At 30.6% G+C, this 72,089-nt stretch overlaps 4 protein-coding genes and 2 long non-coding RNA genes across 6 annotated transcripts; 3 read left to right on the top strand and 3 right to left on the bottom strand.

Moving 5' to 3' along the window:
• The first annotated feature begins 22,849 nt into the window (after nt 1-22,849).
• On the top strand, nt 22,850-27,886 carry LOC112698269 (probable serine/threonine-protein kinase PBL1). Its single transcript, XM_072196469.1, has 5 exons — nt 22,850-22,989; nt 23,676-24,194; nt 25,924-26,184; nt 26,500-26,614; nt 27,007-27,886. The coding sequence occupies exons 2-5, from the start codon at nt 23,679-23,681 to the stop codon at nt 27,639-27,641; spliced, it is 1,527 nt and encodes a 508-aa protein (XP_072052570.1). The 5' UTR covers nt 22,850-22,989; nt 23,676-23,678; the 3' UTR covers nt 27,642-27,886.
• A 7,515-nt stretch (nt 27,887-35,401) lies between these two features.
• On the bottom strand, nt 35,402-38,622 carry LOC112698268 (uncharacterized). Its single transcript, XR_011862003.1, has 5 exons — nt 38,393-38,622; nt 37,489-37,545; nt 37,186-37,284; nt 35,985-36,117; nt 35,402-35,531 (listed from the first exon to the last, which is right to left on the bottom strand). It is a non-coding gene; the product is annotated as an uncharacterized lncRNA (long non-coding RNA).
• A 10,146-nt stretch (nt 38,623-48,768) lies between these two features.
• LOC140173375 (uncharacterized) lies at nt 48,769-49,980 on the top strand. The gene is made up of 2 exons (XM_072196468.1): nt 48,769-49,270; nt 49,358-49,980. The coding sequence occupies exons 1-2, from the start codon at nt 49,111-49,113 to the stop codon at nt 49,813-49,815; spliced, it is 618 nt and encodes a 205-aa protein (XP_072052569.1). The 5' UTR covers nt 48,769-49,110; the 3' UTR covers nt 49,816-49,980.
• A 3,788-nt stretch (nt 49,981-53,768) lies between these two features.
• LOC140173374 (uncharacterized) lies at nt 53,769-54,926 on the bottom strand. The gene is made up of 3 exons (XM_072196467.1): nt 54,680-54,926; nt 54,035-54,217; nt 53,769-53,935 (listed from the first exon to the last, which is right to left on the bottom strand). Exons 1-3 carry the CDS (start codon nt 54,794-54,796, stop codon nt 53,897-53,899), a joined length of 339 nt encoding a protein of 112 aa, XP_072052568.1. The 5' UTR covers nt 54,797-54,926; the 3' UTR covers nt 53,769-53,896.
• A 404-nt stretch (nt 54,927-55,330) lies between these two features.
• LOC112805845 (protein FAR1-RELATED SEQUENCE 5-like) lies at nt 55,331-56,971 on the bottom strand. The gene has a single exon (XM_025848172.1). The coding sequence runs from the start codon at nt 56,969-56,971 to the stop codon at nt 55,331-55,333; it is 1,641 nt and encodes a 546-aa protein (XP_025703957.1).
• A 2,409-nt stretch (nt 56,972-59,380) lies between these two features.
• On the top strand, nt 59,381-60,939 carry LOC112698267 (uncharacterized). Its single transcript, XR_003151472.2, has 2 exons — nt 59,381-59,514; nt 60,466-60,939. It is a non-coding gene; the product is annotated as an uncharacterized lncRNA (long non-coding RNA).
• Nucleotides 60,940-72,089: the final 11,150 nt, after the last annotated feature.

Raw genomic sequence — 72,089 nt, 5'->3', positions numbered from 1 at the left:
CACACAAATCTCAAATTCAGTATTTAATTATATATAAAATGCAGTTAAATATACATTTTCTAATAATCAGAACCTAGAACCCTAACAATAAAAAATATGCCTTCTCTAATAATCAGAACCTAGAACTCTAACAATTAGAAATTATACACATTCAAAAGTTAAAATCCCTACATACAATAAACTACATAAATAAATACAACAATCAATAGCAATCACTAATTTCAAAAATACACTGAATATAAAACAAAATTATTCAAACAGAAACAGAAATTCAAACAAAATAAAATTATTAATAATTTTAAAAAATCAACAACAAATAAATGAACAATCAACAACAAATACATAAATATAACAGAAATTATTCAAATTAATACTTGATTTGGAGGCTCCATATCTGGTGTTAGGTACTGGGAGGTGCTGGGAGGGGCTGGTCTGACGTTGCTGGGTGGCTGGGTCCAGCGCTGTTGGGAGGGGCTGGGAGGTGCTGGTTTGGCAGCGCTGGGAGGGGTTGGGAGGCGCTTGTTCGGCGGGTCTGGGAGGGGCTGAGAGGCACTGCTGGAAGGGGCAGGGAGGAGTTGGGGTAATAGGGTTTCTTTGAGACTTTGGCTGTACTAGGTTATTTGAAAGGGGAGGGGTAATGGCCTAATGGGGTTGGGTTATCTAATAGTTTTAAGATTTTTAGTTGATCAGTTTGGTTCGGTTCAGTTAGAATTTTTAGGGGTAAAATTGAAAATCGAACCGAACCACAGAAAAAATAGCAAAAAATAATTTTTTCGATTTTTAATTTGTTTGGTTCTTGATTTTTTTTGGTTCGGTCGGTCAGTTTTGTTCGGTATGGATCAGTTTTAAACACTCGTACTAAAAAGTAGGCACACTATTTTTGAGGAATGTCAAAAACGGCTTAGACAAGACTCAGAAGGTCAAATTAAATGGACATTTAAAAGATAAAAGTAAAAAAAAAAAAACAAATTTTAACATTGTAGATATCAACTTTTTTAACTTTCTTTTTGGGTGTAAGACTGTAAGTATAAACTAATTTATATAATATATAGTTGTACTTTTTACAAGAATTTATATAAACTAATCTTTTTCAGGGTGTAACTAAAAAAAATTTTATTTACTGAAATAAATAATTATAAAATTATTACGAAAATATATCCTTTAATTTTATCTTGTTTATCTTGTTTACACTATCAACGAGATATGTGTTAAATTAAAGCGTTTACAGTGTAAACGAGATACATTAAGACAAATTTTCAACTACTATAAAAGGATGTGCAACCCTTGGTATTCTCCACATACATTTCATATCTTCTTCTCCTTCGTTTTTCTTCCAAAAATAGTGTAACCTAATTGTCGTATGAGGAACAGCGACAATGGGGTGATATTTGAGTGTGAGAATTCATTACTATTGCGCACTTGACGCATAAGTTTGTTATCCAAATTGAAGAGTTTGATATTGAGCAACCTTGGTGGTATAGGGAGAAGAGAGATCAGAATGCTGGGGTATAGGTTGCCAGCACCGTTGGATAATGGAGTTTTTTGGTTTCGACTATTTTGGCTACATGGCGACGAGCATGTGCGACTCATGTTTGACATCTATGGAAGAATCATGGCGGAGCAAGTGATGGAGCTTTCTGCCGAGGTTGGTGATGTTGGTGATGTTGGTGGTGGTGGTTTTGTACACTCGACCTTTGTGCAGGATGACCCACCTCTCGCGTTACCACCGATTCATGTTGCCAGTCCACTAGAAGACATGGAGGTGGGTGAGGAAGACTCCGACGAAGAATACATTACGGATAAAAACGATAGCGATTCCTCTGAAGATGATGATGAGAAGGAGGAGTTACCAGAGACATTGACTGAGGCAGTGGTGTGTTATGTTTTATTTCGTTGGGGAGGTCCAGAGGGTTGGTGGAGCGCATACTTGTTTAGCACCCACCATGTCCCAAGACCATCAATAGTTGGATAGTAGCCTCATCTGCAAGGTCATCCTGCCGTTGATACAGTCCAATCTATCCGTCAGCATCCATGTCCTACAAGGTACAGTCTGGCAACGCTATCACTTCAAACCCTTCTATAGAAAGGTCTGGATGGTGAAGCAAAATGCAATTGTTCAGATATACAGGAATCAGAAGGAGTCATACAACAAGGTGCCGAAGCTGCTTCAGGCATTGCAAAGTTGTTATCTCAAAACTATTTGTGAGCTCAGGGCCGTACCTTACTATGATAGGCACCTTCTGGTCTGCGACTGTAGCAATTTCAACAAAGTTTTTTGAGCTTTCCCATCATATGTTGAGGATTTCAAGCATTACAAGCTGTTTGTTTCTATTGATGGCACGCATTTGCATGGCAGATATGATGGTGTGTTGCTTATTGGAGTGGCACAAGACAACAATAGTAATATCCTTCCTATTGCTTTTGCAATTGTGGAGTCCGAGAGTACGGAGTCATGGTCATTCTTCCTGACAAATCTAAGATGACATGTCATCCCACTAGAAGGCATGTTAATTATTTCTGATGGATCACAAGCGATCAAAGCTGCGCTAAGGGCCTATGATAGTAGTTGGCAACCTCTTAGGGCGTTCCATACTTATTGTATTAGGGACATAGCCACAAACTTCATGTTTTATTTCAAGTTGGCCGAGGGCAAGCGACACCTTATAAACGCCGCTTATAGTCCAAGCAAGGCTGGGTACGAGTGGTACATGGATGCCTTGAGAGTTTTGTCGCAAGAGATGGCAGACTGGGCTAGTTGTTTCAACAAAGAGATATGGTTACAACACTACGACTGCAGTCGTCGGTTTGGTCCTATGACAACATATCTGTTGGAGTACATCGATGCAATTCTCAAGGGTACACAGTATTTGCCGATTTCTGCCTTTGTGCGCATTACGTACGAGAGGTTGCAGTAGTTGTGCGAAGAGATGATGCCAGCAATAGGCTGTAGTCCACTAATGGAGGTGTCGCATACTGGACACCCAGTCTCACCCCTGCCCCGTATGACGAGCTAGCGCCCGGAGATATCTGTGGCATCCAGGCCAAAGTATGCGTGGGAGTAGAGGGGTGATGAAACTGTCTGATACTCTGCACCCTGCCAGTCTAGAACTAATCCGCGAGGCATTGCATCAAAGCCTGGTCGGTGGTATGAAGCTGGAATGCATCTTTGAAGAATATCTTCTCAACCATTTGCTCCTCCTGATAGCTGCTAGACGGCTCGGTATCATGCCAACTAGGTGGTCAAGTGTCCCAGACGACCCGATGCTGCAGACCTCCTGAACCAAATGGATCATGCGGTGCAGGAGGTGAAGGAGGTGGCGGTGGCAGTGGTGGCGGTGAATCGTCGTCATCTGTTGGGATGTCTCTATGATCCTGATAAACCATAATTTTATGGTTTATCTTGTGTCTTATTTGGTGGATTATATCAACTTTTTTTCACATTTATTCACTAAAATAGCATGGTTTTGTAATTCTCCCTGATTTGTGCTTAAGAATGAAAACATACCTTTTAGGCCTTAAAATAGCTAAATTTAATTCACTTTAATTCCATTCGATGCCTTGATATGTTTGTTGAGTGATTTCAGGCATATAAGGCAAGGATTGGATGGAAGAAGTGAAGAGAAAAGCATGCAAAGTGGAGAATTTGTGGAAAAATGAGGATTTGTTGAATTCATAGCGACGCGCACGCATCATTCACACGTATGCGTGAGAGGGAATTTTGCCTAGCAATGTGCACGCATCACCCACACGTACGCGTGACAAGTGGCACGTGACCAACTTAATGAAGCACGCTGGGGGCGATTTCTGGACTTGTTGGAGCCCAATCCAACTCATTTCTGAAGCTATTTGATGCAGAATTCAAGAGGGGGCAAAGGGGGAGTAATTAGATTAGTGTAGGAAACATGCCTTAGGTTAGTTCTAGAGAGATAAGCTCCATCTTCTCTCTAGAAATTAGGGTTCTTAGTTTAATTTTATCTTAAATTTAGGTTTTAATTCTTGTTTTCATCTAATTCCTTTTACTTTTTCTTGTTCAATTGCTTTGATTTTCTTAGTTCTTCTTGTTAATTTCTCATTTTGGTACTTTTTATGTTGATGAACTCTTGTTAATTTTCATTTTCTTTAATGCAATTTTATGTTTTCATGTTTATTGTTGATTAATTGAATTGTTATTGTTATTTTCTTGTATTTGGTAGTATAGATTTTATATTCTTGCACTTTTATGATGCTTTCCTTTTATGCCTTCTAAGTGTTTGATAAAATGCTTGGTTGGATTTTAGTGTAGATTTTTGTGTTCTTGGCTTGGGTTGGTAACTTGAGTAACCTTGATTTACTAATGTCCAAGTGATTGATAATTTGTTTCCATTGACTCTAATCGTCACTAAATTAATTAGTGAGTGGCTAGGACTTATGGATTAGGATCAATTAAGCTCACTTGACTTTCCTCTAATTTTGGGGATGACAAAGTGGAAATGATCCTTATAATTATCATGTTGTGGTTAGTGACAAAGATAGTGATCCTTAACCATTAACCCTTGCCAAGATCTTTCTATCATTTGAATTTCTTTTACCTTCTTGTTATTTACATTTCTTGTCCCTTATCCCAAAGCAAAAAAAATACAATCTCATAAACAATAACATGAACATTCCCTACAATTTCTTTGAGAGACAACCTGAGGTTTAAATACTCTCGGTTATTTTTATTGGGTTTGTACAAGTGACAAACAAATTAAACTTTGATTGAGGGTTATTTGTTGGTTTGGAACTATACTTGCAACGTGATTATTTAGTGAAAATGTCTAGACCGACATTTACTCCTCATTAGAATCTCATGTCTATTGAACTCAGCCTCCTCCTCCGACTCCACATCCAACTGCTTTAGGCGAGGCCTGACCCTCTCCCTTTTAACCTCTGTGCCTGGTTCGCACTCTTCGGCACCCCTCTCCCTCCTAGCAGGCCGTCAGGTGTCCTCTCTGACCTTCCTGGCATGACGACGTCGATCAGGGATGTCCCGGGAAAGGTGAAGAACATCCCTTGACTAGCTGGTAGTAGGCTGGACGTCAGCAAGTAAATTGGCTACCCTCTGATCATCGAGTATGTCCTGCCTTGATAGGTGCCTAACCCGACAAATGCCCCGGTACCAATCCCAATACTCCCGGATCGGCTTATAGTCAAAGCATGACTGAATGGAGATCATGTGGCCCTCTGCAGAGCATGCCGTCTAGCCGGCATACCACTCCTCAAGTCTGTCAGGCTACAATACATCCTCATCCCGTCCTGTGGATGTCAAAAACCTGTTGACGTTGACCGGGTGCCTGGAACCGGCTGCTTTCCATTGAACTGGCGCTTCACCCGGTCAACTTGGTGAAACTCGATGATGTTGAAGTAGACAAAAAAGACGACAGAGGGCATAAAGCCTGTAGAGTAGGGTCATCGTACAACATCCAGACAAACTGAAACAACAGTTGTGGAATAAATAAATACTTGATATCCCAAAAAGTAAATAATGTTTCAAACCACAAAATTCAGTAAATACATACATTTATTTGATTTATTCAAACAACAAATCCTATCCAAAGGACTAAATTAAAAAATAAGATTTCAATCGTAGTGCTAACTTTGTCCCAACGTAACTGGTCTATCAATAGACGCCATCGGAGAGCCCTCGCCTCGTGCGGGTCTCTACTCTGCTACGTCAACCCTATCAACTTGACACCGGTTACAAGAATAACACAAGTTCAATTTATGGAATTTCATAACGAGTTACAAATTCAAAACATAAGCAAGACATAAACAATTATTACCTTGCAGCCATATGATACATGAAAAGTTGTCGGTCAGGTAGACACCACTGGAGAAATTTCTGGTATATCCAAGATATCAATAGCGGACTACAGCCAGCAATGTCTGTCGTGCCTTGGTGTGTTGTAGAGCACAACGAATGGTATGTCCATGCAAGCACCGCCGAGCCCCAAGACAACCCACGACACCGCTCAAAGTACTAAAGCAGTGGCAGCCATTGCAGATGGACCAAGTTACTCGACTTGTTCGTCATCAGGTATCCCCCGATCAGTAACAAGATGTAACACCTCGCACACTGTCAGAGTGTCTCTGGATAGTCCGTCTGTGGCATATGGCAGACACGGTCCTGCAGCCATGTAAGCTTCAGCGAGAACGACTTTTTCCTCCGTGCCCCCTGCTGTGGAATCACCGGAGGCCTGGCACCGAGCAGCCGCTCCACCAATTCCTGTGTCTCCATGCCGTACCACCTGTAGAAATCACAGAAACACCCCCAACTGGCTCCCTATGTGCACGTAGCTCAAGGTGATATGCCACGTCCTGTAAGGTGATTGTGGCCTCACCCCACGGTAGAGAAAACATGTGGGTCTCCGAACGCCATCACTCCACGAATGCCGTGATTAGAGAGTTGTCGAATACAAAATCCCTGAGAAGCACGGTATCGCCAAATCCATCCTCCCTCAAATACGGGATGATGATGTTGGGTGGTGGAAGCATGTGAGTCACTCGTCGGGGCAGAAATAAGCGAGGCCTCTGATAGAAAAATATTTCTGAATTATTAAAAATTAAAAATTTGTATAGGTCCATCAACATATCAAATTGGCTTAACTATTGTATACATTTGCTTAACAGAATATTACACGTATATACTAAGTGAATTTATGTCGACACGACATTTTTCGTTAATATGTACTTAACCAAAACACATTTTCTCAATACGTTATGTGAAATTAAAAAATTCAGTAAAGTAATTAATAATCTAATTATCAAACTTTAACTTAATAATCTAATTATTAAACTTGGATAGTTAATAACTAAATTAATAATTTAATAAATGTGTGACCAATATGCTAACTTCAACGGGTGAAAAACATCTACCCCAACATTAAAACTCTAAAAATTAATAATTATGTAGTTAACAACTTAATTACCACATTCTTAGAATTATTAGTTACTATTAGTGACATATTTCTAATGATACAAATTATATTCTAGTTCTTGACAAGTATCCTAACCATGGCTCTACATATATGGGATTAAGATAATAAAACTAACCGTAAAGTCGACTATTCTAGCGTAGTGTCATGTCACGTTTAGCCTGTTGATGGTCTGATCACGTGCATCTATGCGCGTCATCTTCGTCTTACTCGATAATATGGTAAAAAAGGGGTAGAAGAGAGAAAAAAGTGGTGGAAAGGTTCGAAATGGGACCCAGAACCTCGCTGTAAACGACATCTATATATAGGTGTGTAAATGAGATAAGCTTGCACGTATCTCATTTACATTATAAACGAAATATACACGTGTCACGTGCACTAATCTTATCTCGTTTATAATTATTTATTTCAATAAATAAAATATTTATTTACATAAAAATTTTTGCCAAAATATTTTTTATTTTTATTTTTTATTTTAAAAGTCTTACACTTTTACTCTTACTTATTCTTTAGAAAGAATTTCACCTATACTAGTGTACCTAAATGTATTTTGAATTTGAACCGTAAAGATATTGAATATGTTGACGGTTGAGATTGTGGATGCAACTTTTTTAGTGTACTTGCTTTAAAATGGGAGTATTATGAAGTGTATAGATTTTCTCGTGAATTGAGGTGCGATTGCATCATAGCATGAAGAGTATTTTTCGCTGTCCTTGGCGCAGGCATCCCTTGTTAGCGGCTTGGTAGCTGGTTTCTTGGGTAGCTTAGTTTCTCGTGGTTGGACTCGTTGAAAATGGTAGCTTAGTTTCTCATAGTTGTGATTATAATGTTGTAGGGCCGATGGTCTTTAAGAAAATGTGGGTTAGTAGTTTTGGCGTAACTATAGATATTTTTTGTTATATTATAGGCGGAGCAAAATGATTCTAGACACAACAAATGGACCTAATCTCGAACTAGAATTTTAATATTAGAGTTTTTAACTTGTAATTACTCTTAATTTTTTTAAAAATTACAATATATATTTTTAACTTTAAAATTTTTGTATGGTTTAATTATTCTGTTTGTTGTTATAGTTTTATTAAATTTTTAATTAAATTTTTATAATTTAAAAATTTATAATTGAATTTTTATATTAGATAAAAAATAAAAAATAAAAAATTAGGTTTCTTCAAGTTATTTTTTTAATTTTTTTGTATTTGATGTAAAATGCATTATGAAATATTCTAAAAGTAAATATTATAGTATTTGTGTTTTTTTTGCTAAAAAATAACTAGTAAAAATTTAATTACAAATTTTTATTTAACATAAAAATCCAATCATAAATTTTTAAACAATATGAATTTAATTAAAAATTTATTAAACCTACAAAAACTAATAAAATAATTAAATCTTATTATAATTAATTTATTAGTATCTACAAAATTATTATTTGAAAAAATAAAATTGGATAAATTTATACCTGTAAGAGACCCCATTAGGTTGAGGGAAGAATAAGAGATTTGTTAGTCTTGGTGATGATATGATCGAACTTTTGGAATAGCAAGAGTGGTACCTGCAAAGATACTTTAAAGCTCAAGTTAGAATTGATCTAAGAGATATGGGTTAGGATTAGGAGTGTGTATTGTACTTGAGGGAATTTTGGCTCTCTTTATATAGTTTATCTTGTTATCTTATCTTATCTATTTAGCTAAGATAAAATAGGTATTTGGATTTGAAAGTTAGTTATTAAATTTTCGATTTTTCTAATCTTTTTGGACAGTTAGGATGACTTATGGGCTTAGCGATTGGGTCGTTGTTGGGCCGTTTGGGTCCCAAGCACCAGATCCAGAACAATACCAAAATTATGTTTAATTATTAATAAACATAAAAACCAAACCTAAAAGTAAATAAGAAGTTAATAGTTATATATACATAAAGATGTTGAGATTTTTGGGGGGACCATTGCCCATGCTGGCCCCATGGTTCCGCCACTGCTAACCCAAAACTCATCTACTAACATAAAGAAGCTTAGCACACTCTCCCTTGGATACGTAGGCAAAAGAGTCAATAACATGCAAAATAGAAGGTTGGGTAATGGACACTGGCTTTGCATGGATATGGCTCATGTTTTGTGTTCGATAAATAGCTTCTTCATGGTCCGGGTGAATAGTCTTTCATGACCTGTATAAAAGAAGAAACTAGGCGCTGGTCTTTATTGGTATGAATTGTTGAAGGTTGTTGTGTGGTAAGGGGTTGTTCTTGCATCCGAAATTTCACTAGAGGTGAATCATTTAAAAATTGGGCAAATATGTTGTGACGAAAAATGATTCCAACAAAACAAAAATGCAAAATTTTTTTCAATTGATGAGTTAGAATATCCAACAATGAACCGGGTTGCATGCATCTTGAAAGGTTCATTAAAAAGTCGACCACTGAGTCCAACAATCAGTAATCAACCACTTACCTGACTGGCCCAACTCTACACCCATCTTAAAGGCACACATGGTTGCCAAAAGAACACAACAGGGAAAAATTCGTTCTGGTCATCAATCTGTACTTAGTTCACTAAGATACCAATAAAGTGGATGGTATACTTGAAATTTTCCTATTCATTTTAAACGTTATAATTTCGTGGGTCTTGTATACTATTCCTCAGTTGCCAAACCTCTTCGAACATACGTTGTGGCATGTAAAAGCAGTTCAATGATCAAGAAATGCCAAAGTAAAAAATAAAAAACTGAGAAATAACAACGAAGTTGATATTGAGTATTTTATTTGATCAATTTAATTTGAGAATTAATATTATAGAAATGTTAGACTAATCATTCAATGATTTCATTTTCTCTGACTTAATTATCTTGTGATTAGGAACTAAACGAACAAAATTGACGATCACTCCTTAATTCTAAAGAACCTTAAACAATAAACACGATTGAGATTAATTAATAATATATTAAGGATAACATTAAAATAAATTTAAAAATATATATCAGATATATTTATCCTTAATAAATATTAATTAGGTATAAGTTTTCAATTTATTTACCTTAACCAGATAAATCATATTGCTGATTTGATAAGTTAATTAACAAAGAAATCCTACCTAACTATTAACATCATGATGTAGTAATAAACACAAAACATGTCATATCATGAATAAATTAGTATATAAATTCTAGAAACTATGCATAAAAAGATGTTATAGATTAGGATTTCAAATAACTTTGAAAAATATTTGATAAGAAAATATATTCATAATTAGTTACTTTTTTTATATCTAAAAAAAATCATAAAAGCATTAATATATTGTTTATTAATTATTCACAATGAAATAATTATAAACAATATTTTTAGAATAATATCATCATATCAAAAAATAAATTATTTTTTTAAAAATAAATATTTTTGGTAAGATTAAAAAACATACAAAATTTTTCACTCACTGATGAATGAAGATTGACGGTACTGTCGGTACTTCATCCCTGAATACATCATCTACTCTATCGGTGCTTCATCTCTAAATACATCATCTACTCTATCGGTGCATTCATCCTTGAAATCCTCGTCATCTATCCCTAAATACATCATCTACTCGATCTGTGCATTCATCCCTGAAATCCTCGTCATCTACTTCATCCTTTAAGAAAATTTCGATACACTAAACTTTATTTATCCCTAAAATCCTCGTTATCTACTTCATCCTTTACGAAAATTTCGATACACTAAATTTTAAACGTATATAAGCTTCATTTAACAAGCAAATTGAGTTTTTTTTGTCCTTTTTATAGGAATTTAACATTTAGAAATTTAATTGAAATGAAAAAAGTATAAGAATCTAATTAAAAATTCAATATTTACAAAATAATTAAACTAGAAAAAATAATCCTGCTTTATAACGATGACTTGACTGACTTCTTTCATCATTGGAGAAAAAAATAAAATTAGTTCTTCTATATAACTTATGTAAATTTTATAAAAATGAGAAATATAATTATCATTAATTATTCTTGAATCATTTAAAGAGTGTGTTTTGTTTGACTAATTTTTTTATACGAAAAGATTCTCTCTCTAAAACGCTACAAGAATCTAAAAACTTTAGCTAATGTGTACAAATAACAATTCATCTTAAAAATTATTAATCTCACTATAAAAAATAAATTAAATAAAAAATTAGCTATAAAGTAATAATAAAATTATAAATAATGAAAAATTATAATCCAAAATAGTATTAAATAAAAGAAGTAAGGAGAGTACTATAAAAAAAAATATGAATTTTATTTTTTTAACTTTGTAAAATTTGTCATTGAAATTTTTGTATACAATTTATTATTGTAATTTTTTAAAATAAGAATTATTGATCTTATTAAAAAGAATAAATTAAATAAAAATGTAATTATAAATAATAATAAAATTATAATTAATAGAAATTATAATTTAAAATAGTATTAAAAACAAGAATGCCGAGAGTACTAAAAGAATACAATACAAAGGAGAATATTAAAAAAAAACAAACTAACATTCTTATGTATATACCTAAAAAATATAGAATAATACAAAAGTTATTTTTTTTAACCATAATATAAAAATATTGATCCTATTAAGCAGAGTAAATTAAACAAATAATAATAATAATAATAATAATAATAATAATAATAAATTATAATGTACTAAAAAATAATACAAAGCGTACTAAAAAATAATATATAATATAAAAATATATTAAAAAAATATATAAAAAAATTAAACATGCTTAAAAAGATAATATTATACTTTAATATCATATCTATTTTAATAATTATTTATCTAAATTTGATCTTAATTATTATTATACAAATAATATTTATTCTATATTTTGTATAGAATTTTCATTATTATCACAAACTCACTTCTATAAAATTAAATTTATTTAAATTTTAGTTTGACAAATTTTACAGAAATTTTTAAGCTAAGGCTTTTATTTTATTTACATTTTCATTCAGTTAATTTCTTATTTAAAAAAATTGGTTCATATTCCAATCATTTTGCATTATTTACTTTCTCCTCTTAAATTTAATTTAGTATATAAATTATAAAAACTATGCATAAAAAGATGTTATAGATTAGGATTCCAATTAACTTTATAAAATATTTGATAAGAAAATATATTCATAATTAGTTACTTTTTTATATCTAAAAAAATCATAAAAGCATTAATATATTGTTTATTAATTATTCACAGTGAAATAATTATAAACAATATTTTTAAAATAATATCATCATATCAAAAAATAAATTATTTTTTAAAAATAAATATTTTTGATAAGATTAAAAAATATACAAAATTTTTTACTCACTGATGAATGAAGATTGACGGTGCTATCGGTACTTCATTTCTAAATACATCATCTATTCTATCGGTGCTTCATTCCTAAATACATCATCTACTCTATCGGTGCATTCATCCCTGAAATTCTCTTCATCTATTTCTAAATACATCATCTACTCGATCTGTGCATTCATCCCTAAAATTTTCGTCATCTACTTCATCCTTTACGAAAATTTTGACACACTGAACTTTATTTATCCCTAAAATCCTCGTCATCTACTTCATCCTTTACAAAAATTTCGATACACTAAACTTTAAACGTATGTAAGCTTCATTTAACAAGCAAACTGAGTTTCTTTGTCCTTTTTATAGGAATTTAACATTTAGAAATTTAATTAAAATAAAAAAAAGTATAGAAATCTAATTGAAAATTCAATAACATTACATAGGCTTACAAAATAATTAAACTAAAAAAAATGAATCCTACTTTATAACGATGACTTGACTGACTTCTTTTATCATTGGAGAAAAAATAAAATTAGTTCTTCCATAGAACGTGTGTAAATTTTATAAAAATGAGAAATATAATTATAATTAATTATTCTTGAATCATTTAAAGAGTGTGTTTTGTTTGGCTAATTTTTTTTATACGAAAAGATTCTCACTCTAAAACGCTTACAAGAATCTAAAAACTTTAGCTAATGTGTTTCCTTCACTTCTTATGTTTGTCTATTTTATTAATTCTATTCTTTATTCTTTTTTTCATATACAAATAACAGTTCATCTTAAAATTATTAATCTCACTATAAAAAATAAATTAAATAAAAAATTAGCTATAAAGTAATAATAAAATTATAAATAATGAGAAATTATAATCCAAAATAGTATTAAATATAAAAAAAGTAAGGAGAGTATTATAAAAAAAATATGGATTTTATTTTTTTAACTTTGTAAAATTTGTCATTGAAATTTTTGTATACGATTTATTATTGTGATTTTTAAAATATGAATTATTAATCTTATTAGAAAGGATAAATTAAAAAAATGTAATTATAAATAATAATAGAATTATAATTAGTAGAAATTATAATTTAAAATAGTATTAAAAACAAGAATGCCGAGAGTACTAAAAGAATACGATACAAAGGAGAATATTAAAAAAAAACAAACTAACATTCTTATGTATATACCTAAAAAATATAGAATAATACAAAAGTTATTTTTTTAACCATAATATAAAAGTATTGATCCTATTAAGCAGAGTAAATTAAAATAATAATAATAAATTATAATGTACTAAAAAATAATACAAAGCGTACTAAAAAATAATATATAATATAAAAATATATTAAAAAAAGTATAAAAAAATTAAACATGATTAAAAGATAATATTATACTTTAATATCATATCTATTTTAATAATTATTTATCTAGATTTGATCTTAATTATCATTATACAAATAATATTTATTTTATATTTTGTATAAAATTGTCATTATTACCACAAACTCACTTCTATAAAATTAAATTTATTCAAATTTTAGTTTGACAAACTTTACAGAAATTTTTAAACTAAGGCTTTTATTTTATTTACATTTTCATTTAGTTAATTTCTTATTTAAAAAAATTGGTTCATATTTCAATCATTTTGCATTATTTATTTTCTCCTCTTAAATTTAATTTAGTATATAAATTCTAGAAATTATGCATAAAAAGATGTTATAGATTAGGATTCCAATTAACTTTGTAAAATATTTGATAAGAAAGTATATTCATAATTAGTTACCTTTTTTTATATCTAAAAAAATCATAAAAGCATTAATATATTATTTATTAATTATTCACAATGAAATAACTATAAACAATATTTTTAAAATAATATCATCATATCAAAAAATAAATTATTTTTTAAAAATAAATATTTTTGGTAAAATTAAAAAACATACAAAATTTTTCACTGACTGATGAATGAAGGTGCTGTCGGTACTTCATCCCTAAATACATCATCTACTCTATCGGTGCTTCATCCTTAAATACATCAACTCTATCGGTGCATTCATCTTTAAAATTCTCGTCATCTATTCCTAAATACATCATCTACTCGGTGCATTCATCCCTGAAATCCTCGTCATCTACTTCATCCTTTACGAAAATTTCAATACACTGAACTTTATTTATCCCTAAAATCCTCGTCATCTTCTTCATCCTTTACAAAAATGTAAGCTTCATCTAACAAGCAATTTGAGGTTTTTTGTCCTTTTTATTTTCTTCTGTTTACTAATCAAATAATTAAATTAATGCAGACAATTTTTTTTAAAGATTTTCATGTTTGTTTTCATTCAGTATAAGATGAAACTTGAATAACTGAAGTGATTCATATAATTATCTTATTTGGCTATATATGTGATATATTCTTCTTTTGCGTCAATTTTAGTGATAAAATAGTTTGGCTATTTTTATTTTTAATGAAAATGAAAATAAAACATAAAAAATATTGAATTGAATATTTTAATTTTGTTTTCAGTAAAAATATTTTAAAAAATGGGTATAAAATTAAAAATAATCTTTTTTGGTTTTTCTTTTTTCAATTAAAAATAATAAAAATATTTTCAATTCAAAATATGGTATTTTTTATTGAGAGTTATGTGATCTATCGTGTTTGATCATTTATTTTTCTTTTTATATCTCACTCGCCCAAAAGAACTAAACCCTCACTCACCTATAATAAAAAATGTAAAATTAATGCCTACAACTCTTTTTCTCCTCTCTTGAACTTTTACACCAGTTCTTTCGCTGATTTTTCTAACTTTAATAGTTTTTTTTTATTTTTTTATTATTAAGCTATTTTGGCTTCGAAATTTCAAGTTCCTTCTCGTATTTTTTGTTTTCTTGTCTTCAATATATTTTTTAGTGTTTTTCTAAAATTTTGGCTACTATCATTTTCAATTTGATGAAGATATGATAATTTTTTTCTAATGTATTTTTTATTTTTTATTTTTATAATTTTTGGTGTTTTTTCTTTCCTTCAAATCTTTTCTAAATGATAAAAGAAAAGAATATTAAAAAAAAGAATGAATTTAATAATAATTAACAAAAGATATAAAAATTAATTATTATTTGTATTTAATATAAAGACTCATTTATATTTATTCAATATAGTCTCTTCTTTTTTCAACCATACTCATATTTTCGAAGCTAAATTTAATTGCACTCTCATTTTATATGCTTTATTTGTTTTGTATTTGTACTCATGTTTTCATTTAATTTGTTGTATAATATTAAGAAGCTATGAAAATTCATTATTTTTGTCATCACTTAATTATTAATTTAAATTTTTAATTTAATTTTTTTAGTTTAATAATCCAACAACATACTTTATCTCATATTTTTAAATATTGATGATTAATTAAAAAATAATAAATTTTGATAATCTTTTAATATTTTTCTACTACTATTATTATTATTATTATTATTAAGGCAAAAGTCGACAATGATGATTGGCATAGGGTTTTGCATGGTAATGCGAAATTAATTATTCAATTCTCGAAAACCCTAAACATCAAGGCCTTCAGAAATGTACTATAAAGCAAATACATACCCTTCGTTAGATAGTGTTTTGGTTTGAGAGTAAATAATACAATCTTTAATTCTAACTATTATATTCTTGAATCAAAGATCGTAATACTACCCTCATTTTTTTTGGAAAAACACGTCAAATGCATTCTTTCACTTCAACAAAATCAACCTTCTTTTACAAGGGTTGGTTTCGCACAAGTCAATAATTTCACATATTACTACACAACTTCTGTTATTTAAGGCTCTAACTTGTTATAGATGGATACTCTTCGTAATTTAACATGGTGCATATGAAAACTCCCTCAACTTAACAACAACACTAATTTTGCAGGCTCTCCCAGCATCGAATTGGCACGTGCCAATTTTCAGGCATCATCCTGTTTTGTTTAGAGTGCTAACACCTCACAAAAATTTAGTGTTTAAAAAACTAGTCTACATAAATTTTCTATTCTTTTTTTTTGTATTATTTTTTTTCGTTATTTGTTGCGCTCCTAATTTCAGATGCTTCTCACCCCTAATAATTGTCTAACAAAATCATATTTGGCATACATGCATTCATGTGCTATCAAAGAATAATGCATTAGTGGGTATTAATATTATTGATTTTTTTTGTTACCAAACATTTCCATTAAAATAATTTCAATTTCAAAGATAAAATTAGTTTCACCCTTAATAAGATTCTAAAGTTGTAAACTAGTTTTATTAAATCTTAAACTTTGATCTTATCATCATCATTGCTTGCATGTTAAATTTCATGAGCGAAAATTTTGAATTTATAACATAATTTTTTTTTGTTAAAATTCACTTTTCCTTTTACAAAATTTAGTAATTCTTTCAATTTACGTAATGTTATCAATACTTGAAATTTATTTTTGTCACTTATCAAATAATTTTACTATACATAAAATATATTTATCATGCATCAAAGATGTTTATCATTTATCAAATAATCATCATGATTTCCAAGAAACTAATTCAGCATTCAACTAGAATTACACCATGCTATAATAACGAAAATGTTTGGTAACCAAAGAAAATTAACTAAAAATAACCATAACTTGCCTTATTTAGTATTTATTAATTGTTGTGACAATTAATGAATGCTAAATAAAATAAGTTCTGGCTGTTCTTTTTGTCTTCCTAGCATTATCCTTATTTTAAATAATTAAGATAAAAATTATTTTGAGTCATACAAATTTAAATTAGTTTTTAGTAGTGAGTGTACTTTATACCTTCTTTAATGATCATGGACGGATAAAAGCAGTGACGGACCCAGAAAATTTTAGGAGTGGGGGCAAATATATATATATATATATATATATATATATATATATATATATATATAATAAATTTTGTTAAATATTATTAATTATATGGAGATATAAAAATTAAAAAGAGTTAGCGAACACTTTTATTCTTAAAATACTATTTATTATATATAATTTATAAAAAATATTTTTTTATTTCTAAAATTTAAAATTAAAATTTTTTAATTAAATTATAGATAACTTATTATCCTAACTAATCTTTTTATACACATTTAACAATAAAAGACTGAATTAACTGGCATATTAGCGCATAATAATACATTAGTATTTATAATTTGAAATTAGAATTATATATAAATACTAGAAAAATTAAATCTTTATATGAAAAGTATGTTTATATAAAATAATAAAAACATAATTTTTATAATTTTTTATTTTTAAAAAATAATTAAATTTGTTATATATTTTTTAATTTAATTTTGATATAATATTAGATAAAATATTTTATGTATCTGTTTAATTATATATTATAATTAAAATATTTTTTATCATTATTTTTAAAAATAAAAAATATATTCTAAATTAGTAAATTAATCAGTTCATTTTAAAATTTTATATGCAACATAGGTACATATATTAGAACAAAAGATAAAAAATAAGTAATAAGGATGAATAAATCGAGAATAAAATAAAATATATAAAGTCACAAAAAAAATAAAATATTAGATTGATACCTAAACTATAATTGTTTGAATTAAAAAATGCAATTGAAAATATCAAAAAGAAAATTAATGAAATTGAAAGATACATAGAGTCATGAAGAGCTATATAAAAAAATTGGAGAATTCAAAATTTACTTTTTGATGAAGAGAAGATGACCATTAGACAAGAAATAGAAAAAGAAGGTTGAAAATATAAAAATAAGAAGAGGATTTAAGAAAATAAAGAACTGACGGTACAATAATTAAATTTGATTAGGTTAAATAATAGTCAAAATGATAAAAAAAAATAAAAAAATAAATTTAAAATTTTAGCTAATTGAATTTATTTTATTTGTAGTGGGGTCATTTAAAATTTGAAGTGAGGGCATATTATATATAACTATATCTTTTAAAACAAAAATTAAAAAATCATGGGGGCAAGTGCCCCCTCATTTGTATGCTTGGGTCCGTCCCTGGATAAAAGAGAAGGATTTTCAATGGAGAAGTCACACTCTCATTATATATGAGATCATTTGGAAATCCTAAAAACTAAAGAACAAAGTGCACAAAGTGAAAAAGTATCCAATGTTTTTATTCTATTGTTCAAAATCTCTAAATTGAGAATTTCTATTTCTGTTTCACATTTTCTCATCTTAGAAGAGAACAATAAATTAAAAATTTTTGTAATATATATAGGATGGCTCATTTGTATATTTTAGTGTCCAAATTACCAACAAGAGTTGAGTGTTCCAAGCCTTAGAAATTATTTTGGAAACTCACATTAGTTTCTATGATTTATCACAACAAACTCTCGTATATCCTTGAATATTTATCCAATAGTGATCATCCCGCTTAGCTTAAAAATGTTTGAAGAAAAAATATAAAAAGATCTTAGATTAATGTTATATTAGTTAGCGCTTAGCTTGAGAATCTGAAGATCAGAGTTGTTTAGGTTGAGTAGGTTAGTCAATGATCATGAACTTGTACATTGAAGAATGAAGATATAGTGAAAATCTAATAGTTGTTAAGGACTGAATGCAGATAGATTTTGACAAAACAAATATACATCATTGTGTGATATATTTTTCAACTTTTCTCTTATATTTTTAAAGTCTTTTGCCTCTTTCATTTCTATTATTTTTAGAAAAAATATAAAAAATTAATTTTTAGTTATTTAGAATTTAGTATTTATAATTTTGGGTGTAGGGTTAAAAACAAAATTTATCATTTAGGATTTAGATTAAAATAAGTAAAATAATTTAAAAAAATAACTAATATTGACTAAAAAAAATAAATACCTAACATTATTTTTATTTTTATAATCTCTATATATTTTTTAAAAGATGATCTAATAATAATAAATTTTTTAAAGAAATATATACCTTTAGTGTTCATAATTCCTAAGCTTATTAGCTTTTGAGACCTCAAATTTTCAGAAAATATTTATAAGCACGATTCAATCACCCTTTTATGTATATTCGAGGCATTTCATATTATTAATATGATTTTTATTTAAAAACCAAAATATAGTAAATATATGTTTTGTCCTAAACATTTATTGATTTTAATTTTACCTTTAACGTTTAAGTATATTTCAACGATGTTTGTAGAGTTAACATTATATGATGTGGTAATTTTAGGTAACTAGCGCAACTTGGGAATGTTACGTTTTAGTGACATGTTAATTTAGTATTGTCACATCATCATCTTTGTTAAGAATATTATTTTCAATGAGTCAGGATATAATTGAAAAAAATTTAAAATATTAGAGACAAAATGTTAATAATAATATAAATTTAAAATATTTTGAAAATTCTAGAGACACAATTATACTTAATTTTTTATTATCAAAAGTAACTTTTAATGGAATTTTCATTCAGATTTATAGAATATTTTAATTTAGTGATTCATTTTCATGTGTTCTTTTTGAACTTTTAATTTAATAATTGCGAAAAATATTATGCTCATGAAGCTATTACCATACTTAAAATGTTTAAAAGTAAATAAAATTCCAAGTATGCCTCATCATCTTTGGAAATGGAATATTACATCTTTGAAATTTACTCAGTTTAATTTGTTTTTTTGACTGGAGATTAATCCTAGGTTTGACCTTGTAAAAAAATATTAGAAAATATAAAGAAAAAGCTTCTTCTATTTGAATGGAAACAAATAATGAGAGAATCCAAACCAAATAAATTAAAAATATATGTCCTTTTTTCACACATTCAACATCCTTATTCCTTAGTCTTAACTCTTAACGTATCATTTTTTTATTATTTATTTTTACTTATTATTTTAAAGATAAAATAAAACTAGTCAAAATTCAAACTAAGTACTAGCTTATATTAGGAAGCAGGCACACTGTTTTTGAGGAATGTCAAAAACTGCCTTGACAAGAGGTCAAATTAAATGGACATTTAAAAGATAAAAAAAAAAAAAAGAAGCAGCAAAGTTTAACATTGTAGATATCAACTTTTTAAACTTTTTTTTTGGGGTGTGAGTATAAACTAATTTATATAATATATAGTTTTACTTTTTACAAGAATTTTATACCATGGTTAATTGTAGTGCTATCATCTGCAATGTTTAAGATACCCTGCATAAGTACAATAATATATAAGTTGTATTTTTGTATTCTATTTTATTTATTCTTTTTTAAATATGACATTGATTTAATCAAGTGGAGTTAATTAGTCGATCCACGAAGTGTGGTAATAAATACCTCAAACATTTATCCAGAGATCTTATATTTTATCACGAAAAATAAAAATCCCTTACTCAGATATCTCTATTTTTCACAAGGAATTTTCTTTTGATAAATTGAATGAACTTAGCATGTTTCGTAATAATAAAATTAGATCTTGGATTCAACATTATTGGACAAAGGCAATTATTAAAAAGAGTTTTTAATAATTTGTGTATATTAGCATTATAAAGATATTCTATACAATTACTTAATTATATATACCACACGATGAGTAAAAATAATTATTTTTTAATAATTTAAAATATAGTCATTAAAAAAAGATAAGTATTGTTTTGGTCTCTCACGTTGAGGGTCAAAATCGAACCCGTCCCAGGTGTATATTTTAATTTAAAATCATTCTTAACATATTTTTTTTATTAAAATCGTCTTTTTTTAAAATTAATTTTATTCCTAAAATACTCCTACTTTAATAAAAAAATTATAAAATTAAAAAAAGGAAAGAACACGTTTTGGGGGGGAGGGAGAGAAAACGCGTTTTGGGGGTGGGGGCCGAAAGGAAATGCGAAGGGGGGGAAGGGAGGGAGAGGGGGAAGGGGAAGGGGGAGGGGGAGAGGGAACACCGTCGGCGGAGATGGGTGGCCAAGCGCCGGTGGTTTTGCATCTGCTTTTTCTGCTTCTTCTTCTGCTGCATCTGCTTCTGCCGGCGAGAAGGGGAAGGAGGAAAGGAAAGGGGGGAGGGGGGACGGCGCCAGCAGCGAAGAGAGGGAGGAGGGGAAGTGGAAGAAGCCGGAGAAGAAGAGGAAGAAAATGACGCGGGGTGGGGAAAAGGGAGAAAGGACGCGGGGTGGGGGGAAGGGGAGAGGGAGAGGGGGAGGAGGGGGAAGGGGAAAGGAGGGAGGGGGACGGCGAGCCACTGCCGTTGGAGTCCGCCTCACCGCCTCGCCGCCTCGCTTCTGTCGCCTCACGCCTCGCCGCCTTCGCCTTACTTCTGCCGCCTCACGCCTCACCGCCTCGCTTCTGCCGCCTCACGCCTCGCCGCCTCCGCCTCTGCCTCGCCGCCTCCGCCTTGCTTCTGCCGCCTCACGCCTCGCTGCCTCCGCCTCACGCCTTGCTTCTGCTTTTTTGCTTTCTGTTTCTGTTTGGTGTTGTTTCTGCTTTATTTTGGTGTTGTTTCCTGTTTTCTTGGTGGTGGTCTTGGTGGTTGTGGTTGTGGTTGTGGTTGTGGTTGTGGTTGTGATTGTGGTTTCTGTTGGTGTTGGTGTTGGTGTTGGTGTTGGTGGTGGTTGTGGTGCTGGTGCTGGTGCTGGTGCTGGTGTTGGTGGTGGTGGTGGTGGAGGAGGTAATTGTGTTGGTAGTGATGAGGTATTTTGGCAAAAAAAAAAAATTAAAATGACGATTTTAAATTCAAATACGACTTTAAGGATGATTTTAAATCAAAATATACACTAGGGACGGGTTCGATTCCGACCCTCAACGTGAGGACCGAAACAATACTTATCCCTTAAAAAAACATTTAGATGATTGTGTAAATTTTACTTAAACCAAAACTCTTTAAGGTAACATTTGTTCTGAGGTACTGGGATAGAGATTGAGATTCAATATCATGTTTGTTGGCTTAGAGACTGATATTAAAATTTCTGTCTTTATCTCTAAAATTTCAGTATTTCAGTACCTCCAAAAAGTGAGGACACAAGGGACTGAAATTTTTAGAAACAGAGACTGAAACTTTAATAACATTTTATACTTAAAAATATTCTTATTTTAGTTAATTAATTCCAATTTTACCTTTTTTTCAAATTAAATTAGAGTTTCATTCTTGTTTTAATTTCTGTTTCCCACTTTGTACCAAATAAAATACTGAGATTTATTTCTGTCTCTGTCTCTTAGTCTCAATCTCTCAGTCTTAGTCTTTCAGTCTCTGTCTCTCAATCTCAGTTTTTCAATCTATGTCTCTCTATCAAACACGCTACCTAAAGAAAAATTCTTTTTTACTATATCATAGTGATATTTGAGGATAAAGATAATGTAAAAGTAAAAAAAGAAAACCGTTAACATTATATGAAAGTTAAATTCTGAAAAAAGGAAAGTTATATATAGCTTTTGGTTAAGAGAAAAAAAAAGTTGGCAAACGGAGAGAGTAAAAGATTTCCTAGTTATGTTTATTAAAAAATGTTCTTTTCCCATCTTTGTGTTTTTGTTCTGGATTCTGTTTTAATGAAAAAAAAAATGACATTAATCATTAAAAATAATATGGGATTTTGTTGTTTTTTAGTGTTTGACCACTATTCTAATTTTTCAATTTTTCAACTATAAATTCCGTCAACCGCTCCCTCTTTCTTTGCTCTCACAAGTCACAACAATCTTCACTTCCTTTCAACTCTTCTTTATTACTTCGTATCCTTTGTTGCCCTAAAATCATAGCCTCAAAGGTGCAAATAGCATCTCGCTTAGTTGCATTAACTGAATTATCATTGGTTTAATTTCCTCATATTTTTTCCAGGTAATTTGTCTTAAATTTTTTGCTTGATAATTAATGGTGTGATCAATCAACTTCTTTTTTTTTTTTTTTTCATAATCAATGCGGTGGAAATGAATTGGATTTAGTTTTCTCAAGCTAAATTTATTTAAAATTATAAAACTATTATTGTTTTAATTACATGTAGTACAGTTCAGTGGGTGATGATTAATTCTCATAATTCTTTTACATTTGTCTTGAGAATTTAATGAAGTCTTATTGGCAAATCATTTCATCAAGAGTGGGGATCATGCAGTGAAAGAATCAAACGAGAATTGGAAATATATGAAACTCAGGAAAATTGAAAGATTCTATTCAGTTTTAAATTTCTACATCATTTTCATTTGGATCGTATATTAAAACCATAGATTACTAATGTTTATTTTTTGTGAAGAAGCAAACTAATCTATACAAAAACAACAATGTTATATGAATAATAATTTATATTTATATTTATAAGAATTTACACACCAAAAATATATAATTTAAATTGATATTTATTAAAATTTGTACATATAAATCAATATAATTTGTATCTATATTTATTAAATTTATATAATAAATAAAATTTATTTATTAAAAGATAATTTTGTATTTATGTTAGTCAAATATAGACCAAAATTACCAAAAATTGTTTGTCCGGAGAGTTTCTAATACAGAAATTGGTACAGAGGATGGGGTTCTTGGCATTCTTGAAGAGCAAGAAGAAAAAGATTGATGAAATGATGTTGAGGAATCGAATCAACCGTATCGAGCGTGTAGCTAGGCAGCTAATTGAGCATGGAACACAAGAGTCTTCACCTGCAGCTAGTTTCAGTGTTTCTGCTCCCTCGCCTGGTAGCGAAGCAGAAGAAGATGGTTCGGCCTCAGTTACACATGAACAACAACAACAACAACAACCAAAGCGTGAACAGGGATCAATGAAGGATCACTTTCCAACAAATCCACAACCCGTTCCGCTTCCATGTCCTCCTCCTCAGCATGCTTCTGGATCTTCGCTGCTTTCGCATAGCGCTTCGCTTCGATACTTCCTTTACGACGAAATCGCAGCTGCTTGCGACAATTTCTCTTCCGATCGATGTGTGTCGGACACACACTGTGTTTTGTCAAGCAGTTACAAAGCTTCCTTTGGTGATGATTCTTCAAGAAAGCTCCAAGCTACTGTCAACCGCCTTCATCCTTCAACTCAGGTACTTTTACTCACCGCTTCAATAAATTTTGCAGGAATTTTGCAGGAGTTACTCACATAAATACACCTATAACCTAAAACATCATTTTTTTAAATGTACAATTAAAATTTGATGTATGTAATCGATTAAATCATATTATTTTTGTTAGACCAAATAAATTAATTTAATTAAAAAATTAATAAATTGATCTAAATTAATATTTTTTATAAAAATAATTACAATATCTTTATTATAAAAATAATTTAAAATACTTCTATTATATATATATATATATATATATATATATATAAAAGAATTCTAAATCCTAACCATTCTCTTCTTTTTGCTCGTCATAAGATTAGGATTTAGAATTTTTAAAATTAATATATATAATTAAAATATATTTTAATCATTTTTTTATAATAAGAGTATTGTGTTTATTTTTTATAAAAAATATTAATTTAGATTGATTCAAAATTTGGTTTATCAATTTTTTTATTAAACTAATTTGTCTAATCTAATTTTGATAAAAATAACACAATTTAATCGATTATATAGGTTAAATTTTAATTATTAAAAAATATATTTAAAAAAATATTTTAAACATTTTTATCTTAATGGCTCCTAAATTTTATTTATTTTTTATCTAAAATTTTTTAGATGTACAATTTAAGATAATAAATCGACTAATAAATTTCTAAAAATCGAATTGAATCGGCTCATATTTGGTTAAAGGCCGATTGACAACAAACTCATCAAACAACTGAAAAAATTGATTAAAGAACGGTTAGTCAATTAAAATGGCTTAATTTTTTAATGATTAATTAATTTAAAATAATAAAATATAAAAGTTATTCTTTTCTAATAAATATACATTTTTTGTATAAATATATTATTTTATTATATCTAATTTATTTTCAGTTAAATCTTTAAATTTTTAATTCTATTAGTTTGATTTTTCAAAATCTTATTATTTAGATTATTTATGTATTTTGTTTTTTAATTTAAAATTAATTAATTTAACAAAAACTAACATATTTTTATTAGTTATGCAATTACTTTAAAAAATTGTAATATATATATATATATATATATATATATATATATATATATATATATATATATATATATGAAAATACATCTATAATTATTAGATTGATTTAAATTGTTTAAGATTAAATAAACCTAATATATTTATAATCATTAAATTCATGTATGAATACATTTATAACTATTACATTTATTAAGTATATTTGAATAAAAATGAAATACAATAACTCTAAATGCACTGAATATAATTGCATTTACACATGCATTCATTGATTATAAATATATTATTCGTATACCATTTATTAGATTCATTTAATCTTAACTATATAAATCAATTCAACGGTTTTAATTATATTCTTATATAAGACACCAAAAAAAAAAAATACATTCTTATATTATGGAAGTAGTGACTATTCCCCCAATTTCCTTCCAGTGAAACCTTAGGGATTAAAGCCCTTTTTTAGATCTTTTATCCTTTTATTATACCCTTTATGTTTTTTCTTTTTATTATGTTACTATATAACTCAGCACCAGAGTTGATTGGGTCCATTTTTTTTTGTCTTACATGGACCTCTGTATTCCTTAAATTATGAAATGAATATCACTTGACTTAAAAAAAAAAAAACCTTAGCCCTTGAGAAGATTGTGTAAGCAGTGAGTTTTTTTATGCAGTCTAAATAAATGTATCTCTTATTTGCAGGGCTTGAAGGAATTCATTAATGAAGTTAATACTCTTGCATCTTTGCAACATCCAAACATTTGTAGGTTGCTTGGATTTCATGCACGTGACAGCTCAGAACCGAGGATGTTGGTGTATGAAAGGCTACACCTTGGAAGCTTGGATCGCTTGCTATTTTACGGTACATCTGATTACCCAACTCTCGATTGGAATTCAAGATTGAAAATTGCCATTTGTGCTGCACAAGATCTTACTTTCTTGCATGATGAAGGGCCCTTCCAGGTAATAATGAACCCTCCATGTTTACCTTATTACGATCAACTTAAATGCACATTTAATATACAATCTCCTAGTTGAATTCTCATTTAATGACTACCATTTGACCTAAGATATTTTATATCCCTTTGATATTGATCGAACAATTAGAAAATACAAAAAATGTTATGCAAAAAGTTAATAACCAAATCAATTATTATATACTTATATATAAATACGTGTTATTTAACTTATTTTTAATGTCGATTATATACTATTTTCTGTTTTTTTTTTCACATAGCATGATTATGGAAGATTATTAGGGTTTAATTTCTCTTACAGGCAACGTACAACGAATTTTCAACAGCCAACATACAGGTTGAAAAGGATTTCAGTGCAAAGCTTTCAGGGTATGGTTGCGTAGTCGGGCGAGTTTCGGAGGAAGTAAGCTTTCTTAATTAGACTCAAAAGGTCCTTTATATGTGTTGCTTCTATAGATTTTGTAACCTTTCCTTTTGTCCCATGAATTTTGTTATTATTGTTCAGGTGTAATGGGTAAGATATAAAATAGGAAAGAATTAATTATAACACAGAAAAATAAGGTTGGGTTAGAGTTTAAATGACATAATTTTTCTATATTCATTTTTAAGAGGTTGTGTGTTTGACACTTTCTATCTTTGGTAAAAAAAAAAGAAATAAATAAGAAAGAAGCATAATTAAAATTTTTTTAATGTCAATTATTAATTTCTTGCATGATTGATTACATCATTAGTATTCCTATTTATAGAATATTCTACTAACTAATGAGAATGATCTAATTGAGTTCTTGGACCTATTTTTATTAATTACGTCAGGCTATTAGAAACATGTCAATGGAAACATTCGAAAGAGGAATACTTACTCCGAAGAGCAATGTATGGAGTTTTGGAATCATTCTTCTGGAGCTGCTTACCGGTATAAGGAATGTGGATAGCCGCCATCCAAATGTAGACAAGAACATAGTCAAGTGGAGCTGGCCATTCCTAAACGATGAATTCCGACTGTCCATGATCATGGATCCTAAGCTCAAAGGCCACTATCCTCTAAAAGCAGCGAGGATGTTGGCTGACATTGCGCATCGATGTCTCCAGAAGGAGCCATCGATACGGCCGACCATGCGAACTGTTGTTAAGCATCTTAAGATGATACAAGAGATGAAGTTCTCACCCCAAGAGCTAGTGACAATCCCTCTTGGGAAAAGCGTCCCTCTACCGCCACCACCGGAAGCTAGGACTAGATTGAGTGCCTTTCCGCTATCACAGCCGACAAGAAAGCCTATACCGAGTTTCAATTTGTCATCTCCATCCGATGCCCCCAAGCAACATGTTTCGCCTCCTAAATGGTCTGACGCACCCGCCACGCTTTCCCCACACCCTTGGCCTTCCATACAATTTATGGAGAAGGTTGTTAGGCAAGAAAGCAGGCATGGCCAATCATCATCCTAAGTTTATATAGGAGTGCTAGTGATTCGAGAAAATAAATCTTCTCAATTTTTTCTCTCAATTAATACAGTAAAATGGAAATTAAGAGAAACATGTGAAGGTGAAGATGATGTTGAAGAATAAAAGATTACATTTGACAATATCAATTGAAAGAAAAAAATTGAGAAAATCCATTTCCAATAATTTGATAGTCTAGAATGGTCAACCTTCTTTTTCTAAAAAAATAAAAAATTTTAGCTTTTGTTGCGGATCAGCCCAAACTTTTGTAGAAGATAAAAACATATATGTTCTACATCATCTCTTTATATGATTCAGAGAGATGTTATTTAGTACACAGATTGCAAAGGTTGGCCTTACTATGGATTCAATTAGTAGTTAGTTTACCAATTTGTATGAAAATTTTCATGGTTTCTTAAACACCTTGCCCCTTCCTCCTAACTATTTATTTTTTTCAATTTTTTCAAACCTTTATGCTAACTATGAAATATATATATCAAGGAGCAAAAAATTGGAACACAATCCGAAGGGAGAATTTGCTTTTGCAGAATAATACGGACGAGTTTAGTGTTTTTGTATGAATAGACAGTAAAACTATGTGTATATGTATGAAATAACTCAAATAAGTATTCGGCGTATCACTATTAGAAAAAATTATTTTTAATAGCCATTTATTTTACTTTTAATAGTAATAAAATAGCCATTAACATATTTAATGAGAATTAGATATTAGTCATCTTATATTTTATTGTTAAAAAATTTTAACGATAATTATATAATTGTCGGTAAAAACTTTTTTAAGTGCTACAAAAGTATATTAATACCATTATAACATATAGTAATAATAACAAATATATAATTATCGCAAAACTATAGATTAAATAAGATATATAATGACCATTATATTATTGTTAATAAAAAACTGTCATTAAAATGATTTATTATAGTCACAACAAAAGAATTGGTTAAAATAACGAGTTTTTTAGTAATTATGACGGTTTGAATCGTCATTATTACCAAAAAAGGGCGCCTCCAAGAAACGCAAATATCCTGGGCGTTATTCTGATTATTACGGAGGTTTTTAAAAAATCATCACAATTACCTAAGGATAATACGGCGGTTAAATTGGCGATTTCAACCGCCATTTTAACTAAATAAAACAGCGGTTTTTTATTCTTTAAAACGGCAATTGTAACCGCCATTTTTACTAGGGTAGAATGACATTGTTTTTATATAAAATGACGCTTTTAAACTGCCTTTTTAAGCAGAATAATGGCAGTTTTCGTTTAAAATGGCGGTTAGAAACCGCCGTTTTTACACAAATATGATGCGTTTTTTCTGTTTAAAATGACAGTTTTTCAAACTGTTATTTTTTTTCCTGAATAAAATGAAAGATTTAATCGCCAGTTTTACCAAATTATGATGACAATTTTATGCTTTTTAAAATGGTACTACAAGAAAATACCGGAATAGTGACCGATTTTAGCGACCGAAAAAATTGATTGCTAATAGCGAACGATTTAGCAACCGATACAGAATTTCCAGGACCAAATCAATATTGGCCACTAAATCGGTCGCTGAATTACACTCAGCGGCCGATTTTAGTGACCGATAAGTTTTAAATACAACCAAAATAAATCAGCCACTAAAATCGGTCGCTATTTTTTTATTTAGCGACCAAAACAGAAATAATGTCTTTATAACTGTTGGTCACAAAAGTGGTCGCTATTTTTTTATTTTAGCGACCGATTTCGCAACTGATAGTGAAATAGGGTGGACAACTATTTTATCGCTAATTTAGTCGCTAAATTAATGGTCGTTAAATCGGTTGCTAATTGTTAATTTAGCGACTGATTTTAATGACTAACATAATCGGTCACTAATAGCCACCGAATTAGCGACCAACTAGTTTTATACAACTAGAATATAAATGGTCGCTAAAATCGGTCGCTATTTTTTAATTTAGCGACCGAATTAGCAACCAAAACAAAAGAAGGAATGCCCTTGGGACTCTTGGTCACAAAATTGGTCGCTATTTTTTAATTTAGCGACCGATTTATAGATAAATAGAATAACGTGGTTGGTTACTAATTCAGTCGCTAAAGTTATGGTCACTAAATCGGTTGCTAATTTTTAAATTAGCGACCGATTTTATAAATTAATCAGTCACAGAAGCAGTCGCTAAGTTAAAAAAATATATTATCTAAATTATCCTCACTAACCCTAAGTCACCCACACCATTCTCATCTCCTCCAATCAGATACCATTATCCGTCTTTTGCGCGCGTTGTCATCTTTTTCGCCACCGTCTTCTATGTGCATTTCGCCGCCGTCTCCTGAGGTCCCGTCGGCGTCGTCTTCTCCAGTCTCGACGCCATCTCCTAAGGTCTCCTCACTGTCTTCTTCCCCCCACAAAACCGCCGCCTCACTTCCCATCTCCTCCACCCGCTCTGGCCAGGTTCACACATTCATCCACTCTTCTCTCTCTCTTTCTCTCTCTGTCTTTCTCTCTCTTTCTCTCTGTCTGACTTTTTGAATTCTTTTTCTAATTATCGCTTTTCGTCGTTTGCATGGAGGCCAACTCACAGAGGAAGAAGCTCTGGCTCTTTTAAAGAGACAAATAAAAACGCTCTTTCTCTCAAATCAGATCTATTTTTAGGTTTTTTTTGTTCTCTATTTTTTATTTCTTCGTTATTTGATCTGATCCGCCTACTAAAAAATGTTTTGAGAATCTGCACTGTTCTCATTTTGAATCTGTGGCTGATCTCTGTCTCTCCTCTGTCATCGTTGTGCCTCTGTCTTCTATGTTAGTAGGTTATGCCTTTTATTCCTTTCTCATTTATTTCTTTATATTGAGGGTTTTACGCATTTTTTATGGCTTGTAGTGATTTATAACCGAGTTCTATTAGGGATTTGTAGAGAAGCAATGTATGTTTTTGTGAGTTGTGAAAGTTGGTTGCTATTAAGAAATCTGATAGTAAAATTTGATAAATTTAGCAAACTCACACAAGCTTGGATAAAGACTATTTTAGCTCAAATTTGGTTACTTAAGTATCAAAAGATGTAATTTTACAAAAGCCATTTTTAGTGAAACTTCAAAAATGAAGATATTATATTTAAACGTAATGAATACATGGAGATGGTTGAGATTTCATTGTACTTGTGAATATTCTTATGCAGTGGCAAGGTTCATTCGAGTTAGCAAACCGGATTTATATGTTGGAACCAGAAGAGGTGTTTTCTTATATTAGCTTCAGGTTGGTAATTATTTTATCCTTTTCTCTGGAGTTCCATTTACCTGCTGGATCAGAAAATTTTAAGTGATAACTTAATATGTAGAAGGAAGAAAGTAATGTATATTAGGATAAAATGGTTGTTCTTCCTTTGCTAATGCTTGATGTTTATGGATCCTGCCAGCAATATCAAGCTTATTAGCTCAGGTTTTTTTGAAAATCATGTGAGTTCTTGAATTTCAAGTCTATTCCATATATTCAGCTAGAATAACACTTTAAAAGTGAGCTAAAGTGGAAGCTAACATTGTAGAGCAGGTTCTTATTCCATTTATTAAATTTCTCATATAAATCCTTTTTGTATTCATCATTCAGCCTATGGTCTTTCCAAAGTTGCAAATACAAATGCAAAGTTTTTCTTCTTCTCACTTGTGCCACTTTATTTATCATTCTGTTTCTGCAATTCTTTTAATCAGAGAGTGAATTGTTGTCGACAAATTGTGTATGTATGATTTGTTGTCTGAGCTCTGTAATAGAACTGCCAGAAAGTTTCATTAATTTAATCTTTTGGATGACCATTTTCTTTCGTAGAATAGTGTGCATTTGTGGTCAGTGCTTGCGAGTTCTGAGAATAATTGATTTTGTTGCTTTGATTTGGATAATAATGAGGTTACCTTCTTTATTTTTCTGCCTTCTCTTTAATATTTTGCTGCTATTAACGTAAATGATCTTGCCTTTGGAGTCTAGACATTAAATATAAAATTGTTAGTACATTGCATGTGTTATTTATAAGCTTCTTGTGATAATTGCTTGATATCTTCTACACGCAAAGTTAATTAAATTGCCTTAAATTTATACTATTTTTATAAATTGCCTAAGTAATTGAAAGTTGAAATTGAAACTGTTGCAACTGTTTTTAAGTGCATTTGATTCTCTGTTTTTTGCAACTCTTATTTATTTAAAATTTTATATGTATACATATGCTTAGATGCTTATTAGTTATTACAATAATGAATACTTATCTACTAATGCTATAGTTGACTTTATTATTCTAAATACAAATGTCTGGCCTCAATTAAATAGCCAGTATCATCCTTTTCAAACGAAAACACCGCTTCTTTTTGTTGAAACTGGGGGAGTTGTCTTATTCTTATCTGTAATTATTTGCTCTGTTCCTTTTGGGCAATCTTAGTCTTTTATTTGAATTTAGCTAATGTTAATTTCAGGAGGAATGGCAAAGAGCAACTTCAAACAAGAGCATGATCTTGGTATATACTCTTATTATCTATATAATTTCTTTTTGATCTTCTGTGTAAAGCTTGATTGTTGGTAGTAATATACAAATGAATGATCCATTTTTACTTGCAGAGAAGAGAAGAGCAGAGGCCGCAAGGATTAGGGAGAAATACCCAGACAGGATCCCGGTGAGAACCAGCCCTTGTTTTATCTTTCCTTTATAGCTGCTAATGCCATCCATTATAATTATTTAAATAAGAGTTAATTAGTAATGTTCTTCATGGACCTATAAATTTGTTGACTTTCTTGAAGGTTGGACCCGGTAACGGATGTTTCTTTGTCCTAAAACTGTCACGGTTATTGCTTTGTACTAGTATTTCTATCAGTCTAAGTTACGGATATGAATATATACTACCAATGATTTCTGCATTTTCTTACTTTATTTTGTTTTACTTCCGTGTGTAGATGTTAGAGATTGGTTGATTTTAACGATTAAGGTAGATACACATGTAATACTATATCTGTCAAGTGTGAAACGTTTTAGCTCCTTCATTTACATGTATGTAACTGAATACATCCTTTGTGGTAATTATATATGGATGTGTGGTGTGAAATAGCCGGAGTTAATAGATTTTAAATGGTGAACATATTTATTATTGTTATTGTCTATGATATTGAATTGATGAGTTATTTTGGTGATTGTTTGAGTATGTTATGTTACTTGAGATATATTTGTTATGGGTCGGTTTTTTATGTGTTAAGGTGTAGGTTTTGTATTGATGGTTTTTCAATATTTAATAGCATAGATGTAAAAATTTAGTGAAAAATTAATAATTAAAAATTAGGATCAGTCATTGATGAGTTTGGAAAACTCTAAATTAATATTTGTATTTGTGATGACTAAAACATTATTAAAATAATTAAATACAAAGTTATTGATTTGATTTTCATTAAACATATTTTGATTAATAATTTTGTATTGCAGGTTTTAATATAGGCCGAAAATAAAAAGGAAAATTGCAAGCCCAAGTGTTTCATGAATATATTCAGCATTGATGCAAAAATATTTTGTTTGTTATGGCTGAATTATTGTTCTTATTATTGGGCCAGAATTCAAACTATCATAAGTCCAATTCATCTTGCATGCTTGGTCCGAAATCCTAAGGCTATGGGGCACAACATTGTTTTATTAAAAGAAACCCATTCCTTTGATTATGTGTTGCATGCTCCAACGGATATCATTCTTTTGGAATCCAAATTTTATTAATTGGAGTTATTGCAGTACATGGGAACTATGAGAGAGAAAGTGTGATTGACATGATGGTAATCATAATGCTACACGCCACTCTAAGGGAAGCAAAAGCAAGCTATTGTAAATTAATTAGTTTAACCACTTTGAAATTGCTTTTTCTTCAGACTCTCTTTTCTCTCTCATCTCTTTCTTCTTCTCTCTTCGGTCATTAACCAGGAAGCCATGGAAGCTACTTGGAGCTACCGAAAGGAAGGGAAAGCAAGCATAAAGACCATCGAGTTGATGGCACGAAAAAGAAAAGGAAAAGTATGTTGTGGCTGAGATCATCACCAAATGTGGTAAGATTTGGTGAGGTAATCTCGGATCCTTCATACTCAAAAAGAAGGAAGAAGATTCGGCCAGCAAGGGAGATTCTTGAAGCATGGCTTGTCTCTGATTCTGCTCAACCACCACAGGAAGTAGCTAGAGTGGCGAAGTGATGGAAGAGGCAGAGATTGGAGCAGATAAAGCCATCATCATCATGAAGCATCAAGGGCCAGAAATCCATCTTGGAGAGGAAGCCAAGGATGGAGCGCTCGGATTGATGAAGAGTGATGACCAAGGAAGGACTAGAGGTAATTGCATGTTGGGTTTTGCATGGTTATCTCTTCTCTCTCTGTGTGGCCGAACCGGATATGTTTCTTGAAGGAAAAGAAGTTAGGCTTGGGTTTTGGCTTCAAGTGTGGAGGCTTCCCTCTTCTATAAAAAGAGAGAACAACCATGGGTTGAAGCAAGGAGAAAACTTGAGAGTGCAAGGCACAGAGTTTTCAGAGCTACCTGAGCTAACAGATTTCTCTTCTCCTTCAATGTATTCTGTTTAATATTTTTCTGTTTAATTTTGTCATGTCTTGAGTCTCATGAAAAAAGGCAAATAGTGAGGTTTGTAAGAAAAAGCCATAGAGCGGAAAAAGGCAGAGAGTGCAAAATTAAAAGAAAAAGCCATAGATGTCTTAGAGTTCCTTTGTACATTTATGTTGTGTTTCATGATTCTGTGGGAATCCCCTTGTAAGTTGGGTTAGCACTTTACAATTTGTAATCTGGATGATTATAGTGAAATTCCATCATTGTTGTGATGGAGACTGGATGTAGGCTGCACTGCACTTAGCAGCTGAACCAGGATATATCTGGGTGTAATCTTCTACCTCTCTTCCTACTTCAATTCTGTTTTTCTACTGTTCAGATGAAAAATAAAAAATGTCTCGTGTCAAGTGACGAGACAAAATGAAAATGTCTCGTGGTTAGGGACGAGCTAAAAACAGAAAAGCTTCCTCTAAGTCTAGCAAGTGTTAACAAGCGAAAAGGGGGCTAAGATTCAACTCCCCTTCTCTTAGCCACTGAAACCATCAGTCATGAAAATCTGGTCACTAAAATGCTTCGTTAATAATTAGTGACCGATTTAGCGACTGAAATGTTGGTTGCTAAAATACAAGTCCCTGCCTAGCGACCGCTTTTGCGACCAATTTAGCGACTGAAAAGTTGGTCACCATTTAGCGACTAATTTACTCAAAGACCAATTTAGCGACGGAAACTTCGGTCACCAATTAGCGACCAATTCTTTTAGCAATCGATAATTTTTGGTGAGGTTGGGTGGCCATGTTCAGAAATCGGTCGCTAAAATTAGTTGCTAATGTTAGCGGCTGAAGTCGGTCGCTATTTTTTGATTAGCGACCAAGGTTTTAGCGACCACCCAAATCGGTCGCTAAGGCTTTAACGACCGATTTTTAAAAAAAATCGATCGCTATTCTGGTAATTTCTTGTAGTGTGGGATTAAAACCACCTTTTTTACCACTTAAAATGGCCGTTGAAACTGCCATTTTGACCGCATTAAAATAATTTTTTTTCTATTTGAAGTGGCATTTTTGGAACTCAAACTTTAAAATCTTGTAATAACCAAAAGACATAACCTTAAATCAAACATCATAACATGATTTTTAATTCATACATGGTCATAAAAAATTATTTAAAGTCAAAATTCTAAAATAAAGTATCAAAGATAACATTTTTCAATAACACGACTTAACATATGGTCCTTAATACATAAAATCTTCATCATGCAAGATCATACTTTCTTGTTGCTCGTTCTAGAAGACCTACTTCCTAATTTCTTTGGCGATAAAATCTCACTCTCTTGATCCAATACCTGCAACAAAAGTATAATTTATGAGCACAATAAAAAATATAAATTTTACTTATTCATACAAATGCATAAATAAACAACAAATCAATAGTGGTTTCAATTTAACGAAGATAAAAACAAGATGAAAAAAGTTCAAAAGTATAAAAAAAAAGATGAAGAAAATAGCCACAAAAAGTATTGAAATTGCCTCTTTCCACATTTGAAGACCAAATAATAGTGCTACAATACTATATATTAATTATGCTAGCAATTAAAACATTCCTAATTTTCAAAAAAGCATTTATTTTTAGTACATATAAAGAACACTATTTTTATTTGTTCGTATTTGTGTTGAATTTAGGTATGTTAGGCTATAGGGTATATTTTAAAGGTCCTCTACACTACTAACAAGTCCAAATTAAAGTTTGTACTTATGGATTAGTTAAGGAGCAAATAATTATTGTTCAAGAATCTTACTATGCGATGGCGCTGCTCTCTTGTTTAGAGATACATGAATTTTTGAGAAGCCACCTCTTTGTGAAGCCTTGGCCAATGCTAATGCAATCTTATGCGTAAATCATTAGTAACAACCATTTGTTTGTGCCCCTGTCTAGCAGATGAAAATAACTTCTCTGCATTATCTTTACCAATGAATTGTGAAATAGGTACTCGAGGAGTTCATTTTTTGACAATATGAGAAGTAAGCCTTAAAACAATCTCACAGAAAATAAAATGGTAAGATTATCATAGATTTTATTCAAGAGACATCTAGATATATTTAAAAAATAATCTCTCAATACAACAATTAATGTCTTTTATTTTAAAAAAGGAAGCATATGTAAATTAAAATACAACAAAGAGAAAATAACATTGGCATGTGTTTGAAAAATTAACCCACCAAAATTTCTAGTCTTCAACAGCAACAAGGAACTGTCACCTGACGCAAAAGATTGTGATTGGAAATGATCTAAAAAGGGTCCCGCTAATATTTTATGGTCATTCATTTGTTTTCTTCGCAAACATTTTTGAAACCTTTTAGATGCTTTTGCATCTTCATTTCTCTCTTTTTCACTGTCATTTCCTCCCTGACAATGAAATAACACATATTTTTATTTCTTATAACCAAATTTCCATAAATTGGTTCTATTACAAATTGTAATACTAATTCAAACCAAAAGAATGTAGCGCTATTAATCAGGAGGGGAATCTTTAATATCACAGATGGATGGGAAAATAACTTGCAATTAGACAGTAATGTAGCAAAAATAGAAATGTAAATGTTAATGTTAAAAAAATGTGCCAAAAGTTTAAATTTATTCTTACCAGTACACTATAATGATTTGTCATCATTGCTATAAGTCTAATAACAGAAGTAGTGCCCTCTAAAAGAGATAAGTATGCCTAACAATAAACATAAAGAATAACATATTTTACGAACAATAGGCAACTTTTACTAATATCCATTCTACTAGAAATGTAACCCTTAACCAAATGACAACAATCATGGTGTATACTAAATGATACAAAAACAACACCATAAATAGTATTTTTTGTCATCCATGGCAACAAGGTTTAAGCAATTGTGTTTTCTAGATACATGGACATTCATAGTAGATAAAAAATTTGATGATGAAAGTCAACTTTTAGCCATAATGTATGGCTAAAAAATATAACTAACCTTCTTCCAGTCTTTTCCATATTTACGGTAAGCTTTATAGAAATGCTCTAGTTCCTCCTTGCTCCATTGTAGCCCTAACATGTCAGCCAATCTTCTCTTCTGCATATCATTAAAATTTGAAACAATTATAAAAATGAAAATAAAATTCATATTGCCCAACCAATTGCACCAAACTTTTTTAATTTTGGTCCAAGGGATCAGACAAAATGAACAATAAGTAATAATGGGAGAAATTCTTTCCCTTATTTTAATTCCATACATGTGTAAGAAAAGAAGTTATTTCCAAATTTATGAAACATTTACCTTATGAGTTACGAAACCTCTTATTTACACTTTTGAATTTTTTGGAAGGGGCATAATCTAAAAATAAGTGGAAAGGCATTAGAGTTAGAAAATCATTTTCAAAAGAAACTAGGTCTAATGAAATAACTTGACAAAGATCTCAGCAAAATCTTCACAATATAAAAGTTCCATACTTGAGACTCTAAAGTTTGCTATAAGTGACCAAATACTGAAATAGAATCTCGTTTCTCCCTAAATACAATGTCTATAAGGAACAATATCCAGAAGATACACCCTGAAAATCATCTATAGTGCTGAAATTTGATCTATACAATTATGCTTCTATCAAATTATAAAATCAATCTTAATCAACGATTTTATAAGTACCAAAATCTTATTTAAGCATTTAATGTTTGTATAAGTCAGACAAAATCTCATCCAAGTAGCTTTCATTCATAGATCAAAGAAGTCTTAAAACACAATAATAGCACTTAGATGATATTGATACCCCAATAATCCTAGAAGCTTTTTCTTCATATAACAGAACTGGATCGGAACAAAATAGCACAATTGCAATAGAGACTCCAAAAAAATAATAAAATACATTTTGTCCTTATTAGCACATAAAAAGATGAGGGAGAAGCAAAAGAATTTCATATCGTGCATATTTTAAACTAATGACTTAAAAATTCCAACAGAAAACTTGTAGTGAGTTTTATATCCTTTTCATATCCTGAAAAAAAAAAAAACAAATACAAGATTTTTTTTGGTTTTGTAATTTGAAAGAGCACTACAAATGAATATAAAATTCAATACAAGATATTGAAACCATGGTTATGCAAACACACAACAAAATTAAAAGGAAAGAAAATAATGAATAGGCAACGTATAAACTAAGAATACGATAAACATATATAATGATTACCACAATATACATGGGGAACATGTGCTATCTTGTTCCAATCCTCCCTTATTCTTCTCTCACACCGCTTTCTCATCGATGGACAGTATTTAATAGAAAAAAATTAAAGTGAAGTTAAGTGTCGAACACCATCAAGCAAGGATCCCAAATGCTTACAGTAATTAATTGACAAATTTTAAAGTGAAGTTAAGCTTTTGAAACCCTGTTCTGGTAAACACTCCAGCTTACCACATTCTTTAATGCTACAATTATAACCGATTAAATTGTTAGAATGGGAAATGGACAACAATGATAAAGAGGAAAGAAATTTCATATAAAGGACCTCATTCAATGGCAGTTAAGTTGCTTTAGGGTGTAGAATTGTAGATCCATGCGCTTTTTTTCTTCAATCATATATTATTATCAACTATCTTCTCTTATTTATTTCATTCACATACAAGAATATAGACATTATTATAGATAGAGGCAGTTGGTCTTTTAAGAAACCAACTAGTATATTCTCCTAATATTATGCCTAACACATTGTCTCTTATGTTAACATTCTATTTTAATGTTTTAACTTCAATTCGATGAGGATATATTGTATTTCTACAGCGCATTAAGTATATTTTTAAAAATATCTCCATAAAGCATTGAGTATATTTAAACAAAGAAAAAGAAAAAAAATCAGAAGCAATTCTACAAAATAAGAACAAAAAAATCATATATAAATATTTGTATCTTATATCTTGTTATAATTGTAGCAAAATGATTATTTTGATTTCACAACAAAATTGACAGTTTAGTAATTCATTATCTTAATACTAATAAGAATCACAAGATTTTCCTCAATCAAATGAATCAACAATAAACAATGTTATCTTAATTTATTATCTTATATACATTCTCTGCTTTCTATGTCACTTCCTCAATCAACAATTTGTAGCTGCAAAATGAATAGATCGTAATCTAAATTCACATATAGTAGCTACATAAGTCAATAAACAAATTAAATCGGGGTAAATGTAGAATATAGACCTAAAAAAATAAAAAATTAAGAGAGAATTTGTTATCGACAAAAATGAGAAAAAATCTACAGCTTTGCAGCTCAATGAAGGAGGAGAACACTGCCGAGATTGTAGCTGGAGGAGAACACGCTGCCAGAGGAGAATATCGTCGGCGGAGATCGTTACTGGAGAGATCATCACTAGAAGAGATAAGAAGGAAAGTGTTTCGGTTCACAGCACAAAATCTTGATGGAGAGGAGATTCTAATCAAAGGCAAACACAGTTGAGAAGATCATTGCTGGAGTAGATCATCGCTAGAGCAGATCATTGCTGGAGCATATCATCGCCAGAGAAAATCACAATGGTAATGATGTTTTCGACCTTCCTCTAACACATCAGTGGCATCCTTTTTGTCCTTTCTCTAACATAGTAGTGGCTAGCAGCGACGTTTTCATGTTAGTGTGCAATTTTAGGGTTCAAATAGAATTTTGGGCTTTTTTAAATAATAGACACAGATAATGGTTGTTCAAAACCGCCAAAATCCCCAAAATCGCCATTTTATTCAAATTAATTATGACAGTTCTTTAAAGCTGTAGTAATATAAATGTCATTTTAAATGATTTTTTTGTAGTAAGTGTCTATATATAATTGGAATATGTATGACAATAATATGTTTGATCATAATTTAATGAATGTTTTTCTCTATGTATATAGTATATCTGAATGCTTGAGGATTGAATTTATTTTAGAAACATCAGGGAGACAACAAACTTCTATATATTTTAGGGCCAAAATTTTCAAGTATAAAGATAATAACCTACCTAATAATATAGTACGACAACTCAAGTAAAGTATTGTGCTAGTGACGATGTTAAATAGTCAATGGTTGAATATGTATGTATTTATATGAATATCTAAGTTAAAATATAGCTATGTGTAGGTTCCGTTGTACGTCAAGCTTCAATCTTTAACATCAAAATTTTAAATAGTTATATCTATCTATCTATCTATCTATCTATCCTTAGGAAAAAATTTTCAGGTATAAAGATACCTAGTATGGAAGTACATACACTACAATAAAACAACATTTTCATGACGTCTTTTAATGGTTAACAATGATTTTAACTGTCGCTAATTTTTTTGTGACTGTTAAAAAAGCGTCACCAATTTGAGTGTCGTCAGGTGACATAACATTGATTTTGGACCACTGTTGATAAAGAATATCGCTAAATTGTTTGTGATGTTTTTTAAAGCATAAAACTGTCACAAATTTATAACAGCTGTCAGGATATTTTTTAATGATGTATTTTGCGACAGTTTGAAACCATTACTAACTTACTAAATCTTGTGACCTTTTTTCTATATTTAGTGACTATTTTAATCCATCACAATATATTTAACAACGATTTAAAATTATCACTAAGTTACTAATTCTGATGACAGTTTTTTTTATATTTAGTGGCTGTTTTATTTGTCACAATATATTTAGCGACGGTTTGAAACCATCACTAAGTTATTTATTCTTATGACATATTTTTCCTATATTTAACGACTATTTAAATCGTCATAATCTCTCCAACATTATACTTTCCTTTTATTAATTTTTACATAAATTATTTTTATTATAAATAATAGTTTAAATGTATATAAACACTACAATATCAGAGTTTTCCTTTTCAATAAAATTTTCTACATCATAATATTTACACAATCATAAATCTAATTCATTATTCATCAGATTCATAATTCATGTATCTATATAGAATAAGTACTACTATATACAATACAAGTATTGCACCTATATAACAATTCATATATCTAAGTGCTAAGCAAATATAAGATATATGGCTCTTGATGGTCTACTAGTAGTAGCAAATTGCAAAGAATAATCTCTTGAGCAAGACAAGGATCCAATCACTTAAGAAACACAAACACTAAAGTCCATACCTCAAACATATTCTAAATGCTCTTTACATATGCTGAAGTACCTTCACTCATTTCCTTTTGCAAGCTTCAATAGATTAACAATAACAAATATAGAATAGAATTTTCATCTCAAGTAAAATACTGCCTGACATAGAGATTTTACTTTTCCAGGACACAGAATATCCATTGAATGACAAAATATTAAGTGTGGCAACAAGAATCTAATCCTATTTCATAGAAATTCATATTGACTTCACTTTTAAGAACTTTGAGTTACATATAACAACTATGATTCATTTTCAATCAACAATCAAAATTTTCAGCAACAATAACACCAAAATTAGTCGACATATTTAGCATGCAAGTCTATAAACTCAAATATAACATATAATTAAAAATGGCTCTGCTAGGTAGACAATGGAGATTGTAAACAACGTGAACAACGGGATACAATTCTAGCCCAATAAGGTTAAAAATAAAAAAATCACCCCAATCACAAATTACCTTCCTAAAAACCTTTACTTTTTAGATTTTAACCATCCGCCTTCTAACCCTTTTACCGTCATATAACTCCTCCCCAAATTTTTATTGCACCGTCGGTCCCTCCCTCACTAGCCAGCCTCAACGCTGTTGAGTTTCTTCTACATCAAAAATATTAGTTTAGAATGAAAATAACCATCCACATATCTAGTAAAATAAACATTCAACGAGGTGGCGCAACACCGCAGCAACGCCGCCAGGGAAGAGTGGTGCAAAAACAGTGGCAGCAATGGATGGGTGGGAGGCACATCGGGCTAACCGGCAGTGGTGGAGACGTGTCGGGCTGAGCGGCAAAGCGGAGGACCGGGATGAATGATTGTGTGAGTGGAAGAGGAGGAAGAGGGTTGAGATGGAATGAGAACGTAATTTGACGGTATATTGAGAGGAGGTTACATTGCCTAACCCTAATAATTTAAATTCAAAAATTGATTATTCTAATAAATTGAGAATTTAATTATAGTAATTAATTTAACATTTTTTAAACCATTGTTTACGTTGTTTAATATTTACATTGTTTACTTATACTTTTTCAATTACAAATTAGTACCTTCTGATAAGCATTTAAATCACACTTTCCTAATTTCTTGCCCAATATAATGCTAGGGCATAATGTGTAATACCACAAACATGATAATGAGAGAAATTGCAAATTAACATTAAAATACATCAATTTCAAGTATAAAGATATTTGCTAGTATGAAATTACAGTTCGAGTAAAATATTGTGTTAGTAATTATATTATTGAAGTATTAAGTATTTGGGAGTGATGTAAACTTAGTTATGCTGGAAAGTTTGTTTAAGTACCTATATATATAATGTGATTTCTTGAAAAACAACTAATAGTTTAGATAGATAGATGTTGTAATAGGAAAAGATATTTGACTTTGGAAAAAAGTCTAAAAATAGAGGAGATCCTATCTAAATAATTTTTTGTGAAATTATTCAATAGGTTTATTACAGTTTTTCCCTCAATCACTGGTTACGGTTGGGTTGGGTTGTGACATATTAAAAATATAATTAAAATTTGTGACGGATTAATTTTTTATTCGTTGAATTAAGAAATATCCTAAAAAATAATATAAAAAAACTCAGAGGATAATTAAAGGACATGACAAGAAAGTAAAGGTTATAAAAAATATTAATACACCCACTACTTCCTAGCCAGATCAAAGTGCTCAATCTTATAAAGACAATATTCAACAAGTAAAAAATGTAAGATCTTGAAATAAATAACTATCAAAATTTTGTCTCGATTTTCTTAATGTTGAAGTTAAATGTTTTAGAATTGAATTACATAAAGCATATAAAATACAATAGAACATCCAGTATAATAATAATAAAAAAACTAAATTGAACTTTTGAAAATTTTATTCAGTATGTTATTAGGGCTACATTTAAGGACCGTGATTTATTGAAATATCTTTTTAAACTCTTTTTTTTTTCAAAAATAAGAAGACTCAAACTCGTGACCTCTTAGATGAGTATGGAGAGATTATGCCATTTGAGTTATAACTCATTGGCATCTCTTTAAACTCTTGTTGTATGTGATATAGGTGAATAGTATAAATGTTTTTTCTTTTTCAATCTTTTTACATTATGATATACAAACGAACTATATGATACTCATATAAACTTTAAAAGATTCATGATATACAAATCATATATCTAGCTAGATCATATTTATTTTGAAAATGATTTTATTCTATGTTACGTTACTATAATTTATCATAGTTAACTACTTATATACATATCATAAGAGAACCAATTTTTATCAAATAAAACACATGACAACATATATAGTAAAAGTTGTAACTAAAAGCATCAAATATCTAAGATTATTAATGTGATTCACGTCCTAGTTTGATTGAGTGCTTAAATATTTTTTTTTCTTCATGGGGAATTATTTAAGATTCTAACTTGAACGAGCTTGAATCAATTTTTATCAAATATGTAGCCTATTCCTGTAACATTAATAGCAGTGCAAAACCTCAAACTTAAGTAACATAAACATGAGAAAAAAAAAAACAAAACAGGTAGTGCATTGAAAAAAAAAAGAAGAACATAAAAGTATGATGTACTTGTGATTCATACATTATTATGAATGTCTACTTTCAAGCACCCAATAAATTTGCTTAAATTATTCAATTACAATTAGGTGACTACCTTTGATTATTTTTTCATCATTAATTTTTCAACACTCATTAATCAAACGAGAATTTATTACATCAAATATAAAATATTCATATTTCAGAATATGAAAACAAAGAAATCACAAAAACTCAAAAGAACATTCATAATAATTTCGATCATTACTATTACTAAAGTACTAGTCAAATGCGTATCTAGTTGCACAACTACTAGTGCACAAAAACAAAACTATTGGGTGGCGAGAATGCCTTTTACAGCTTGCAATACACTGTCTACGAGCCATCGTTGCAATATAATAATAAGATGGATTAAATTGTTTAGCAATATTGTCATGAAATTCATTAGCAACACAAAAAACCATTTCAATAATCAATATTGTTAGTGCGAGTGTCACACAGTTTCTAGCCATATATATTCTTCTATCTTTTATGGCTTGTGATAAAAAAAACTTTTGATAGACTATGTATATTTTTATCCCTAATATATATGATATGAAATATGATTCTTGAATGATGACATTTCTCGCTTATTAGTTTGTGTCCCCTCTGTTTACTAGCTTTAAAAAGACAAACTATTCTCATTATAGCAAAGAGTTGTTTAAAATATTTTATTATTTTGATTACAATTGTTTGGCTCTTGAACTCAATGAATATATATATATATATATATATATATATATATATATATATATATATATATATATTTGATGATGTTGAAAATAAAAAAATACAAAAAAAAAAGGTGAAAACGTGATGTTTAAAAAATGATTGAAAATATTATATCCAAGTGGAGTGCGACGAATAATTAGTGGTTGTGGTAAAAGGAAGCTCTATGAGTGTTGCTACCTCTACTAGCATTTAGAGTTATATATATATATATATATATATATATATATATATATATATATATATATATATATATATATATATATTAGTCATTTTTTATAATTAGGGTATTACGATCATTTTTTATAAAAATAATATTAATTTAGACCGTTCAAAATTTGATTTACTATTTTTCGGTCAAATTAATTTATCTAGACTAATTTTGACAAAAATAACACACGATTTAATCGATTATATGTGTTAAATTTTAATTACTAAAAAATATCTTTAAAAAAAGACGTTTCAGACGTTTTTATCTGAGTGGCAGCCATAAAAATAATGTAAGTTTATATTTGAAAAATTACTATTGACTTACGAGTCCTCCACGTACAATTATTCTATTTTAAATTGACTTTAATCCTTTTATGATTCGTAGCAGATGACCATTTTGGTCATAATGGTCATTTATGTTGTAAATACGAGAAAAGAAGGTTAGATTATTATATCAATATTTATTAAGTATAGTTTTGATGATTAATTATAAAAATATTCTTATTCATATTGCCTCATTTTATAATTGGAAAAAAATAATATCATAATATTAACTATCACAGATATAATATAAAAATTTTATTAATATTATTATCTGATTGTTTATTTGAGCACATAGTTTAATATAATAGAATTTTTTCTCCAAGTGAAAAGTAAACAAGTCCATCTAAAACCTGAAAAGGATAATGCCTTGAGTTTAAAGAGACCAGATCATGATTCTAGTATAGTGAATTCTATCATGTAGAAGAGAGATTCCTTCTATATGTATAGAAATTTGTTGTTATTTTTCTAGCAAAACAAGTGTCTAGAGAGAGAGTATAATTAAAGTTATAGTGAAAGACAAAAGTTGATGTTGGTGCAGAATGTGGACCCCATTGCAATGGATTAATTTCACTTTTATTGAATGATGTAAAGTAGATTAGTTTTAATTATGAATTATAATGATGGGCTGGTTTTTGTTTTTATTTTCTTTAATGGATTTAAGTTTTTGGGCCAGATAAATTTTTTCCTTGAATTTGGGTCTTAATTGAATTTTTTTATGAAAAATAAAAATAATAAACATAATATTTTATGAATTTGGAGGTTATTTGGATTTTTTTTGTTTGGGTCTTAATTAATTTTTTTTGTGTAGATGTAGGTGTTGATTGATTTTTTTTAATGAAAAGTGGACACTTTTTTTGTTATGAAAGATGTATTTTTGTATTCTTGAAAATATTAGTTTAGTCTTTTCATATATTATTTTTATTCTAATACTGTCAATAATCTTATTCTTAATAATATTTTAGTGTATAATCATTCATTAGTTATGATTTTATTATTAGTTATATGGTTAATTTTTGTAGTAGGATAAATAATTTACGTTATAAAAAAATTATAATAGTGCACAAGAATAAAATACTTTAGCATTTAGAATTTAATTTTGGTTCGTTTAGGGTTTATTTTCATAATATTTTTGGTATGTAATAAAATTTTTGTATTGTAACGATTGTAAATCGATGATAGAATTTAGTGTTTAATTAGAGTTGTTTTCGTAAAACCTTGGTAAAAATTTTGAATATATTTAGTTAATATAGTTGTTGGAATTTCTGAATATAATTTATAATTTTTACTAAAAAAATAAAATATGTATGTTTTTTTATGAGTATTTTACTAAATGGCATCATGTTATTTAACAAGTTATATTCATGCTTAACGATAAATAATTTTTTGATGTAAAAACAATCACAAAAAGAATATGTTAGATGGATGCTAATTCAGAATGATTATATATATATATGTGTGTGTGTGTGTGTGTGGATGACCGGAAAAATTAAAATGAGGGTAAATCATATGAACAAACTGAATGCGTTCTAAATTTATATGAATGTCCAAAATGCAAAGTGGTTATATGAATTTATTGCAAATTTTTGTCAAAACCATTAAATCTAAACCCATGAATTTGATTTATCTTGAGTGTGGTTCGATTATTATAGTTTCAATTTATCTCCATAAAAGCTGCTCCTATTAAATCGAAGCTATTGACTTCGTTTTACGTAAATTAAATCTAATAGATTCGATTTACATGAGATAGTCTTCACTAAAATATTTTTTCATAGTAAATTGATTCCAATGAATTCGATTTACTAATACACCTACTAATTCAAATCATACGTAACTGAAACATTCATGTAAATTTAAAACACATTTAGTTTATTTATGTGATTTATCCTTAAAATGAATGTTGTCACTTTTATACATTAAATTTGTTAATATAGAGATTAAGTAGAGTATTATCTATTATTGGATATGATATGATACGATTCTTTCATGATTCATTTAAGTGAATTTTATTACTATTTTTTATTCTTTCTTTTTAAGTTTAATTCGTTCTAAAATTATAAAATGATAAGTATTGTTATAAAAATGAATCATTTCAAAAATGAGCCTTTTAAAATTTTTTTAAAAAATAATTATGTACTTTGTATTCATGATATTTAAATAAAGTCTAACATATTAAAATTGGATTAAAAGCCATTTAAATTCTTTTTGTTGTTTCATTATTTTTAAACTTGTGAATAAAATGGTTTAGTTATTCAAATTTATTGTTACTTGATTTAGAGTTTACTGTAAGATGCTTAGGATTTAGGTTTTAGTGTAGAAAACTTTAGAATTTAGAATTTAAAAATACATTGTTTAGAAGTTAGAGTTGGATGGTTTAGAGCTTAGGATTGGATAGTTTAAATTTCATGATTAAGAAATCAGGTTTTTGGTTTATTATTAGAGATTAAAATTAGATGGTTTAATTTTTTCATTCTAAAATTTGATTGTTAAGTATTTTAATATTTAATGATAAGGAGTTTAGTGTTTAGGATCGACATTTTCGATCAAATTTAAAAAATAGATACAGCGTTGATGATCAGATTTTTTATACTTAACAATGTTAATTAGTTGTTAATTCATTTATGTGTGGGTTAATTTAATGATAATGTAAATTATGTGTAGGTTAATGATATATGTGAACAAAAATATTAAAGTAATTGTTATTTAAATTTTTACTTGCTAGTAAATTATTTTTAAAATAAAGATACGGCAAATAATGGTTATTTGAATTTAGAATTTAATTTCTTGTGTGTTAGTTAAATTTAAAACAGTTAATCTTTGATAATAGGTATGCTTATTGCTGATCAAAGTTTTGTCTTTGTGTTAACAGAAGATTGTTATTGGGACGTGACAAATTATGATGGTAGTAACATGTTGAGTGTTGTTGAAGAAGAAATACTGAAAGCGATTCTCGTAAGGTACTTGAATTAATAAAAGAAGATATATTTTAATTAATAATTTATATTTGATACATTTAAGATTAAATTAATAATGTATAAATATTTTGACTTTTACTATATATAATTATGTAGACATTTGTTGTGGTGTCTAAAATTTTTGGTCAAATTGTCAAAAAAATTAAATAGTTTATTTTAGATTTAAAAAGAAAAGTAAAATAATGATAATAATTTAAAAATTATTAGGAAAAATAAATCAAACGAAATTAGGCATCAATGAAAAAGTATCGTATATGTGGCTAAACTATATATATATATATATATATTAACATGTAAGTGATCACTTAATAATATGTAGATAGACATATTTATACTAATAATTAAAAATATAAAATATTTATACATATGCAAAAAGGTAATATAGATTAAATTAGATGGCTCTTGTAGATATTTTTGTTTAGAAAAATGTTAATAATAATAATAATAATAATAATAATAATAATAATAATAATAGTTTTGGGTCTTTAACCTTTGGGCAGGGATGGATGGGACGTGCATCTTTTGAAGAAATAAATAAAAAATATAAAACGGTTTGTGTTATCATGACCTTGGGAAGTGATAGGTCAGACGAGTTAGAGATAGTCTGACTGAGAGAAAAAGTAAGCGGGAGAGAGAGTCCATTGCATTTGGTTTGAGTGGAGTTGAGAGAAAATTTTCTGTTTGTTGATATATATGTTCTTCTTTAGTTTGAGATGGTTCAGGATTATACTTCTTACCAGGATTGTGTCTCAAAAAAAAGTTTTTTTTGTTAGAAGTGTAGAATTGTATGTGTTTTTATGGATTTTGGCGAGATGCGTCAGTTCTACGCGATAAGAAAGGGTCGCAAGCCAGGGATATATACCAATTGAGATGATTGTGCAAAACAGGTTCTGAGATTCAACAACAATGAACACAAAAGCTTTTATTCTTTGGACGAAGCTGAAGAGTATATGAAGGGCGGTGAGTGTTCCAGAGGAAGGGAGAGTTCTAAACCTCTTCTGGAGGGTCCTTCTTATGGAAGTCCTCTTTCGCATAAAGTTTCAGAGTTGTACGTTTCGTCTAGCAGTGGATTGCTCGGCAGTGGTAGTGGTGGCACCAAAGCTTTGTCAAGTTCGTCATATAATTTTGTTTTGTTGAGAAACTTGTATTAATGTCATTCTTATTGACCGTTCACTAATTAATTGAGTTATGTTGCAGGGGGACATGCAGTCTCTATTACTGAGGTGAAGGATTTTTTGTATGAGGAAGACATGGAGCTCATGCATATGCGTGTTTGTTCCTCGCTTCAAATCGGAGTTCCTATGTTTGTCCCTCAACACCTCGAATCAAAAGACGGACAACCCATGTTTGGATTTACTGTGTTTCTTTCCCACAATCCAAGAGGCATGGAGCTTGTGGCACATGGTCTGGCATCAACGGAGGAAAGGATTGCTAGGCAAGAAGTTTCATTCACCATGCTAGAGAAGTTGCTGGCAAACACAGGATACAGAATCTATGACTATAATTATAGGAAGCTGGTTTTGATGCAAGAACAACATGGACAACAAATGTCTGATAACAATTGCCTCTCCCAGCGAATTCGACAACTAGAGGAGGAGAATGCTGAATTACGCAGTCAAGTTCAACTCATTGAGGATATGTTAGATGGTTATTGATAGATTATATATGTTCGATTTGGCTGTTGAAGGCATGTGAATCTGGGAAATAGATATTATTTTAGGTTGGGTATGTCTTTTTTGGGTTGTTATTGTCATTGTGATTGTATCCTGGGATGAATGTTGAACTTATTTAGCTTATATCATTGAAAAAGAATTTTAGTACTCAGTTATCCATTTTTGGGTTATCCATATGAATATGACATAATGTCTCTGCATTTGTGTTGAAATCGATCGGCATCTCATAAAATTATTTAAAATGAATGTCGATAAAATGGTATTATATATAGGCAGGACAAGTTTTCGTTATAGATAAATAGGGTTCACGAATTTAATTCGATATAAATTTAAATTTGGTGTTAAGACGTATTCTTCTCACGTGCAAACAAGTTTGAAAAATAGTTGAGGCCATGTGAATAAATTTGAATCGACAAATGAAATAAACTAAAATGCAGCTTAATTATGTTAAAGTAGAAATTATAGTGAAATTTCTGCCTTAAATGTGCAAATGTAGTTCCAGTAAATAAAATATACTATTTATCGTTATAAAAATTAATAATTTTTTTTCAACTGAGTAATTAACAATTGATATTCGCTCCAGCTAATATTAAAATATTTTTCTTAAACATTATTATACATTGAGTTAATCATGTTAATAAAAATAATGCTCTAAGTTTTTCGTTTTTCTATGTACCCAAGTCTATTAAATATTGGTTGTGACACAGTAGTAGCCTAGTAGGTGAAATTTCTGTGGATATCCAAGTATGGATTTGGAATAAAATTGATTTGATAGAGAGAGAATTTTTTTTCAAAGTGACTGAGACTAATATTTTTTTTTTTCAATTTAAGAATCATTATTTACTTTTAAGTTTAATAATTTAATGATTTATCTAATATAATTATTTACTGTATTCAAATCTCATTTTCTCTCTTTTAAATCTTATTAACTTTTTACTATTAATAACAATATATTTTGATAGATCAAGTCATTATGTTCAATAATTTTTTATTATTCCTTTTAGTTTTTATTTTTTATTAATTCTTACATCTATTATCATATAAACATATTTTAATTTTTATAAAAACTCCTAATTGAATGTATTAATAATATATATGTATAGTTAATTTATCTTAAATTTTATTTATTTTTTTATGATATTAAAATTAGAACATATTAAATTAAATTTTTTTAATATGAATATATTTTACATACTCTATTTAGTAATTTATTTTAAATGTATACATAAAAAATATCAAATTAAATGATTATACATAACAATAGAATTATAAGTAATAAAATTTTACCGTATAAAATAATACCAAATAAAAGAATACTGAGAATACTAAAAAAATTTAATGATATTTTTTGTCATCATAAAATTTATTACTATTATTGTTGTGTACTGTTTATTAGTCTATTTTTTTATAATATGTATTATTATTTCTATTAGAAATGATCAATTAAATAAAAAATTATTCATAAATAATAAAAGCATAACTAGTAAAAAGTTTAAACTAAAATAATAATAAAAATAAGATTATTGAAAATATTTAAAAAGAGTACTAAAGTATATTATTTTATATGTTATTTTTAATTTAATAAATAAAAAAATAATTTTTATTATAAAAAGAGTACTTAAAAAATTGTCCTTTAGAAGCATAGATAGTATAGGCCGTGGAAGAAAAGCTACGAAATGACATTCTTGTGTGATGTGAAATATAAGGTGCGAATTCCCAAAAATAGATTTGGTAAAAGCTTGATTTTACAGAGAGATTGCTTTTCATGGAAGTTTTTAGTAAAAGAGAGAAAGTCTTGTGTTTTTGTTGTTGGACCAGTCAATTTTCGGTTTGGGTTTACCTTTTTATTCCGGCCTACTATTTGATATTGTTGGCCCAATCAAAGGTAATGATAAATATATTGGCGTTCAATTGGTGGCACAAATCAAAGTGAGAGTTCCCACCTGACTCACTAACACTTAGAATTTGTTATATGGAGGAAGCGAATAAGGGTGACCTTGAAGGCAAATCGAAGCTCCCATCTGCTGATGCCTCAGTTATGGAAACTAATACTCAGGAGAATATCATCGGCGAGGAGGATCCGTTCATGACAATGTTGAAGAAAGTACGTGAGGTGAGATACTTCGTTCTGATCATGTTGATTAATTTACAAACTCAATTTCAAATACTAATGCATTCTTAAACATTCCAAGCAGCATCTACTTGAGAATGACGGGGTCACTCGATCCATTGTGGAGTCTCAAGCACAACAGATGAAGAAACTAACAGTAGTAGTAGCTGGCCATGCAACAATGATAGAAGTGTTGTGGGCATTTTATAAGATGATGAAGAAGTCAGGCGCCATAGACGAGGAAGTGAAGACGACAAATGCACAAGTTACAGGCGCAACAAAGAAACACCAAAGAAGAAGCAATCCGGTTGTTAAGAAGACCGTGAATCTAGATGCAATGCTGATGTCTCAGGTTGGGCTAAAGCCAAGGCCAGCGGGAGCAAGAACTTCAGCAGCACAGGGAGTGGTCGCCAACGGCAACCTTTGAAGGTGAAATGCTACTTTTCTGTTTGTTCTAGTGTATACCTTTGAAGGTGAAATGCTGCTTTTATGTATTATGTTGACTGATAAACCACTATTTTATGGTTTATCTTATGTTTAATTGAGTGGTTTTTATCAAGTCTTTACCCACTTATTCATATGATTAGCATAATATTACAATTCCTTCCCAAAGTTGTTCTATGGTTGAAAACTTGCTTCCTAGAGATCTTTTTATTGTGTATTTTAATTCTCCTTTATACCATTCGATGCCGTGATCCGTGTGTTAAGTGTTTCAGGCTTCATAGGACAGGAATAGCTTAGAGAATGGAGAGGAAACTTGCAAAAATGGAAGGAACACAAGAAACCAAGGAGATGACCAGCGAACATCGACGCGGACGCATAGCGCACGCGACCGCGCGAAATGGAGAAAATTGCAGTGACACATTCGCGTGCCTGACACGAACGTGGATTGGAATCTGCACAAATGACGCAAACGCATGGACGACGCGTACGCATGGCAAGGAAAACGCTGAATGACGCGCACGCGTGGACGACGCGTACGCGTGACGTGCGCGATCTGCAGAATTAACAGAAATCGCTGGGAGCGATTTCTGGGTTGTTTTTGACCCAGTTTTTGGCCCAGAAAATACAGATTAGAGGTTATAAAGTGGGAGAACGCAACCATTCATCGAATAAGATGATAATTCATAATTTTAGGTTTTTAGATGTAGCTTTTAGAGAGAGGCTCTCTCCTCTCTCTTAGGATTTAGGGTTAGGATTAGGATTTCTTCGTCTTTTCAATTTCAGGTTTCATATTCCTTTACTTTTATGTTTTTGCCAATATAGGTTCCTGAGGAAATTTGGTATATTTTTACAACAAAACAATGTCTAAAATAGACAATATGATCATTAAAACAAAATAATATAAGTAATTATATTCATAGAAATAAGTATACTGAAATCAATTTAAAAAAAAAAGTAAAGACTACCGTATATGAAATAAAATTGATTAAGTAACAATACCAGTAAAAAAATAATTAAAGCTTAAACCGATCACATTATTAATAATAATTACATATAAAAGCACTAAATCTTTGTTATATATATATATATATATATATATATATATATATATATATATATATATATATATATATACTTCTTTAAAATTCTGAACAGGCCAAGGCCATTACTTGCAATCTTGGATCCATCCCTGATCCCAATCAATTGTTCCGAAAAGAAAAATAATGTATGATGAAAGTACTACTAAATGAAGCACTATGGATAAGGTCCACACGATAAAATAACATACTAGTCCCTAATGATAATAAAAATACTTGTGCAACAGTTACTGACTCTCACTGGTGCACAACAGCTAACTCTCCGAGGACAGAACCTCGAACTATTTTACAAACATAGTATGCTACAAGTAAAACCAGTCTACTTCAGCGCACAAATTGAAATGAGTTACAATTAGGCCTATTTAACAATAATATACCCATGCAGGAGCCAACCTTAATGTGACAGATGGAGTTATGTCCCTTTTTTCAGTGATTCTAGAAGCTCCAGGACCTGTGAAATCATGATATAAATCAACTGTTATAAATCCAAAAAAATGAACAAACAAACGGCACAACTCTTGCAACATGAACTACATAAAAGATGGCCTACAAGCGCATGGTAATCGGAATTGCCTACACCAGGCCACGAAATTACATTCTCGCTTTGGGCAGTTCTGATTATAGGCTCCGTCGACAAAGCAGCTACAGTTTCATTTGTGTCAACATTATCCTGTTTGACCTGTGCAGCAGCCCTCCTCTTACTCCTTCGTAAATGCCCTTTTCCTTTTAAAACCTGTCAACATGGCCACCCATGTTAACTAATCCGTCTACCACACATTTATCCTTATTTAGGGTTTATAAAAATGTTTTTTAGAAACAGATAAAGAGAACAACAATAACCTTGAATAATAGTATCGAACAAGAAATTTAACCATTAAATACCTCATGCATAAAATGACAAAAATATCAACTAACCTTCTTAGAAAGGTAGTGTCACACTTTTCTGGCATTTATAAATATCTTTCCCAGAAACAGATAAAGACTTGTACAATAATCTTGAATCTTAATATTAGACAAAAGATTAATTGTTAAATGCCTCATTCAAAACATGTCAGAAATACCAAGAAGTAACCTTGTCTTAAGCTAGTGTTGTACGTATTTGCTATTTACGCATATCTATCTTAGAAATACATAAAGACAACAATAATAACATTGACGATTATTATTGAACAGCAAATTAATCATCACAACTAACCTTCTCATCGGCTAGTCTTACAACTGATTCCTCGTCTTCTTCATCATCTTCACTACCCCCTTTTAAGAAATTGGTGTTCCGTTGAAGACATTTTCGTTTAGTGTGGCCGGCCTTCATGCAGTTGGTACATTTCCTCTTTTTTCCCTTTTGTCCTCTTGAGCGGGGGCTCCTTTAGTTTTCACAACGATAAGATCTATAATTGTTCAATATGTGTCTTTTTTTTCCCTAGTGGCTTGTCCCAACGGCTCCTTAAGTTGGCTACAAAGATTGCGAATTCCATCCATAGCAGATTTGAAAACTGTATGATTTTTCGATCCAAGATACAACATCCATTGCGATGCAGCATGGAGTACCCCATGCCGTAATAGAAAACCTCTCTCACTTAAGCTCTCGTTACTTCTTTCTCGTACTCATCAATAGCCTTGGCATCTCTCCTCCATCGCTTCAGAATCAAACGGCTTGGAATATCCTTCAAATGCTCATGCTTCATTACAAAAAATATGTGCTTACACAGAAATCCTTCCTTCTCCCAAAATCGACATCGACATTCAAACTTTAATGAGTTATTGTCAAATAAGGTCACTACGTTCTGACCAGGTTGACTATATTCTTCGGTAGTGTAGACCATTGTCATTGAAACTCTCATTTTGCTCACAAAATTAAGGCCTCATATACCATCAATCTCTCTCTTAACTTGCATAAATATTGCTCTAGTGTAGACAGCTGCAGCACACTTCTCAATAGGATCCAAACATGTTGTGAAGACTGGAGTACTGTACATCGAAGTGAACTGTGCAACCAACTCTTTGTTACGGTATTCACAGACCACCAACTCCATATATTTTGCACATGGTTCACAATACTGTGTCTCGATATTAGGAATTTCTTGACATGAGAATTTATCCCCTCACATCTAGATGTGGTCCAGTATCCAACACAAAACTTTCCGCGTAGGTATGCGCTTGCCCACATGTGCCTCTTTTCATACATCTGTGTTGCCCAACATTTTTGGTGTAAACCGTACTCGCCAACAGCTTGATCCCATTGGAACTCAAACTCGTCAACCTCCATGTCCGCATATAGCCACTTAGAGAATATTTCACGAAACATTTGCTCACTTCCATTTGAAGTAACATTCTTCTGCAAATGCCATGCACACAACCGGTGGGTGGCTTCAGAAAAAACCTTTTTCACTGTTGCAATCATTGTATCGTCCCCATCGGTTACGACAACGGACGGAGGTTTATTACACATAACCTCCAACAAATTCTCCAACATCCATGTGTATGATGCAATAGTTTCATTTAGAACCAATCCAAAACCAAATATCGTAGTTTGCTTGTGGTTGTTTAAGCCGGAGAATATCACCAAAGGTCTATTGTATTTATTCTTTTTGTATGTCGAGTCAAAAGCAATGACGTCTCCGAAGTACTGGTAGTCGACTCTACTAATTCCATCAGCCCAGAACATATTCGCTAACATACCATCCTCTGTTAAGTTAAACCTAGCCATCGCCATTGGATCGGCTGCCACCTTTCCCTCTAGGTATACAATGGCAGCATTTGAGTCACCATCAGTAATCTTTGAACAACGCATCTTGTCGATGTAGTTATATGCATCTTTTTTCGTAAACCCCAACAAAGAATATCCTCCGGCAATCCCAGCCATATAGCCGAGAATCTTAGACATAGGTACACCATACCCATGCATGCCGTCTGTGTGTGCCTTTGCAGCATTTGACATCTGACGAAATTTTGGAATCATGTGCACCATTACTCGCGGTGTCAACTCATGATTATGCTCCAAGATAACTTTTCGAACCTTCCATACTGAGTTTTCCCTATCTAGGTAAATCGACAACTTCGCCATACAATTAGTCAGTGTTTCAGGTCGGTGACCCCTTTGTCTATCCAATCTATGAAGGTATTTTTCATCTCTCAATCCTGCCCTATTGCAAAAGAATCTTCTTCGTATCAAATTTCCATGGTCATCCTTGCCATAATCTCCCTTGCGCACACCGAATCCATGACATCTTCCAAATTTACAATAAAATTCATCGGCACGTTCCTCACTCCGAAACACCTTTGTCATTATCTGTTGGTCACTCAATCTGATAACGTTACCGTAGTCTGATGCATCCTCATCAGATACAATGTCTGCGGCACCGACATCACATGCATCGTCGAAATCCTCATTACACCCATGCTCTCCATTCCTATCCCTTATCATGCTGTGCACATCTGCAGACATTGCAAGATTCCATCTGTGAAAATCAATTTCAATTAATGACATTCTCAACAACAATTCAATATACACCAACAAGCCTTCCGATACGACATAAGTGGATTTGAAATCAATTTTATCAATTATTCAATGAAACCAGAAAGACTTTTCAAATAAAGCCTCCACTTCTACCAAAAATTGTTGACACCCGATAACTAACATTCCTGTTAACCAATGTTTCAAATTGAAATCTGATATACTCATTTCACTTGGTTTGTTTGAATAGTCTATACCAAAAATGATATTATCCAACATTTCAAGTTGCAATCTGACATACTCATTCACTAGGTTTATTCTAACAACCAACAACACAAACTAAATCCTCTAATTCATTAGAGACAATTAACCCAACTAAAAGATAAATTAGAATAACATTTTTCTTATATTCTAGAAATATCCATCAAGTTTTTTTTACACATGAAGCATCTATTAATGTCAAGAAATTAAAACATAGAATAAAAGGTTCTTCAATATTCTAAAAAAAATATTTTTCTTTAACTGTTATTGGATATTAGCTATGTTTTTATTGAATAATAGTATATAAATAAATTAAATTTCATTCTTAACATAATGCTGAATATTAATAGAGAATTATTGTGTATAGTTAGAATTTGGACGAAAGAATGATGGAAAAAGACCTACATATATAGATTAGAAAAAACCAGAAAAAGACAGCATTAGAATTTAAACATACAAAGTAATTGAGACCATGAGACACCTTATCCGCTAGGGACAAATCTAGGGATAGCAAGTAGTTTTATTGGCCCTTCAAGATTCTGAAGAACTATATATATATATATAGTAATAGATAAAATAAAAAATATTTAATCATTTTATAAGTTTAAGCTTTAATTATTTTTTTACTGATATTTTTACTTAATCAATTTCATATCATACACTTTAAGTCTTTATTTTTTTCAAAATAATTTTTAAGTACTTATTTTCCATGATTATAATTACCTACATTATTCTGTTTTAATGATCATATGGTTTATTTTAGACATTTTTTTCCTTTAAAAAATATCAAATTTTCTTCTGTATTTATATTATCAAAAAGAAAATTTTTACCTTATTTTTTATGATAAGATATTTTAACTATAGCTTTATTTTTACTGTCGTATTTTATATTCTACAAGAGTATCCGTACCTTTAAGATAATTAATAATTTATAAATTATTTTCAAATTTTTAAAATTTTTAAAAGATCTGATCTTTAATAAAAAGACATAGCAACTTTTTAACTAAACATATCATAAAAGTATTGGTATTTTATAACTTTATAAAGTACTACAGAGTACTATGTAATTTTTGTATCAAAACAAAATTATTGGAAAAAGTTCAATATTTTTTCTATATATATTAAAAAAATCTTTAAAAAAAGAACAATTTACTAATTATGTATCATGCATAAATTACTTTTATACAATGAAAAATAACCAAATAATAATTAAAAAATGTGTATAAAATTCGACCTTCGCATATCAAAATTTTTAGATTCTACCACCCATTATGTTTGAAGAACCACGCACCTTGCCTTAGTCATTATCATTATTTAATTCTATTCATCCTAATACTCACTTAATACATATTCTGTAATAGTCAAAGCCACTATCATATTGCATATACTATCTCGTAACAACAACAACAATCATGATGGCAATTAAAAATCATATTATTTTTGTTTGATTTCACAAAAATAATAAGACGGATGATTTTGAGAATGTACCTGCTTGATCTAACAAATCTGGACAAACTATGAAGTAAACTAGGTGAGCGCCACAGGCCACGGCAACCACGCTATCAAATCATGAGTATGGAACAGCTGATTCCGATTGACTGAGATGAAATCGTATAAGAGCCATAAACCCTAACAGGCACGTCGAGTTTGTCAATGAGAAGACGATGTGCTTCGACTGAAAATCAACCACAACGACGGTATGAGGAATGGAGTAGTGTGGAGGGGCTGATGGCTAGGTTTTGTGACGGTGTGAGACTGGAGACGAGAGTCCAAATGATGAGGAGGAATAACTCCACTTTTCCGGACGCTAATAATCTTAATTTTTCATAAAGAGAATCAATTGAGACCCAATTTCAGGAAAAATTTTTTGGCTTGGTCCAGAAACTTAAATCCATTAAAAAAACAAAAACCAGCCCATTATTAACATTCATAATTAATAACTAATTTACTTTACATCATTCAATAAAAATAAAATTAATCCACTGCAGTGGGGTCCATATTCTGCATCAACCTCAATTTTTGTCTTTTACTATAATTTTAGTTGTACTTTCTTTCTAGACACTTTTTTACTAGAAAAATAATAATAAATTTCTACACATATAAAAAAATCTCCTACGGAATAGAATTCACCTTCTAGTATAAAAATATGTTGTTGTATGTACAAAATATTTTGACTCTAAAATTGAAAAGTGTGTCCAACAAATTAGCCATTTGAAATGGATTCTCTTTTCATTGCACACAATACAAAACATATTGCAAAAGGAAAAACGTTATATATCAACAGAAAACATGTGTCGTCTAGTTTGAAAAATCAGGTGATAGTCATACAAAAAAGATTTTTAGTGTTCTTATGTGTCTCTCGTATATATATATATATCTCCAAGAAATCCTAGTAAGAAATAGAAATGAAGTGCTTTAAATTTTTCAGTGTTTTTCTTTTTCTCCTTTATATTCGTTCTTCATATTAGAATATCTTTTCATATAGTAAATTAGTTGTTTGTAGTTTAGAATTTCATTTGTATTTCTTAAGTCAAATTTCTAACAAATATAAAACTAAGTGTTCTTACAATCATATAAACATCCTAGAACTTAAAAATTGTAGAATGGTGTCAATATGCTTGGTTTTATAAGGCTTTGATCCTATTTTATAGAACCAGAAGAATAAAAGATTCTATAACTAAAAGAGTCAAATTTTTAAAAAGTCTTTAAGGGCAAAAGTTATTATGGGCCAAAAATTCTAAAACTAACTCATAGGTTATTTAATCCTCTTTTTTTTTTTTTTTTTACATTTTCTATCTCAACAACACACATAAAATTTGTTAAAAGTCATTAATTTATTCTATTCTTTTGTCATTTTTAAAAATATAATAAGAGATTTTTTAAGTAATGAATAAATTATAAATATAAAAAAAAAATACTATATTAAAATTAAATACTTTTATCACCATTTTACTCTTCTTAAATAATAGAATAGGTATACGTCAATGAACCGGTGTGTGAATCCGGTTTGGGTTTTTGTAACATATACTGGATTTTAATTTTAGTGCTAGTCAGCTGTCTAGGCAGGTAACGGACATTAGGAAGGCATTGATTGTTTTGTATCCCATTTCCTTAGCGCCAGTTGATTAATTGTTTTTAATTAATCTAATTAAATCACTAGTACAATAGTAGTCCTGAGTTTTAACTTTTAAGTTCGAAAATTTAAAATATGAGGCCATGTTGGCAAACTATTTAAGATATTTTATTTGCCTCTCTTTTAAACTCAGGTATACTATGGCTGCTTTGCTTTTGGTTGAATAATTCAACCTAGTTCAGCGGTGGGTGTGTTAGATTCTACGTGTTATTGTGTGTGTGTCGGGTAAAAAGAGATAGAAAGGAAGGTGGGGCAGTGTGTGATTGAAGCATTTAAAGTTGGGTGGCTCTTTCTCCTGTTATTCACGTCTTCAGCATCAGGAAATTAGATTTGGGGCTTGTAGGGCTTAAAGGGCAAGTCCTATTTTAATTTTTGTTGGGAGGATTTAATTAGAGTTGGACTTATAAAATATGATTTTGTAATTTTTAAGGTCGTGGACTAAAATTATTTTGGAAGATTGAGGGTTAGTCCTAAAATTTGGATTAAATCGACACTTCTCTTGTAGTGAATCACATAAAACACTGTATTCAACTAATAATGTGATCCAGTAGTGATAATTTCTTAGTTTAAGAAAGAATATCTAAAATTCTTAGATATTTATATCTAAGTCAGTGTCTAGTATGCGGAAATTTTTAAAAAAATATTGAAGTCTTATATCATTAAATTTGAGAAGACTAGTAAAAATACTATCTTATAACAATATGTTGATATAGTAGAAATTAAATATCAATTGTTGTTGCGGACTAGATATAGACAAGTATCGACGAACCAGTATATATATATATATATATATATATATATATATATATATATATATATATATATATATATATATATAGTGGTATATCTTCTTCTCAACACTTTATTATTCAAACTCTTTTTAATTAGCTCGACACGTGAATCTCAAATTGAATTTTGATGATTAACAAGAATAAATAGAATTTAAAATTTTTATCTAACATTTGTTCAAGTATTTAAATATATTAAGAAATATTTTTCTTAAGTAATAATGGTATCAACAAATAAACTAGGTAAAATTGAACTTGAGAAGAACTACACAAATTCTGTATAACTTCAAAAGTGGTTCTAAAGTACATTGTCTGTAACATTCTAAATTTTTAATAATGATAATTCTAATTTCAGATTAGGATTTATTGCTTCTAATTGCAGATAAATATATCTCACTCTCTCTGGAGGAGATTATTAGACTTAATTTAATAAGTTTTGCCTAATTGCAATTCATACGACTAGCTAGAATAAAAATAATAATCATGGACATTTTGATCCCGGAATTTTTAATAAATTACAAATAGGCATGTATGTTTTTGTGAAAACGCACGCTAATTTTAAATAATTGATAGGTGTTACGTGAAATAATAAAAGATAATTAGAGAAAGATGATAGAAAATTAATCTAGTTCCGAATTTGAATTTAAAACCAAAGCCAACAAGTTTGGTGACTTGAAAGTGCACAAGACACGTAAAATACACCGCAACGGGAAAGAATTGAGATATGATCATGAAATCCAGAATTTTGAGATGAGTAAATAGAGAAAGTATAGGGAGCTAATAGAATATTTGTACAATATGTATAATGGAGGTTTAGGGAATATTAGAGATATAATCATTAGTGTTATTTTTTTCATCAGTTGAAATTTTTGGGAAGAGTAGTATCATAACATGATATTAAAAGTCTAGATCCAAAAGGTTAAGAGTTCGATCCTTAGTGAAAATCCTGTGATTTTTTCGGCATTCATAAAATAATAGAGAATTGATCATCCCAAATAAGGTTCATATAAAATAATATAAACTTAAAAAGATTCACAAATAGGAAGTGAGAAGAGACAGATATTAGAATTTCCCAAAGATGCAATATTACAAGACACGTCCACGCCAAAGATAGCCTTAGATACTTATTCGCGTGGGAACCAGGCTTTACATCTTTCAATGCAAAATGACAAATTTGCTGGGTCACGATAAAAGCTTTTGCAGTTTTGAATACATTGTTCCTGCTTTGTTGATGTAATATTATAAGACTGTTTAGGGATATTGTAATGGAACTCAACAATGGCAACACAAATAATCGTCACTCCAATAGTTAACATTGCTATCATGCAATTCCTAGCCATATATATGCCGCTCTTCCCTTTTGGATTGCAAATCATAATATATATATTCCTCGATTAGCTAGTTTGTGTCCCTTCCCTTTTACTGAAAGTTATAAACCACTAATATAAATAAAATTTTCATTATAGCAAAGAGTTGCTTTAGAATAGGTTTTTATTTGGATTGCGCTTTATTTACCTCTTAAACTAAGTGGATTTTGAAAATAAAACCATTATATGACAGTGTAATTTAATTTTGGGGAAGAAATTATAAGATGCACATTGAACACTAGTTGATGTTAAACATATAAAATACAGACCTAAAAAAATAATATTAAAATGGATAAATGTATGTGCATAAAAGGGAAGTTGAATCGTGCATGGTTATAATTTTTTTTGTTTAAAACAAATTAATTAAAGGAGCTTATCAAGTTGCTCATACTTGTGAACAACAGAAGATAAATATTACTTTAGAAAATGCTAGTATATATATACACGTAAGAAGGGGGTTTCTAATATATGTGTAGCAACTTTAGGATTTTTTTTTTTTTTTTTCCTTAAAACCAACTTTCGAAGTATATAAATAACTCAAATAATATAAATAAAGAAATAGAACTGATAAAAAACACACAAAGATGTATATTTGTTCAAAATATCCATAAATACATGTAGCACGGTTGAAATAGTGGGTAAATTTTGATTCTTTGGTTTGATAATTTCTGTTCTAATAGCTATAATTCCAGTACAATCTTCGAGAATGGTCATGTAGGAGTCATATTTTGAAAAGGACACAATAATAATAATAATAATAATAATAATAATAATAATAATAATAATAATAATAATAATAATAATAATAATTTTGTTCAGAATTCATGCTTAGTCGCTTTATGTATATTATGTTTATGAACAGGGACGCTAGGTATGTAGTTGTGAGGATAATTGCCTTCAGTACAATAATTTTAAATTTTTTTTAAGTCATATATAATAGTAATATTTATTTATTTTTATTAAATAATTAAATTTAATCCCACAATATTTTTTATTTAATTTTTGATATTTAATAATTAATTTAAGAATTTTATATAAAATATTTGTTAGAATAATTAATTTTTAAATTTAAAAAAATTGATATTTTTTTTAGAATTTGATTCAAAAAAAATATTATTTATCTTTTTTTAAAATTAATTTTAATTTTTTTATAATAACTACATTTATTGAAAGAACTTGCCTAATTATAATTACATCAGTTATTTTATATTATATAATTTTTATATATAGGTAATCTTATTCATAGTTATAAATGATACGTATACATAGAATAAGTTATTATTATTTTTAATTTATGTTTAAATGAGACATTTTATTTTACTTAGCTTTTAGGGTTTAATGAAAATTAATAGTCAAATATAAATAGAATTTCAAGTGGTCAGTTTCTTTTATATGAAATATTTTTGATATTTATTCAAAAAATTGATCTATGTTTGATTTTTTTATAATTTATTGAAATATAATTATTTATAAAAATTAAGTTTTAATAGTGGTATATGTGAAATTAGTAAAAATCTATAATTAGGAAATCAGTAACAGTGACCAATTTAGCTACCGAGTTTAGATTTTTCGATCAAATATCAGCGACCGATTTACCGACCGATTTTATCAACGACCGAAAAGTTGGTCGCTATTTAGCGACCGATTTTCTCAACGACCAATTCAGCAACAAAAAAAGTGGTCTCCATTTAGCGACTAATATTGTTGGTACTAGTTTGGTAGCATTGGTTGAAAATCGGTCGCTAATGGTTAGCGACTGAAGTTGGTTGCTATTTTTAAATTAGAGACCAAGGTTTTAGCGACCGATTTTCAAGAAAAATCGATTGCTATTCCAGTAATTTCTTGTAGTGGTTGTTGCTGTTGTTGCTACATTTTTGGTATAGACATTGTGACTATTTCTGGTATTTATTTGAAAAATTGATCTGTTTAATTTTTTTATATTTTATTGAAATATAATTATTTATAAAAATCAAGTTTTAATAGTGGTATATGTGAAATTAGTAAAAATCTATAATTAGAAAATTAGTAACAGTGACCAATTTAGCTATCGATTTTAGATTTTCAGATCAAACATCAGCGACCGATTTAGTGACCGAAAAGTTGGTCGCTATTTAAAGACCGATTTAGCGACCAATATCGTTTGGTACTAGTTTCGTAGCATTGGTTAAAAATCGGTCGCTAATGGTTAGCAACTGAAGTTGGTCGCTATTTTTAAATTAGCGATCAAGGTTTTAGCGGCCACCAGAATCGGTCGCTAATAAATCAGTCGCTATTCCAATATTAATTGTAGTGGTTGTTGGTGCTGTTACTATTTTTTTTGTCTCTTTCTCCTCTTTTTCTTGGTAGTTATAGTATTTTTATTTTTTTATTTTTTTGTTTAATTTTGTTCTCTTTCTCTTGTTTTTATTCTTGTTAAAAGAGTGAAATAAGAAGGAAAAAATGAAGAAGAAAAAAAGATGATGATAATGAAGAAGAAAAGGAGGATGAGGAGTTTTAAATTGTGTAAAATTTATTCAAAAAAATAATATCAAAATTTGTTAACCGTGACACAAAAGATTTTTTTTAATTTTGACACTAAACTTTTTTAATCGTAATGCCAAACTTTCTTAATTATTGACGTATTTTTTGTCGGTGAAAAATTTGAAATTAAATTTTAATTTTATTGACAGAATTATCGACGGATTTTAAGTTTTTGAAAAAAAATTTAAATTTTTTACCAATAAAAAATTTGTCAGAATTTTAGACAGTAAAATTCTATTGGAAAAATACATCTATAATCTATTGTTTTTTAGTAGTGAGATATCACAAGTGCGATTTTTTTTTCATCCCTAGGCAGCAATCATATGCATTAAAGAATCCATCTATACATTTGTTTGGTTGTCTTGTGATTGGTTTACTTCTAATAACTATTATATTATTAGGAGTGTTTTGATCTGTTTTATTACTCGGGTAGGACTATTTGTTAGGGATGGTGCTGTAAGTGTAATAATGTGTTTGTTGTGTTAGTGATGGAGAGCATCTATTAGGTTATTAGAAATATTAGTTAAAGTAGTAAAGTTTAGTTATGTTATTATAATATACATATGAATTAGTCCTACATTGCCTAATACTTAAAGGTTTCCCCTCTCCTACTAGTATAAATATGTGTATGTACCTCTTTTATTCACAAGTTAAATTGATTGAGTTATATATTTAAATAAACTATGTGCTTATTTTTCTCCAAATTCTTTTAAGAGTAAGAGGTGCATCATTGGCTTAGCCAATCAAGGTGGGTTCTTGGCTATTTTTATCATAGTAAGGTTGTTAACCTTGCCAAGATTGGTGGCCCAAACGACGTCCTAGCATCAGTTTGGTATCAGAGGAAGGTCGGTCCTTGACTTGCTCCAGTAAAATTTTATTTGGTTCGTGGGTACGGTCTTAGTGCGATTCTCTCGCTGTTGGTACGAGTCGTCATCAGTATGAATTGTCTGTTGCGAAGTTCCGGGTAATATCGTTCTTTTCTCTTCTTTTGGTGCAATTTCGGTTGGTGATTATCTTCGTTCATTTCCATCATTATCATCATTGTGCATCCTCATCGTCATCACAACATCAACATCCAAGCATCAGTCTCATTGCATAGTAAAAGATGGCTACGAAGCGTAGAACTATTCAAGAAATTGAAGTGGAGGAATTATGACATCAAGTTAAGGAGTTACAAGAGCAACTTGCAAAATATGAAGCTGCTCAACATAATCGTGGAGACCAGACCGAAGACCGTCCTTCTAGCGAAGAGGATAATGAAAATCCATTTCATTCTTCTTCTTCGTCTGAAGATTTGTCCACATGAAGAGCACGACACAATACGACTCACAAAGCTAAAGACTTAGGAATCAAAATTGATATTCCTGAGTTTGAAGGGAGACTCCAACCTGATGATTTCATTGACTGGCTTTGCACAGTGGAAAGAGTATTCGAGTTAAAAGACATTCCAAATGACAAGCGTGTGAAGCTTGTGGCGATCAAGTTAAAGAAGCACGCATCAGTATGGTGGGAGAATCTCAAGCGTCAGCGAGAAAGAGAAGGACAGAGCAAGATCAAGACATGGGATAAAATGCGCCCTGAACTAAGGAAAAAGTTCCTTCCAGATCTCTACAGGCAAGAAGTTTTCATCAAATTTCATAATTTGAAACAAAAATCATTGACGTGGAGGAATACACAATAGAGTTTGAAGAGCTTCTTATGAAGTGTGACATTCAAGAGCCTGAAGAATAAACTGTTGCTCGCTACCTCGGAGGGCTTAATGAGGACATTGAAAATATTGTTCAACTACAACCGTTCTGGACGTTGGATGATGTTACAAGACTAGCGTTGAAGGTTGAAAGGCAACTAACAGAGAAGAAGAACAATCGCTTCTCAAAAGAGAGGGGGTGGTTAATCTTCCAAAGCAGAAATGGACTCCTCAACAATCCTTTAAGGTGAGTCCTTTAAAAGGTTCACAAGCCAATAAGGAGCACAACTCTTCTCACTCTACTGAATCCAACAGAAGGTATTTCAAGTGCCAAGAATTTGGGCATATTGCTGCTGATTGCCCAAATCGGAGAGTTATCACTCTAATTGAAGAAGAAAACCATGAAGAGTCAAGTGAAGAGTTCGAGAAGGAGGATGACATTGACTATGATGCTGAAGAGGAGGTTCCAGCGGATTGTGGTGAAGCTTTGGTGGTTCACCCATTTTAAACACTGCCATGCTAACTGAAGATGAAGCATGGCTCCACCATAACATTTTCTACACAAAGTGTACTGCCCAAGAAAAGATGTGCAAGGTCATCATTGACTCTAGAAGTTGTGAGAATGTTGTTGCGACGTATATGGTGGAGAAGTTGAAGATTCCAACTGAGGAACATCCTCACCCTTATAAGTTGTAGTGGCTGAGAAAAGGGAATGAGATCAAAGTGACAAGGCGATGTTGCGTTCAATTCTCAATTGGGAGTAATATATAAATATACAGACAAAATATGGTGTGATGTCATCCCAATGGACGCATGTCACTTCTTGCTAGGATGTCCGTGGCAATATGATCGTCGGGCTATCCATGACGGATTCAAGAATAAGTATTCCTTCTTCAAGGATGGATTGAAGATCGTGTTGACTCCATTAAGACCTAATGAGTACGAGAAGCAAGTTGAGCCGTCCTTAATCACAAGGTCAGACCTTAACAAAATTCATCGAAAGTTCAGCTTCATGTGTTTCTTACTGATTTGTGAGGAGAACAAAGAGACCTTGTCCGTGCATGAGGATGTCAAGCCTTTAATTGAAGAATTTTCTAATGTGGTCCCTGAGGAGATCCCTAACGGGTTACTACCAATGCGAGATATTCAACATGCCATTGATTTTGTCCTTGGTTCGGTAATCCCAAACAAGCCAGCATATCGTATGAGTCCTAAGGAGCAAGACGAGTTGTAACGCCAAGTAAAACATCTCCTAGACAAAGGCCTAGTCAGAGAAGTGCTAGTCCTTGCGCCGTTCTTGCTCTGCCAGTTCCAAAGAAAGATGGTTTGTGGCGTATGTGCATTGATAGTCGTGCTGTGAATAAGATCACCATCAAGTACAGGTTTCCTATTCCCCGACTTGATGATCTACTGGATCAATTACATGGTGTTGTTATCTTCTCTAAGATTGATTTAAGAAGTGGCTATCATCAAATCCGTATGAGGCCTGGTGATGAATGGAAGACAGCTTTCAAGACACGAGATGGATTGTACAAATGGACGGTTATGCAATTTGGCCTCTCTAATGCACCAAGCACCTTTATGCACTTGATGAACCAGGTATTCCGATCCTTCATTGGGAAGTTTGTTGTTGTTTACTTTGATGACATCTTAATATATAGTAAGGATCATGATGAATACCTAGTCCACCTACGTCAAGTATTTGCGATACTTCGAGAGCAAAAACTATATGCTAATCTCAAGAAATGTGACTTCTTGAAGAATAGAGTCATATTTCTGGGATATGTTGTGACAAGTCAAGGCATTGAGGTGGATCATAGAAAAATTGATGCTATTGTTAATTGGCCTACTCCAAATACATTGCATGATATAAGGAGCTTCCATGGATTAGCCTCATTTTATCAGCGATTCATCAAGAATTTTAGCTCCATTGCTGCTCCACTTACTGAATGTTTTAAGCATGATACCTTTACATGGAGTGCTAAAGCGCAACATAGTTTTGAGGTATTGAAGGAAAGGATTTCTACTGCTCCTGTACTTGCACTTCCAAACTTTGATTCCATGTTTGAGGTCGATTGTGATGCTTCAAATGTTGGTATCGGTGCTGTAGTTTCTCAAGAAGGTCGACCAATTGCTTTCTTCAGTGAAAAGCTTAATGATGCTAAAATGAAGTATTCCACTTATGACAAGGAGTTTTATGTGATCGTACGAGCATTAAGCCATTGAAGCCATTATCTATTGCCTAAGGAGTTCATCTTGTATACTGATCACGAGGCTCTTAAACATATTAACTCCCAACAAAAGTTGAGTCGATGACATGCAATTTGGAGTGAGTTTCTACAATCTTTTCCATTTCTCCTTAAGCACAAATCTGGGACTCAAAATAAGGTTTTCGATGCCTTAAGCCGACGACACACTCTCCTTTCCACTCTACAAATTAATGTTATTGGCTTTGAGGTTATAAGAGAGTTATATGAGGGAGATCAAGATTTCGGAAAAATCTGGACATGTTGCTTACAACAACCCTACCAACAATTCTTTATTCAAGAAGGTTATCTTTTCAAGGGCAATCAGTTGTGCATTTTCTGTTGTTCACTACGCCAATCAATTATCTGGGAGACCCATAATGGAGGATTAGCAGGACACTTTGGAAGGGACAAAACATTGGCTCTCATAAAAGAGAAATTTTATTGGCCAAAATTTGAGCGGGACGGATGTCATTCGGCACATTCAGAGATGCCACATTTGTCACATTGCTAAAGGTGGGAATCAAAACACTGGTTTGTATAAGCCGTTGCCTATTCCGAAGGCTCCATGGGAAGATGTTAGCGTGGATTTCGTTGTGGGATTACCTAGGACACAGAGGCAAAGGGATTCTGTTATGATGGTTGTTGACCGATTCTCAAAGATGGCTTATTTTGTACCTTGTCATAAGACAGATGATGCCTCCTACATATCAGATTTGTACTTTAATGAGGTTGTGCGCTTGCATGGTATCTCTCAAACAATAACTTCAGATCGAAACGTGAAGTTCATGAGTCACTTCTGGAGGATTTTATGGAGAAAAATGGGGACTCACCTACAGTTTAGCTCTGCTAGTCATCCGCAAATGGATGGTTAAATAGAAGTGGTCAACAAAAGCCTGGAAAATTTGCTACAAAGTTTTGTGGACAAACACCTCCGCTAGTGGGATCTTGTTTTTGCCACAAGCCGAGTTCTCCTATAATAATTTCATTAGTCAGACAACAGGGAGGTGTCCATTCGAGGTGGTATATGGCAAGCGACCCCTGAGTCCTTTAGACCTTCCACCATTACCAACTCCTCGAGAGTATAGTGCAAATGTCGATGAACGTGCTAAACAAATCAAGAAGCTCCACGAGGAGGTACGACAAAAGATATTGCGTCAGACTGCTCGGTATGAGGCCCAAGCTAACAAACACAGGAGACCAAATATTTTCAATGTCGGAGATTTGGTATGGATTCATTTGAGAAAGGAACGATTTCCTAAGTCTCGTGGGAAATTATCTCCTCGAGCGGATGGACCATTCAGAGTCTTAGAGTGCATCAATGATAATGCTTACAAGATTGACCTTTCAGGAGACTATAGAGTATCTGCTACTTTTAACGTGGCTGATCTGTCACCTTACTATGAAGAAGATGCAGAATCAATAGAAGATAAGACCAAGCCTCTTCCAACCCAGGGAGAATGATGCAGGAGCATCTATTAGGTTATTAGAAATATTAGTTAAAGTAGTAAAGTTTAGTTATGTTATTATAATATGCATATAAATTAGTCCCACATCGCCTAATACGTACTCAAAGGCTGCCCCTCCCCTACTAGTTTAAATATGTGTATGTACCCCTTTTATTCACAAGTTGAATTGATTGAGTTATATATTTAAATAAGTTGTGTGTTTATTTTTCTCTAAACTCTTTTGAGAGTAAGAGGTGTATCATTGATTTAGCCAACTAAAATGAGTTCTTGGCTACTTTCACCATAGTGGGGTTGTTAATCTCGCCAAGATTAGTGACCCAAACGACGTTTCGGCGTCAGTTAGACTGTTAATTAGTCACTCACATCCCTTGGTGAGAGTTCTGTGAGTTGTGAAAGTATAGAAACAAAAAATGATACTATACTCTTTTTAATTTTTATTAGTCTCTTGATAATCATAAAATTGAGAAGAGTTTATCACGTCAACTATAATGAGATAATATAAGCCAAAAAGATTCTGTGAATCTCAAAAGCATTCATTATAACTGCCCAAGCACTAGTGATGTGGGTGCAGACTTTTACATCTCCGAATGCAATACATCAAATCTATTGGGTCCGTAGTCGCATGCTTGTAACAATCTTGAATACACTGTTGCTGCTGCACTATTGTTGATGCATTATTGTTGTGATAGGCTTTAGCAATTGCAACATACATAACGAATTCAATGATCAACATTGTTATTATTAAGTTGTTTCTAGCCATATGCCTCAGTTCCATTTTGGCTTGCAATCATAAACTTAAAATAGATTACCCTTTATATAGGTGTAGCATGCCAACTCTATATTGTATGTGCTAATGGATAAGCTACGTTTAGATTACTCTTCCTAAATATTATTATATGTAACGTGATTCTTAATTTTGAATATTCCTCTTCTTATTATGTCCTTTCCCTTCACTAAAAGTTTTATATTACAAATATAAAAAAAGAACAGGACAAAATGTTCGTTCTTACTATAAAACTAAGAGGTGTTTTAGAATGATTTATTCTTTTGGTTAAGCTTGTTTGCCTCTTAAGCTTATCATTCTTTAGAAGCAACCATTATATGATGTGTAATAATTTAATTCTTCGTAAAAACATATAAGATGTATATTGAAACATTAAAATACATAAAAGTTATTATAAGATATTTATACGTTAAATTGCGTTAATATTTTGGTCTACAATTTCAATATATACTCAAACTCAAAAATTTTACGTTGTGACATAATAATTAGATTAATTTGTTTATATAACAATTCGAGTAAGGGTCATACATGCGAAAAATAGATAAACTTTTTTTAATATAGAAATATATGACTACATGTATATGTATATTGGATTGATTGATTTAAAATTATTGGTCATTGTCTCAATTACCCTTTTAAACTAGGATTTAAAATTATATTTGAATTTTGTAAGGTTTTATTATTAGGAAGAATAAAAAATGAGAATAATAGGTTACTCAACAAACTTATAGCCACGCTTAAAAAGAGTGACCATATTATACAATAGTCATCAACATCCACGCTTGAAAAACATAGCCATAACCACACTATTGACATGCTTAAAAAGTGTAGTCATATCTTCGACTATTAGCATATTTTAAAAGCGTAACTATATTTTTTATTATTGGCACGTTTTA

Source organism: Arachis hypogaea, chromosome 6, assembly GCF_003086295.3.
Source record: "Arachis hypogaea cultivar Tifrunner chromosome 6, arahy.Tifrunner.gnm2.J5K5, whole genome shotgun sequence".
Taxonomy (NCBI): domain Eukaryota; kingdom Viridiplantae; phylum Streptophyta; class Magnoliopsida; order Fabales; family Fabaceae; genus Arachis; species Arachis hypogaea.
Note: the sequence above shows the minus strand (reverse complement) of the source record. Positions and strands in the feature narration are given on the sequence as shown.

Excerpts from the sequence above, each read along its gene's own strand:
- LOC112698269 (XM_072196469.1), top strand. The coding sequence starts at position 23,679 with ATGGGGTTCTTGGCATTCTTGAAGAGCAAGAAGAAAAAGATTGATGAA. Across the intron at positions 24,195-25,923 it reads GCCTTCATCCTTCAACTCAG|GGCTTGAAGGAATTCATTAA; the intron begins GTACTTTTACTC and ends TCTTATTTGCAG. Across the intron at positions 26,615-27,006 it reads GGAGGAAGTAAGCTTTCTTA|GTCAGGCTATTAGAAACATG; the intron begins ATTAGACTCAAA and ends TTTATTAATTAC.
- LOC140173375 (XM_072196468.1), top strand. The coding sequence starts at position 49,111 with ATGAAGGGCGGTGAGTGTTCCAGAGGAAGGGAGAGTTCTAAACCTCTT. Across the intron at positions 49,271-49,357 it reads TGGCACCAAAGCTTTGTCAA|GGGGACATGCAGTCTCTATT; the intron begins GTTCGTCATATA and ends GTTATGTTGCAG.
- LOC140173374 (XM_072196467.1), bottom strand. The coding sequence starts at position 54,796 with ATGAAGGCCGGCCACACTAAACGAAAATGTCTTCAACGGAACACCAAT. Across the intron at positions 54,218-54,679 it reads TAAGACTAGCCGATGAGAAG|GTTTTAAAAGGAAAAGGGCA; the intron begins GTTAGTTGTGAT and ends CCATGTTGACAG. Across the intron at positions 53,936-54,034 it reads ATTCCGATTACCATGCGCTT|GTCCTGGAGCTTCTAGAATC; the intron begins GTAGGCCATCTT and ends ATGATTTCACAG.
- LOC112805845 (XM_025848172.1), bottom strand. The coding sequence starts at position 56,971 with ATGTCATTAATTGAAATTGATTTTCACAGATGGAATCTTGCAATGTCT.